This window comes from Chroicocephalus ridibundus, chromosome 5 (genome assembly GCF_963924245.1).
Source record: "Chroicocephalus ridibundus chromosome 5, bChrRid1.1, whole genome shotgun sequence".
Lineage (NCBI taxonomy): Eukaryota > Metazoa > Chordata > Aves > Charadriiformes > Laridae > Chroicocephalus > Chroicocephalus ridibundus.
In genome coordinates this window covers 72,128,357-72,200,445 of record NC_086288.1, presented here as the reverse complement: position 1 = coordinate 72,200,445, position 72,089 = coordinate 72,128,357, and the positions used below count along the sequence as shown (strand labels likewise).

The following is a 72,089-nucleotide window of genomic DNA, read 5'->3' as shown; positions in this document are numbered from 1 at the left end:
TGTTATAAGTAAGTAAATAAATAAAAGTAAATAAACATAGGACACTTTTAAGATAATAATAACAGACACTTTTAAGATACTACTGAACTTTTTTAAGGCTCAGCTGGACAGGGTGCTGGGCCGTCTTGTCTAGACCATGCTTTTGCCAAGAAAGATGGGATTCAATCATCCTTGAGGTCCCTTCCAACCCGGTATTCTATGATTCTATGGAATATAAGTTGTGATCTTGGCTAGGCTGAAACGTATTTGAAAACCTGTTTCGGTAATGATTTGAAAAGTAATGGATTATGCAAAATCCAACCTGCAAAATGGGAACAATCTAAACATATATCTAGGGATAAAGAAGTCCTAAACAAGAAAAAAAAAAGAGAAAAATATGTCTTTTGTGATTTTTTTTTTCCTAAAGAAAAGGGAAAAAATCTAACAGTAGAAAGCAGGGCGAAGCTGCAGCTGCTTTGCTTATCTGCTTCACTTTTTGGGTTTTAATATTCTGCCTAAAGGTATCCAGAAGTCATCACCTTTGAACTGTTTCCACCTGCTTCAATGCCAACAAGACCAAGGCTTGGTGAAGACCTCAGTTTACAGCCTTGTCCAGACCAGCTTTTCTTATTAAAGTGCTTCGGTGGGTTTTCACTGCTGTAATCCAAGGGCGAAGCTCCCTGCAGAAGAGGCGTTCCCACCCTTGCTCTGATGCCGCGCAGCAAGAGCATCAAGGAGAGCACGCTGCCGGTGGGCAAAACCCACCCGGGGAGGGCAGCCACCATCATGCCGAGGGCCAGCACGGCCAGTATGTCACCTGGTGAAGCTGAGCCTCCTGCTACGGGTGTTGCTGCCCCAAGGAGAAGTCCATCTGGAAATCAGATTGCACCACAGGCTGCTGATTTTCTAATGAATTCTGACAACTCCTGCTTGGTTTTGCCAGCTACTTTTTTTTTTGTAAACAACAGGCATTTTTTTTATTTTTATTTTTTTTTGCGTAGATATTTTCTACATTATTTTGTAGTCGTCTTCCGCCTTATTCAAGCGTATTTTCACCATGGCCAGCCCTGAGGTAGGAGGCAATTTAGGGCTCGAAAGAAAGTTGTGACGAGGTGTAGCCAGCAGTGTAAATGGGCTCCCTTCTACCCAACCCCACTTATTAGATCCTCATTCAGGGTGCTGCAATTAGATGAAGTAATGTCTCAGGCTAAAAGAGGGAGAATGACCTTGTTAAGGGTCTTTTTTTTTTTTTTGTAAATAAGACATTGAAATGAATACAAAGCAATGTTGCACTGGAGAGGAAAATGCAAGCAAGAAGTGGCCAATCTGATTAGCGAGGGGCCACTTAAAATCTGTTTCTAAACGGGAACTTGGGGTGGAAAAGGAGAAGGAAACACCCCAAGAGGTATGGTCGGTCATGGCATGCAGACTAAAGATAAGGGCATCAGAAAGAGAATCTCTGGGTGGCAGGTGGAAGAGGTCGGTGCTCAGAAATGACATTTCGGGTGGGAGGTGAGGACGACCTGCTCTCACCCTGGCTCCTGTGGGCACCTCTCCCAGCCTGGCCATACTGCGAAGCCTCCTCCTTCTGCTGCCTGAGAGCATGGAAAAGATTTCAATAAAAATAATAAATCCTTAGAGACTTGCTTAAAAAAAACAGAAAAAAAACCAGAGGCAATCTATGCAGTTATTAGCCACCTGTTTTAAGAGGTGATTTTTGCAGTCATTATCTACCTGATTTCAGATCTTAGTATATAATGAAATATGATTTAAAAAAATCCTTAAATTACCTGCCTTCAGTTGCAACCACAGGTTGCTGTTCCCTGAACAACGGGCAGATGTAGGTTAGGTAACAAAATGGGAGGCAAGATCTATGATACTTCTTGATTTCGGCTGGTTCTTCATACCATGCAGCACAAAATCCCACCTGCTAAAGGACCAGACGCTAGTTTGTGTCGTGTCTAAGCATGAATTGAAACCTTCTTTAAACAAAATGTAATGGGAACTACCTCTGTTTCAATAAAGCCCTTAATGGAATGGCACAGGCATCAGTACTAGGCCTGGTTTTATTTAATATATTTCATTATTCATGATCTAGAATTTTACAAAGGAGCCAATTAATTACAGTTGCAGAAAAAAACACAACTGGAAGGTACATTACTATGCTGCAGCCAGTAGTTAAAGTCAACTATTTCTTTGCCAGGAAGATTTTTTTCCTTCCAGCTGAGATTAGCGGTGCAATTACCTCAAATTACTCTGTCTGCTTGTCCCCGGAGCAACTCCTTCAGGTGGTGGAGCTGGGTGCCACCAGCCCCAAGGGGATTGTATGTCTGATGGCCAGGCTGTCTCAGGAGCTGTGTGACTATGCTTCGAGCTTGCTTGTTCAGACTGTGCAGGCAAAATAGGACAGAATCTGTGCTTTTTGAGCCCTCGGCACGTCTATTCTATCTACTTTTATTCTTTCTATATAGTTCTTCCCACATACTTCTGGGGCAGGCATGGAGGAGAAGGGGAGCAGATGCGCAAGGGCTACAGGTGGGTGCTGGAAAGCACTGGTGGGGAGATAATGAAGAAGATGCTTTGGCAGGAGCCATGCTAGTAACAGCGAGCATCCTCAGAGGCAACCAGTTTAGCAAAGTTTAGCAAGTTGCATCTACGGGCAGTTGGTAAAACAGGTCTCTTGACGGACTTCTCAAAAATAATGACATCTTTTTTTCATGACAAAAGGCATCTGGACAGCAGGGTGAAAAATGCGGCACAAAGGCTAGGTGGAAGAATAATGTGAGTTCTGCGGTAAAGTCTCCGCAGTAAGTCTGTCATGCATAGTCATGTCATAATATGCATAATATGCATAAGTCATAATGCATAGACTTATAGCTGGCTGTCATAGCAGCCCTGTGCAGCCCACTGTCTACACTTGGGGTAAAACGCTAAAATCTATTGCGAAAGAATTACAGTGAGTGTGTCTGCTTGGAGGTGATAGACTTTCTGAAGCTGTACTAGCGTTCTGGAATGGTCTTTTCAAGTTCAGCATATACTTAGCCAGGAGAGAGGATTTGGACACTATTAGACAAAATGAACCATATTCATATGGTGTTTAGAAAATACATTTGGTTGTTATTTCCCACTGCAGCAGATGGTACCCAAAATAAGAAATGACCTGGAACCTCATTACCAACTGCATCAAGCCTGCACAAAACTGCTCAGGGAAGTAGGAAAATATCTGGTTTTTTTTTCTTTTGAAGAAGGCTTTGCTTACTTTCAGTCTCTTAGAAAAGAAATTTCGCGGAAGATATTCACCACAAACATTCACTGGGCAGGATGGAAAGTTAGAAGAAATATCCAGCCTCATGCTGCAGGGTACCAACCGCCGGTCACTGCCTTGGGTTAGGAAGACACATCCACGCCATGAGGCAGCTGTTCCCGAGGTGTGTGTGATGGGTGACTTCTCTCCAACCTCCCCTGAAGCAGCTGATGGGGCTGTTGCCCAAGGCTGCAACCCTAAATGCCGGCATTCATTTTCCAGGGAAACAGCTGGAGTCTCAGATGTTGCTAGATAAGTATCCCAATGTCAGATGATGTGATCATCCCTCCTTCCAAGCCACGGGGATGCAGATAAGGGTAATTATCCAAAGACCCAACACTCAAGAGGGTATCCATCTCTCACACTTCTGTATTTTTGGTATCACACACCATAGGTTGCTGGAGTTAGCAGCCAATTGCACAATCTCCCGTTTCCATTAGTTTCTGCCACTGTCATGAGTTACGGAGGACAAGGAGGAGCACGAAGCACAGGACTGATGGGGTGCCAAGCCCAGAGCGAAGAGCAGGAGGATGCAGCCAGGGGAGGAGCCTGAGCCTTTGCAGCAGCTCTTGAATCTGAAGCTCCTAGCGACCACCTGCAGCTGCATTTACCTGTATGTGTCGAACGCAGCCTTGCCTGGTTTTGCTTCATTTGCTCTTGCTGGTTGACCCTTCGTGGTGACCGCCCTGACTTTCTCTCAGATGCTGGGAAAGCCTTTTCCCTCCCCTCAGAGTTTGTCTCCCCTCCCGTGACGGCTGTAACCTGTCTATATAGATGATAAACTCTGAGGATGGATCTCCCCACCTTCTGGGTCTTTGTTGGGTGTCTCACCCCACAGATGCCAGTCTCAGTTTGGCTCTTACAACTCAACCTTATTGCAGGGCTCCTTCACTCCTGCAAACCGCTGCTGTGTTGGATTCCCCTTCCACCTGAGCTTACAAAAACTCTGCCCTCTCCTCCCCACCGGGTGGGAATGACCTTCAGATGGATTTTACGGGAGGCGCAACCAGTTGCCCCAGTTCTCGCTGGCCGGCCGGCCGCCCCTGGCAGAGGATCCCTGGGGTCAGCCCAGCCCAGCCGGTCGGCTCCGACATTGCAAAGCTTGGCTTTTCTCCCTCCTCTTCTTCCCACTACTTGATGCGTCATGCGATTTCACATTTTGGTACGGATTTGAGCCTAGACAAATGTGTGCCAGTGTGTAATTCAAGTTGAATCTGCCACCAGAAAAAAAATTACTCTTTTTAATTTAAAATAGCCATATATCTGATGGTCGAGCTCTTTAGTAGTTATAACTGGAGAAAGAGCCCTCCCAGAGAATAATAACGCTTTAGTGTAGGAAAGCTGTTTTTAGCCTGTTTTCTAAAACTTCCACGGGGCCCCCGAGGCTGTTTTTTTGCCACGGAGCAGAAACAAAACAGTTTTTGTTCAAGTTCCTTGTGCAAAGGAGCAGAGACGTTTCCTTCTCCAGCTGATAGTTGTAGATCAGCTTTAACCATATTTGCAGGTATCGCTGCGGTTAGGCTTGTACGTAACCACAGATTACAATTCGGGTGCCAAACAATCTAGATAGCTCGTCATATGACTGTAACGATCTCATGGCACAGCACAAGTGGGTTCCACGGTTTTCGGTTTTCTGTGCCATCTTCTTTGTTTTCACCCTGGCCACACGCAAGTATGAAAGTGCAACCTTTTCATATCTGGTCTTCCACTGGAAAGAGAAGCGTTGGGTGGGCAAACAAGGTGCGCTGATACTCCTCCACAGTCCCCATTTGTGCATATCCATGAGCTCAGGTGAAAATTAGGCTCTGCTCCAGAGAAGTTTTTGGTATCAGAAGGAGAAATCTTGACAAGGTGATGAATCTGCAGGCTCTCTCCGGGCTGGTGACACCAGCCGCGTGTTGTACTACAAGACTTGCAGGCATCAGGCCAGAAAATACCCTTGGAGATACTGCGGTGTTATTTCTGAAGATATTTCTCTTGTAGTGTAAGTGGCTTAAGATATTCCTCATGTAATATAAGTGACTCCTCGGACTGTCCAGATACTAGATGGTAAATGAAGGGGGTCGAAATCCTTACTTTCCAACTGGTTAACAGGTATTTTCTTCGCCATTTGTAATTACATTATTAACGCCCCTGAACTATACAGTGCAAAATACTTTGAACCTCCATCAGGGCCTTATTTTTCCCTCCCCGACTCTGAACTAAGGGTAAAGTGTGAGAAAGGAGGTGTGATGTATTTAGACTTAAGTGATTATCTGCCTTGAAAAATGTGACAAAACACAGTTCTCCTTCAGCCTTCCCCCTCCCTTCTCTCCTTCCCTTCAGGAACTGAAGTTTTAAATGCTCTTTGCTTTGAATAAATGGTAAGAGCACTGTCATATGGTGATTCACACAAGCGTTGCTCCGGGCAGAGCCAGCAGCACCGGTCTGATCCCAAGGAGGTAAATCCATCTATTACTTGTGATTAGGAAAGTGCCGGGGTGGTGATCAGCGCACACATGACCATCACACGGCCGGGGGCAGCCTACGTAATTGCGACAATAGTTTACGCAGATGATTAAAGGGAGGTTTGTTCCTAAAGCCGTTTAAAGAGGAGGCCAGAGGGGCTTGTGTGGAACCGTGTCTCAGCAGAGCATTGATTTGCCTGTGGGATGGTGCTTTCTGCAGCTGCCCTGCGCTAACACACACACACACACACAGAGCCCAAGGAGGGAGCCGGGGCCCCCCCGCTGCTGGGGAGAGGCCTCGAGCACTTTGCCTAAAAAACAGGATCTTCCCCCATGTTGTACTGCTAGGCCTTCATAGAAAAATGAAAAATATTAAACACAGCAAGGTCTGAGGCTGGTGAGGCAACTTTATTAAGCAGTAATAAAAAATTAAAAAAAAAAATAAATTTAAAAAACCCAAAGAAGTGTTAAAAATCATAAAATAATTCTTTTTTTTTCCTTCCCAGCTCTTTGGGACAGAGGCTGTAAGGAATATGCTTCCAGCTGGGATTAAAGGGCAGAGTAACACAGGCCACCTGGGAGGCAAACCCCCTGGGTTAACTCCACCACTCCTAGCAAAATTCCCATCCCCTGCTAAGTGCTGGTGGCTTCCCTGCAAGGGGCCGGGGACGTATAGTGCGGACGTCCTCCCTGACCCTGGAAGTGCCATTTGTGGCCCCAAAGAAAAGCCGGCTGCTCAGCCTGGGGCCAGCGCCGCTGAGGATGCTCGTCCCCATGCCGGGGTCCCAGCGCTCCCACTGCCCTGGGTCCTGCCGGTCCGTCCCTGCAGCGGGGGGAGCGCAGCAGGACACGCAGTCGCCTGGGGGGAGAATGGAACTTGCAATAACATTCTTATGATAAAAAAATACTGGTTTGTTTTGGCTTTCCACTTAAGCAGCCAAAATCAGCTTGGCTCTTTTGCTTACAAGGGAAAGCCAAACAACTGCTGCCATTCAAAAGGAGCCTGAGAAATCCTAGGAAGCCTCCAACGAGCTGACAGTCGATGGCCGGAGGGGATGGAGAAAGGCGCCAGTCAGCTGTGTCCTCTGGGCTGATGCTGGAGCTACCTCCCTGTAAACCAGGGTGCGCAGCAGCTCCCCATCGCCACGGCGGGACAATGTCCCCAGGCCTCTGAAATCTCCAGCGGCTTAACCATGAGCTTTTGAAAAACAGTTATAATCCTAGAACTCTATTATTATTTCCTCGAAGGGGTTGTTACTGGTACTGCTCATATCTGTATACTTTCTCCATGCCCCGAAATACCAGAAGCTCTAAAAGAAAAGAATAAAACTTCCAAAATGAGTTACATAATATGTATGAGTTATAACTAATTGTAGTGAAGCGATTTGATTTTACGCTACTTAATTAGTTTCATCAAGATAGTTCAAAAGGTGCTGACAAAGATGCTTTACAAACACATTTCTATTCTTAAAAGTGATGGTATTCTAAAACATACTTAATTTTTTCCTCCCTTTAAGTGTCTCAGTTCTCTCAGATTGAATAGCTAAAACGCATTACGCCAGTAATTTCCCTCCCTTCCCGTAAAATGAAGCCACTTGCAAACACCGGGATAAGTGAGGGCACCTTTGCAGGCCTGAGTTATGAAGGGATAAAGCCAGCGTTTCCTTCTCCGCTGCTGCCAGGCTTGGCCAAGTGCTGGTACCCAGCAGGAGAGGCTCCTCACTCTTCTGCTGCTCTTAGCAATGCAGCGACTCAAGGCTACCCTCGGGCAGGCTGTGCAACTCCTTACTGGTGTTGGTGGAGCAACTGCCATTTCTGATCTGTTGTTTCTAGTCCAAGGAGAAGTCTTTCCTTTGGTGTTCTGGTTCAGAGACATCCTGCCTACCAGAGTGAGTTGAAACCCAAAACAAGTTGCACAACAACGCTGGAAATTTCCAAATAGCACTTATTTCTGGAATACCATGACAAGCTAATGTTTGGTCCCAGCAAAAGAAGAAAAATGCAAACAGGTTTTGAATGAAAAATGACCTAAGGGGAAAATACAAAAATGTTTTCATCTCATAAATGAGTTTGAATTGGTTTGCTATTCTAGCTCAAAAGAGGAAATGCCTAAAGCAGCATTTGAGAGGTTGCTATTGCCCTTCTAAAATTCTCTTTTAATGCACTGAATGGGCCAGAGGCATGAAGAATGTCTTTCACCCCTTTCGTCCCCAGCCCACCAGGCATCTAGGCCCAGGCCAGCTGCCCTGCTCAGCAGCCCTCCTCCCACCCTGAGCTGGCAAGTCAAATGTCACATGTTATTTTATAGAATTGCCTAGGTTGGAAGGGACCTTTCAGATCATCAAGTCCAAACATCAACGCAACACTGACAAAAGCCACCACCAAACCATGTCCCTCAGCACCACGTCTATCCGTCTTTTAAATACCTCCCCAGATGGCAATTCCACCACTTCCCTGGGCAGCCTGTTCCAATTTCAGTCACCAAAAGTGAGCGCTCAGATGTGCCACTAAGCCAACTTTTTTTTGGATGACCATAGCAACTCCCCCCACAACCACACATCAAGAGCAAGGCCCCCTGCCCCATAACCATACTTAGACCACCCAGTATAATTCACCGACGTGCAGCCAGCCGCTGGTGCTGGTACTCCTCAAAATATCCATATCTGGGGGAAGGCAGAGATTATTTTGCACTTTCTGCGGCTAGAGAAAGTATGGGGGTAACTTGCCCTACACACTGATGTGTACTGATCTACAGGGAAAGCTACATGCTGTACCTTCCTGTGTGGTGACCTGATGGTTCGATAGCATTAAACCTGCCATGCAAACCCCTTATCTGATGGTGCTGACATTGCTTCGTGAGGAGTGCAGAGTGAAGGCTCAAAGACCAACAGGTCCTTCAGGGTCAGCTGTTTTCTGCTGCTTGTCACAGCCTAGCTAATATGATTTCCAGGTCATGGACACAGTGTTGTTCAGCCTGGAGAAGAGAAGACTCCAGGGAGACCTTGTAGTGACCTTCCAGTACCTGAAGAGGACCTACAAGAAAGCTGGAGAGGGGCTGTTTGCAAGGGCATGTAGCGATAGGATGAGGGGCAATGGTTTTAAACTAGAGCAGGGCAGGTTTAGATTAGACATTAGGAAGAAGTTCTTTACAATGTGGGTGGTGACACACTGGCACAGGTTGCCCAGAGAGGTGGTGGAGGCCCCATCCCTGGAGACATTCAAGGCCAGGCTTGATGAGGCTCTGAGCAACCTGATCTAGTTGAAGATGTCCCTGCTTACTGCAGGGGGGTTGGACTAGATGGCCTTTAAAGGTCCCTTCCAACCCAACACAGGTCCCTTCCAACCCAACACATTCTATGATTTATGATTCTATGACAGACAAAACAAGTCTCTCGAGCTACCGCTGCTAGTAAATCATCTTGGCTGCCTGGTTGGCAGCTGACAGATAATAGTTCTCACCAAAAAAAGAGTGAATGATAATCAATTTATAAAATATGGACCATCTTTCAGAAAAAATAGCCTCAGAGCAATTTTTGGACACAAACTTACTAGTTACATCATAATCTTTTAAGAAATTAGTGCTCAGGAAACATGGCAATTGAAGATCTTCTGTAACTATTATTCGTAGGTACAGAAGTTTCTGGAAACCACAACAGAACTGCAGAGAAGGCGTTCATATTTTTGATATAGCTTCAGTTCTAAACCAGGGGCTAAAAAGTCTACGCAACTGCTCCTTGTTCTCTGTCGAGACTCAGACCTCCCCACAGGACAAGTAGGAAGTTTTCTAATCCACATACAGGAAGAGGGAAATGTTTCACTCTCGGTTTCAGCCTACAACGCAGTAGAATGAAGGATGCTGTTGTCCAACCTCTCCAGTGATCGCTGTGAATGTTTCAGTCCAGGGTGTGACTGGTTGTTCCCTGGTGACTTGGCCAGGCGCACTATATCCCCATTTACAGACAACCTCCCCAAAGACCTATACCGCATACAGTTGTGAAGGAGAACCAGAAACAAACAAATCTGGTGGTGGTGATGCATATGATACTGGCCATTAACTCTGGGTATACTGTAGTGTGTCCACAGTCTTTCTTCTTCTCTCCCACAGAGCCTACGAGCATTTTCTTCTCTAGATATTAAAGAGAACAGAGGAAGAAGCATTCTGTAGTGTTCAATACGAGGGTGAGAATTTTCTTTTCTACTTCTGGCCCAGTAAACGTTACAGCTGAGATTCTCCAAAGGGCCCTTGCTGATTGCAGAATCACAGATGGGTTGAGGTTGGAAAACACCTGTGGAGGTCATCTGGTCCAATCGCCCTGCTCAAGAAGGGCCACCTAGAGCCAATTGTCCAGGACCATGTCCGAATGGTTTTTGAGTATCTTCAAGGATGGAGACTCCACAACCTCTCCGGACAACCTGTATTCAGTCACCCCCATGGTAAAAAAAAAAGTGTTTCCTGATGTTCAGAGGGAACCTTCTGTGTTTCAGTTTGTGCCCGTTGCCGCTGGTCCTGTCACTGGGCACCACTGGAAATATCCTGGCTCTGCCCTCTTTGCACCCTCCCTTCAGGTATTTGGCCCATGATGGTTCATGGTCCTGACAGTCTATGCTGGTAACACGGTGCTGGTTTCTCTTTATATCTGGGTACAATGATGCTTTGAAGGACAGATAAAATACATATTAAATGCCTTCCTGATGCTGATGTGCTTTTCCATGTAAGCTATTGCTCAGAACCGGCACAAGACAATTATTCAGGGGGAAATGGTCCGTGTGACCATGAACAGGAATGGAGGTGGCAATCATTGCGTGCCTTGCAATAAGAAAATAGGAGAAAGATTTTTTTCAGAAAGCAGAGATGCTGTATTCTATCTAGGTTGCTTCAGGAGGGGAAACATTTCAGGAAAATAAAGTTAATGATGTGCTAATCGAATAAATACATAAAATAGCTCCTTTGGCAATGCTAAATGAGAATTCACGAATTATTTGTACCAAATCAGCTACTGGGATGCCTCAGTATGAAGTCTACTTTGCTTCAATGGGGGAGGGGGGGTGGACAAGACAGGAGAAAAAATGGTTCAAAATCAGCCACAATCTTGGTATCTTTGAAGCATTATTAGAAAACTACAACAATGCTAATTGTGGCAAAGTTTGCACCTCCTGGCTCCTAACAAAATTAGTTTTTAATTTCCTTAATTAGTTTTAACAAACAGAGCCAAGACCTGGGTGGAAGCAAAAAAAAAAAAAAGAAAAACAAACGGAAGCTGTTTTAGAAAGGAAGCTCTGAAGGAGGGGGGCTCTTCAAGGAGATCTGTTGACAGAAGAGAAATGTTTACAGACCAAAACAGTCGAGGTTCGTTTCTCATACGAGGGGGTTTTTGGTAGGATAGTTCTAGAAACTTTTGCTTATATGCTCGGTACCTACTATGAAACCACGCACCAACCATGCTGATGCAAACCCTCACGCAGCAGAGGAACGACTGTGAGCAGGTGAGTCACAGACCTCAAACCTGGAGTAATTAAAGCAGAAGGTCTCCCAGGAAGACGCGGGGTACCTGCTCAGCAAGGGGAGCGTCACGTCTTCTCTTTACGACACCCCCCCCAACCCAAGCAGTGCGAGGGATCGCACGCTGCCTCCCCTGCCAGCGAGCAGGAGGGGACAAGAGCGTGTGTGTCCCCGTGTGTCTGAGCGACGGGGGAATACTCAGCAGCGCTGCAGCCTTTGAGTGGCTCCAGCTGCCTCTGCCACCATACCCTTAGCGCCACTGAGACATCTTTGTTCCGTTTTAAATACTATTCACGCCACACAGGCTGCATCAACAGTCTGCAGCATCAATCTTCTAGTTGCCATTTTCTTTCCAGAATAAAGCTGCATCCAAGTCTCCAAGTATTTGTCCCATACATTCCCAGGTAAAGAACTTTCATCACAACTAGACATGAAGGTTTCCTGGCACACATTTGCAAAGCTGTTTCACAATGCCAGGCTTGACCTCTGTGTGGCCAGACACTGAGATTTTGCTTCAACCCAAGAATTTATTAGGACTTACATGAAAATATTCCTTCTTAACGTAGTACACATCGGTAGCATTTGAATACATATTTACAGATTTATTTGAACTTTTCTGAACTGCAATTCTACAACCGAGCAACATATCCATAAGTGTTTCATAAACTTTCAAACACTTACATATTTATACATATAGTTTTTGCATATATATATATAAAAAAATATTTTTGAGACTCAAGGACTGAGAATAGTCAAAAGGACATTATTGCTACATTTCCATATTTACAAAAACAATGCATAAACCCATTCAAAACACCAAGCCATTGCAAAATAAGTTTCAAAAATCCCCAAATTATAAAAATATAAATTTCAAGAACGAAAAAACCCAAACCTCTTTCAGCTAAGTGTCCGTAAAGTACCGAGACATCTATAATTATAACAACTAGTTTGTCTACAGTTGCTCTGAAAGCCAACACGTTACGAAAGAGCTTTTATAGCATTAAACTGAAAACGCTCAACAACAAGGATGCATAAGAGTGCCTCCAAACAACTGGCTAACTTTGGAAAGGTGCAACAGCCTAAGGAAGTTCAGTGCAAATGGCTAATTTTTGACTTCACTCTGAAAGACAGATTCCTGTAACAATAAACCAAATGCACAGTCATAGAAGGAGCGTGGTATTCAACGTAACCCAAAATATACTACCAGTGTGTGTATTTACAATTACCTTGCATTTGGGCAGTTAGTTACGCGTTTAAATTGCATGTAAACTCAACCAAAATCCTGGTAAAGTATAAGTTACAGAGTGCTTAAGTGCAAATAAATAAGTACTCAGCTAGTACTCTGCCTCTGAAAAATGCTTTTCTCGATGCCTTTACTAATTTCTAGGGGACAGAAACAAAGGAAGAAAAGAATTAGCAGTTTCCAATGGGAAGAAAAGGGGTTAGAAGATACTTGAGCACAACCCTTGGCTCAACAGATACTGACCCCAAAGCTTCACGTCTGGCAAACACGACTGAAGGGATTCTTTCTTTTAGCCCATTTATAAACTCGGTGCTTCCCAGTTAGGCTCTTCTTCATGATGATCTCTGTGCGACGACAGAAAGATGAAACGACTCGGGGCGGGGGAAAATAGCCCTTTCCAGTTAGCACTATCCAAGCCTGCCTGTGGGAAGGATTCACCTGGGTAGGACAAGATAAAGAAAGGGCCCCCAGGAGAGAATTTTTTGCCTCTGCTCTCGCTTAGATAAGATGACTCGCTAAACGGCCTCTCCTCCAGACACACGGTTTACTGGAAGCAGCCCTCCTCCTCTATTTTGACCAACTTGGCAGGGCCCACCTATCTTTGGTGAACATTTTTGGATGTAACTATTAGCCAAACAAGCATCGAAGCCCCAGGGCTCCCAAGGCAGGGGGACGCGGGAGCGGTTCAGGCTCCGTGGTGGGGTGAGACCCAGCGATGGGCAGCTCCGTCCCTGGCAGGGAATGAGCCAGTGGGAAGTAGTGCATATACCCACGGAAACCTCAGGACAGGTCTGCAAGGCTGACAGCGTCGGTGGGAAGATCCATGCTCTCTTCTCCCCTCCTCTGGGTCAAACCCCAGAGCTCCCGGGAGGGTTTGCTGCTATGCAGACCAACTTTGGAAGGGTCTTGGTCCCTTCACCTCTTTTGCCCAGGGACATACCTCACCCTCGCTGGCTTCCAACCTACGATACCTGCCTGGGAAAGCTTCTCAGGCTTGGCTGGATGCAGAAAGGGGTTTGCAAAGCCATTAGCTTCATATTCATTTATTTCTTCAATTCAGCAAAACAAGATTAACTAGAAAATGACTGTACGCTTTCCAGGCACAGACCCAGAGACGGATCACTGCAGATTTGGTTTGATATGTAGTCATCTTGTTCCGCACCCTGGCTCAGGATTTCTTTTGTTGGTTGCTTTTTTTTTTTTTTTTTCCTTCAGATCTGGCTCTCTACTGCAAATACACACAATATAGCAAAATATATACAGCTTCAGTTAACATTGCAATGATGCCTGTAACCGTGCTCAGCAGATTAAGTTTATGTGTAACAGTGTGTGGTAAAGGACAGCATTACAACAACGTTTCAGCTACACAGTGGTAGTAGTGAGTAAAAGTAAGAGAAATTATTGAAGTCATCCCTCTCTCGCCCCCTGCACAATACAAACAGCTAACATATCTGGGCTCCTCCTCTTCCAGATGCCACTCAAACATCTTCGCGTACCAGGAGAGGCTGAGTAGATGAAGCGCTGCTACCCACGGAGTTAATCCTCACCGAGTGATCTGGAGCGTTTCCTTGACTGGAAGGTGGAGTTGAAAAGTTCGCATAAACCTGCAGAAGCCAAAGAGCAGGGTCAATGCTGGGGTCCCTTCACGCGTAGTCGGAGAGCTCTCCTTTCCTCACCTTTTCCCACTGTGTACTACACACCAGCAGGGAAGGGATCCAACTCGGGTGTTTCTTTGTAAATCTAAAGACACTTTCAAAGGGTCTTGGGCTTAACTCCTCTTTTAAAGAGTCAAAGATCTCAATCTCAGTTATTTAAAACACCGCGGCCTCCAACTGCACACCAAATTTCAACTGAGCTTGAAAAAACACGGCTCAGGTTATTACTAAAACTCCCCCAGCAGCCTCACTAATATTTCCTTCGCATTCTTGCTTTTGTTTTAGTAATGCCTGCACCTGCCAAAAATACGCTACAGGATGCAATCGAACACCAGCAGCTTTCAGTTTCCTCTTCTCTCAAATTGTCAGGAAGCCATGTACTCGGTGCCCAAACAAGGCATCCAGAAGGTAAAAGGAAGCTTTATTTTTAAACCGGGTTTTAAACTTACTTTTTTAAAACCCAGTAACAACACAAAGTTATTGCCAGAGAAAATGCAAGTTTCTGATGTGCCTCCACTTTTTCTTTGGACTGTTTTGTCCTGTTACCCGCTCATAAAAAGCTTTTACTAGGGAATGGTCGAAAGAGCTGTGACTGCAGTGTGCCACGACATACCTCTGAGGTTCTATAAATAGAGCTACAGGAAGCAAGTGAGAAGAGGCAGAAGACCACCAAAAGCTCAACCCCTTCACCCAGAAAGCTTTTTTAATAGAAGCTAAGTATCCTTCACTTCTGAGCGCTTTCCCATTGGAATAGAATTGTTCAGTTTAAGATAAGATGAATTTATGCAGTACCATTGCATTTTATAACACCAAAATTGTTGTGCCAGGTCTATTTTGAGTGAGAATTGTCAACCATGCAAAGAGCCTTCTCCAGCTGGTACCTGTTTCAGGCATGGGCTTAGGCACCTCCCGGGTGACGGCACAACAGAGCAGAAGCGAGTAGCCAAGGCATCATTCCTACCACCCAAACTTACAGAGCAAAGCTCCATAAATAATACTGGAAAATTAATGAGTCGCCCAGAATCTTTTTGCTCCTCATGGCTCTAGTCTAATATCTTGCTTGAAAATGCTTCGACTCCAAAAAACTGATGATCCATAACTTACCCGGGGGGCGTTATCCGAAAGCTGCTGCTCTATCAGCTGTACGATTTGTTTAAATGTGGGCCTCTGTAAGGGATCGGCATCCCAGCAACTCTTCATTATGTCATACCTGCAAAAACACTGAAATTAAGTACTGCTGATGAGGAAATCCTGAGTTCTTATCTTGCCTCCCTTACAATTTGACAGAAAAGCGTGACCCGGTCTCACAGATTACCTTCTTCAAATGACTTTTAAGAATAGAAATAGCGCTGCTAACACCTGTGCTTGTGACAACAAAGGACTCGATACTAATGAGAGTCTCCGGAATTAGTTTGACAGCTTGCTAAGTGCCCATCCATTTACAAAACAGTGAAGTAGGGATGGCTCATAAAGAAGATCAGTAGCCAGTCCTCCTGCTGCCAGGAAGTACAGCACAAATGCAGATGCCGTGCAGTCTGGTGATCCAGCTCACTGACTGCTTTATCTGAATTAAAAACGTTTAATTATGTTCCGTGATCTGTCAATAATTTATTGACACGGAGCAGATGCCATGACAAAGTGATCAGATGGTACAAGGCACGAGTGTAGTTCATTGCTTGAAACAACACAGGCATGTGTTCTGGTAGTTAGATTACATTAATTATTTAATGCGTGAAAAGAACTTAAAAAAAAAAAAAAAGACAATGGAGCAGTGCAACGATGCCTAATGCAAGTCTGGAAGCTTCCCTCCCTTTGCAACATTGCTGATGCATGATGATCAGAGGTGGTGGTCGCTCACTTACATTTCAGGAGGTGCACACTCAGGGCTGAACATCCTGTATCCCTCCTTGATCATTTTATAGAACTTGGAGTCCACGGGCATCCCAGGATACGGGCTGCTTCCTGTTGAGAGAGCACGTGAGCGACGTGATTCCCGCATCTGCAGTAAAACCAAGATGAAACTGAAATCCCCTGAAGTACAGAACTTGAAGTAGCTTACCTAAAGAAAAGAGCTCCCAAAGCAATATCCCGTAAGACCAGACATCACTCTCAAAGGTGTAGACGCAATTGAAAATACTTTCAGGTGCCATCCACTTCACAGGAAGACGAGCCTTTCCAGGGAAAAGGGAATAAATTAAGACAATGGACATAAGGCACACAAAATTTACAAGATAAAAGTAACCTTTTCTACTTCTTATGTGTTTTAAATACTCATTAAATCAAGAAATAGAAGTATCCAACCAAAAATGAGAATGTCAGTATTTTAGTCTCCGAGTGCTGCGTGGTTACAGATCCATCTTTCTGTGGGTCTACCAAACTCGTGCAGTTCTTTGCACTTTGATTTTCTGTATACTGTGTGATTCCTTCTGTCTTGTTTATAAGGGACGGCAGGAAGTCAGAGCAAAATAATATATATGACCATGGCATGGTTCCTTAGGCAAACGTGCACGTCTAATTCCGTGGACTGGCTACATAGGCACACGGATGAGATTCACATAGTCAAGATGCTTCAAGGCTTTAATCAACAGTTAAAACATCTGCTTTAGCTCCTTAGCATATCAGAAACAACAAAAAAAAAAGAAAATTCACATGAAAGAAATATATATTGACATTTTTCGTAAGTTTGTGTGGAGGCAGACATCCCTCAGGAATGCTAATTGGAGCAGAGGAAAGGGCACAGAAAGCCTTTGGATTTGCTTCCACCTTCCTCTCCCTGCTTTGCCCTTTCCTTCTCTGATTGTAGGAGCCGGTCAGGCTTCTGTCCTCTAAGCATCTGTCCTGCTGTGGGAGAAACCAGACCTCTTCCTTTTAAGTGGTCTTGCAACGATGTGTCCAAAGATGGACTGGATGATCTCCAGAGGTCCCTTCCAACCCCTATCATTCTGTGATCCTGTGATATATTTCAAACGTGCTACAGAGAAGATGTCTTGTAAGGAAAGGAGACCCAACAGAGAAGCAGGTAAACGGAAAGGAAAAGAAACAAGGTGGAGAAAAGGCAGAATTTGCTGAGGGCCAGCTCACCAGAGGGGCAACCGGAGCTGTTTATTTCCTGAACGAGACAGACAGCAAACACTCTTCCTGGCCAAGCCCCGAGCTGCTGTCAGCAGCGCTGCCTGCCGGCAGTGTCCATGGCGAGGGATGTCCCAGCATCTCCTGATCCGCTTTATGATCAGGCCAGATGCAACCAGCTGCCTCCTGCAGCCACTGCTTCCACTGTCCCCAGGCAGCTGCAGCCTATCCTCCTCTGACCTTCTCAGGATACGTAAAATCCTATTGTCAGGCAACTCAGAAAACTTAAAGGGTAGCCTAAACATTTGAAAGTTCATGACTTACTGCCCACTTCCCTCCTAAGCTGTCAGCCTGCACTTCCTGCTCCCAGGAGCCTTGACTGATCAAGCAGCTCCTGAGCCTGAAAGCAGATTTATTACACAAACGCCACTCAGTATTTTGCCAGGACAGCCATTCCTCAATTATTTCTGCTCCTGTTTTTCCCTAACCTCAACTTCTAGGCACCCAGTGGCTGGTACCACCATTGTTTTTGAAGACAATCAATAAACCCATCTCTCCCGTAGCCTAAAACAGGGATGCTGTAGGTACACGGGTGACAGCAAAGCAGCAGAGATATCTCAGATACCTAAGGTGCCATGGACCGATCGGGGTTCACCAAGCATGGCAAACCACTTCAGTGAGAGATGCTCAGGTGTGGCCCAGCTTGCCCAAAGCCTGGATGGGCAACCTTTGGTTTGTGTACTGTCAAGTCCCTAACGAAGGACCAGCCCCTGACCATGGAGCTCTCAGTGGGGCTGAGGAAGAGGGCTGCCTTGCTGAACATGGATCTTCTTTGAAAAACGGTGCAAGTGAAAACAAGCGTACTCTGAAGGCAGCGGACGGCTGCACGTATCTGGTGCAGACTTCCAACATTAATCCAGGCAGCGCAAATCAGTTTAAGAACCCCATGCCTGTATTTCGTAGCACACTTCTCCGGCTCAACCACCGACAGACTCGATTTTCTTTTGTAGTAGGGCTCCTTTTACTGCACTAGCACTTTAAAGGGGACTTCGAGTACTGCCAAGGTAATCTGCATCACTTCAAAGTGCCTTTGTACCCCTGCAGAGGTCTAGTACGTACCAGCGTAATCGGTACTCTTCTACATAGGAGGTTTTAAACTTTCCTCATCAAAATATAGTGTCTTGTTCCAACCCTCTTACAGGCTTTGAACTTCAGCTGCAAGTCAAAGCTGGTTTTGTAACCCATATGAGCTTAAAATCTGTATATGGAATCAGACAAAACCTCCCACTCTGCCCTAATCAATGAATTCACAATTCAGAACCCGGTTTCTGTTGTCTGAGTGACGCCGTATAGCAAAGAACAGGATGCAAACCCCTGATTATTTAGATATTTTTAAAATAAACTACTTCAGTAATGGACAAATACAGCAACGCCCAGGGAAAAAGTTTCAAACCAATTATATTTAGGATCGGACCACCACAATATTCCAATGGCAAAACTTGCAATTACTCACGGAGCTGTAACCTTTAGTACGTTCAGATATAAGAGAAAGACTGGGCGTCGTATTGGTGCAGCAAAAACATCTCATCCGCTACAACATACATTCAGATACCAGCACGTCTTTTCCAGTATAACAACATGTATATACCAAGGGTTTGGTATCTAGATGTACACATCTACATCAGGAATTGCCCCTCCTCATGTTCCTGACCAGCACGGATACATACCAGGATTGGGAAATCTAGATTTCCATCTAAGAAAGACTGTTCTTTGCATGTCAAAACAACAGGAACTCCCCTAACTTAAAACAGGTGGATAAAGTATCATATATACTTACGTTTCCTTTGACCACATAATTTGAGTCATTCCTTATATCTCTTGCCAGGCCAAAGTCACAGATTTTTGTTATTCGACCATGAGTTAGAAGAATATTTCTTGCGGCCAGATCCCTATGAATGCACTAAATAACAAACAGACAAACAAACAAAGCTATTCATAATATCCTTAACAGACTGTTGCTTGCTTACGTGTTTACTTAGCTATATAACTTACTGCATTATGCATTTTATGGCAAGCTGAAAGTCATAATGAAGCCATGTGCTAATAAGCTTACTCAGATGATTAAACATTCTGGTGGAGTATCTTTACTCTCATGACATTGATACACATGGTTAAGGTTTTCTATACATTTATTTTAGAAAAGAGCACTTGCAGTCACTTTGAATTTTCTACTGTTTCATGTTTGCAGCTAAAGTTTAACGTACTTTTTCGCTGATTTTTTTATCAAAAACATCGCTGGCTTGTTTCCTAACACAGAACAAATAAGGGGAAAATGTGGTTCGTTTCTAAAGTAATTCCAGTCTTCTATTAAATGACTATTGTAGTTGAAGGAAAAGCGCTGAAAAGCTGAAAATAGGGAAAATTATGGTAACAACTTCAAAGCACACAAATCCGGAAATGGAATCCCATTTCAGAAATACTCCTCTGGAGGACCTGAATTATTAGAGTACCTAGGAGAGCTTTAGAAGCATTTGAAAATACTGGGAAGTTTCACATGCCAGTGTCTTTCAATGACGAGTCATGCATTCAGTGACCCAGCTAGCTTGTATTCCAGTTTTCGCTTGCGAAGTGTGTGCAGGTGTTTGTCAGTGCAGCTCCAGAAGGGTGCCCGAGTTTCCCAGCAGCTGTCTTTCTTTCTGTGCAACTGCGGAGAGCGGAGGGTAGTTCTCTAATAAAATGATCTCTTTTTCCATCTGGAAAGGAGAGTCTTAAGCTCCTGCGTTACTGATGGTATAGAGTACGCAGGGCGCAGCTGTCTAAAAAATAGCTGAAGATGGTTCAGGTTTTCTTTTTTCCTTGAAATACAAAACTTTAGGAATTCCCTACCAAAAAATGAGTTAAAATATCAAGAGTTATGCAAATCAAACTCAGAACATAACTGCAGGTTGCATAAGCAACTTAATCTCTGTCCCTTCCGCATGCTTACAGGAGGAACTATTTCTAATGACAGTTACCGTCTCAGGGGACTCTCATTCACCTCCTGGTCCAACATATTCTGCACTTTCCACGCGTGAAGTGCGAGAGCACAATTGCACCGAATCAGTGAAGTGAAGGAATGGCCAAGCATCTGGCATGTCTCTGCCTTGTCCCTCCAGGATCAGTGCAGTTTGCATTGAATAGACTTTGTCCATTGGAGGAAGCCCTGTCTTGTGATTAAGGCACCGTGTGCTTAACAAGGGAATTATCCCCCCAGGACAGGCTCCCATCAGGACTCCCGCACAGAGGCACTTTTATATCTCTGAGCCTTGATACACAAGCAAGTTGCAGAAGAGCTGCTGATCAGCGCCCACCCTCCTTCCCTGAGGATGTGAGGCAATCTGAAGCATCTTATCCATCAGCCCACATTCCCCTGCATTTACTACCTGGAGCTACCAGCATCTATGTACACAACGACCGGAGAGGACCAAGCACAGTAATGTGTTAGCGCAGTGCAGCTTAATTCTGGGATAAAGCCGTTAATTCTGCACTGCCAAGGCGATACTGCACGCTACTTCCCACCCTCATGGCGAGGTTATTGCCTTTGCTACTCAATGCCACGGTGTCTGATCGTATTAATGGAAAGCCTGCAAAGAAAACGGTCACTGGGAATGATGCATAGTGAATCCCAGGGCTATTCTATAGGAAAATAAAAAGAAATAAAGAATACGTGCGCTAAGCACGGGGCATACTGAATAGCGAAGGATGCAGGAGCCTGGTGAAAACTATTAAAATCTGTAATATAATGTGTTTGCCTGTCAAGACTGGTTTGAAGCTGTTGATGGATGAAAAAATAAACTACAGGGTTTGGAAGGAGGAGCAGTGAGGGGAGAAGACAAGTGTAAGAGCAAATATTAACGTGGACTTCTGGAGCAGAATTAGAGCCACATTTCCCACTGTTACCACAGGATCCCAAGATTACCTTATTTTCCTTAAATTGCCTAAGTTTTTGTGCTTTATCCAAGGTGCATCTGTACAAGCCTATCTCTACATTAGTTACAATGTTACATGTTACATGGCATTTTTCTAATAAAATGTGAGAACAACCATAGGAAGATCATAATTATGCTGCGCTGAAGACTTCTATTCATTATAAATCCCTTTCTGTTATGCAATACCTCTCCTATGAAACCCCGAGAAATGTCTATTATGCTCAGGGTACCAACGAAGATCATTTGTGGGTCTCCAGGCTGGTTTTGTCTTTCCAGAAAATTAAAAAACAGGACGCATCCTGTGCGTTAAGCCATACTGCTAAAAGAAAAAGAAGTATGTGATGTGATACAGCTCCCCTGTTTAAGGCAGTATTCTGCATGAGAGAAGTAGCAAGTGCAGCGTTGTTTAAAACTCATGCGAATAGATGGCTTTGCAGCTATCTTCATACTGTTACTTAGTTTGAAAACTCTCCAGCAGTGGCACAGAAAATAAATCTTAAACTCTCGAGTTTTAACTGCTTTTTGAAGGTGTCCACATGTTGAGGTTCTGGCTCTTTCCTGAATTCCATTTAATTCACAGACACCAAAGAGGACTGAAGAAATAACTCCTCGGGGTTCCTATGGGTTTCACCACCTCCAAAGCCATCGGGAGTTCTCATGGAATGATCTGGATGCTCCAGGAAACAAAGGAAGGGCTGAAGATCAAACCCGAAAAGAGGCACCACCCAAGCTAGGCAGGGTTCAGCTGTGCCTGCCGCCTCCCAGCACACGACATTATTCATCAGAGCAGCCCCGGGGTGCAGCAAACAGACTTCGCTGCACTTCCTCGCCTCCGTCTCTTCTCTTGACATTTCTATGACTAGTTTCTGTCCATGAACAAGGCCACTGACTCTACTACTAGCCTGAACTGTGGATACACAGTACCACTGCTTCACGTTGACTACCGTGCACCCTATATTCTGTTTTATGGGCTATAAACCAACACTTTTGGCCAATGAGGACAGTACAGAACTCCAACGTTAGCCAGAGCTTCAGGTACAAGGGGCATACCAGTTTGCAGTGCTTGTTGAAAAGAACATGGAAGTATTTCAGCATTTAAACATGCAGATCACGTTAAAACACTGAAAGTGATGCCAAAGGAAATCAGAAATCTACTGATGCTGTCCAGCTCCCACCAATTCTTAACTTACGTTTTTGGAGGCAAGGAAGCTCATGCCCTTTGCCACCTGGTACGAAAAGCTTAGTAGATCTTCGACGTCTAGAGCAAGCTCATCATCTTCCAACATAGAAAGGGTAACATCCTGATCGGTGTAGGATCCTGTGCAATATAAACAAGAACAGCTTTTGAGTGGACCAGGTATAATCATTTAGAAACACATTTGCCTTACGTTAAACAAAATAGTGACCTTACCAAGTACCAGACTAGAGCCACATAAATAACCCACCGCCAAAAAGGAAAAAATAATCCTGATACTCCATTTAAGTGCGAGGAAAAAACAAGACATATCAGTCTTTCTTAAGCCTTCTCATATCACTTCATGGGCTCTAATTCTCCCCATCCATGAGAGAAAAGTACGATAAAACTGAAAAAACCCCATGAAGCCCTCCTTCATTCCCGCCAGCAAACAGAATTCCTTGTCACTCACCAGACTTCACTGGTCGTTTTTTATCAGCTTTTGGTGGGACTGCGTATGACACTCCTGGTTTCATGTCCATGTACTCATTGGCAACATCGCTGTAGAGGCAGCAGATGAAATAAAACATCATTTAGCGAAAAAGGTCTCGGAAACCATCCAAACAAAAAGCCAAGGTTACGGCAACCCTCTGAATATAACGCTTTACAAACCATCAATGGAAACTCATGGGTGCGCAAAAAAGATGAGGAAAGGCCTGTTCGTAAAGAGAGGTTTGTCAGTACAGCCAACCAAAGGTCTCAAAATCCGGAGTTTGGCTCAGGTGAGCAAACAAAACCTTTCATACTTATATTGTTTATACAGACTTCATTCTCTATAAATTAACATCCAGATGTTTCACAGGACCTGCTAGTGCTTCCTTCTTCTGCTTAGGCCAACTTCTACCAGAATATTTCAGCAACTCAAGTGGTAATTGAAATGCAGAAGACAAATGGTAAAAGATGTTAAATTCAGAGATTCCCAAGTTCCAAAGGGGATTCGTATATGTTTTGAAGAATCAGCCGAGGCTTGGGACAGCCATCTGCTACATTTTTTAAGTTTAAGTTTTCTTATTGCTATATATAATTCAAATGTACAGACTTTCATACTATACGGTTTATAAATATACAGTTAGGCACCTTCCGAAATGATGGATGTACTTTGGCATTTTTCACTTCTTTGCCATTAGAACTCATATACACAGCCCTTCCGTAGCCTGAAATATCTGTTTAGTTTATGAACAAGAAATGCAGCCACGGACCTAACATGGAAAGGAGTAATGAGAGCACCAATAGCTTCAGTCACCACTACAAACACATCTGACACATTTAGCGGCTGCAGCTTCACAGTAAATACTAATATGGGTTGTGGTGCCCAGCGACAGGATGAGGGGCAACGGGCACAAGCTGGAACGCAGGAAACTCCATCTCAACATGAGGAGGAACTTTACCCTGAGGGTGGCAGAGCCCTGGCACAGGCTGCCCAGAGAGGTGGTGGAGTCTCCGTCTCTGGAGACATTCCAAACCCGCCTGGACGCGTTCCTGTGCAACCTGCTCTGGGTGACCCTGCTCTGGCAGGGGGTTGGACTAGATGATCTCCAGAGGTCCCTTCCAACCCTATGGTTCTGTGATTCTGTGAGAATTTGGTAAATACTCCGCCATTAATACCTCATTTTACAATACGTGCTCAAGCAGTGAGATTCCTGCACTGAAAAGAGGGCACACCTCCAATGGCAAATCACAGCTTTGTGTTCATCATCTCAGTGGTCCCAACATCTCTGCAGCATCACCAGCCATCCACATATTACCACTGCACAAACAGCTTCACCAGCGTTACGTTTTGCTGGGACAAAGGACTTTACCACTTCCTAAGGGTCTGCCTGGTTCTTTTGTGTCTGCCAACACCAAGTAATGGGCCCACTGGGGCAATAAACAGAGTAAAAATAAAAATGGGCAGGTACTGTAACAGCCACTCTGCTTTGGCAAGTTGTGTCTTTGCGAAGGGAAGGAGCGAGCAGGAAATCTGCTTGGAAACGTACCTGGAAAAAGCTCTGGGCTGGTATCTAAAACAGAGCGGTTAAAAATATACAGATGAAGGAACTGAAAAAAACCAAAGTACACGAGCAATCCCAGAATCGTGACACAGGTCGTGTCATCACAAAATTTAGCGAGCTATCGGCGGCAGCCTGCCACTGACACAGTAAGGGGCTGGTTTGGTTTTCTAAGAACTAATTTCTGAAGGCAGGAACTTGGGAGGGCTCAGACTATTAACACCCCAACACTGGGGGAATTGTCATTCAGGCTGCTGAAGGAGCACTGCCAACGTTCAACGGGAACGATAAACACAAATACGTATGAAAATCGGAGCCAAGGAGTTGCACGAAATAACTACAGGAAATTTGATAAAGAAGGAAAACAGAGAGTGTACGTATGCAATCAATCGCGCTCTGTTAGAATAAACCACCCTACTGTCCAAATCGCCTCTTTAATTAAATTGTTTCCTCGCACAGCAAAGAATCTTCAAAGCCTACTGCATGAAAGGTTTCTCCACGTCTCTTATCCCTAATAAACTCTGGTATCTGCTCCTTCCCACTCTTCTAAAAACTCATTTCAGCAGGTCATACTTACGCCGCGGGCTCTGCCTGATGCAAAAGGTTCTCGTAAACGGCTGTTTCTGCATGTTCTTCATGTTTCGGACAAATAAATGAATCCCGTTTCCGTCTCAGAAAATTTAAAAGATCACCATAGCAGCAATATTCTGTAATGACCAGAGTGGGACCTGTAGATGTACGTGAGGTTTAGAAAGCAGGTGAGTATTGTTTTTCAAGCAGAAAACCACACATAAAGATAGCATTCAGCCGAGGACACAGGCTGGGCTATTAAAAATCACACTGCCTGGTGCTGTCTAGACTTGAAAAGTTATAGACAAGTAACCCAGCATCTTCCCTTTCACAGATCAGCAGCTACGGTCCAGCGAAAGCTGTGTCGCTCCCAATTAATTTCCCCCCCGTCAATAGCATTGCATTGTACAAAAATTAAACAAATAAGTCTTTTTCTCTTTCTTCATGTGATAACGTTTTCTGGCCAGACACATCTGTGTGATTTTGCTCACTTCCTGAAGGAAGTTATTTGTTCCAAACGTTAGAGTAATTCAAGCTTCAAACATTAATCCTTTTGATTCACTTCTGTTTACAGTAGAGCTTCACACTCCTTCAGTAATGTTTTGGAAATGATGTAGAGTGTTATATTCTGCAGTATAATAGGAAAAATCATTCAAACAGAACAGCCTGCTGCGACAGAAAACTACATTGCACAAGGTCTTAGAATATTAAAATGAAATCGGAAAGGAGAATCAAGTCATCTCCAGCACGGATGTTTATAGATCAAATATATGTTTTCTGAGTGAATGACTCCAGCTATGGCCCTTGAATATGTAATTGCACCGCGTGTTATTTCATCTGTAAGGTTATTCTCCACCACCGCTTCCTAACCTCGCTCGCTTATTTCCATTTTTCTGCAGTTAAAAATTATAGCTTTCCTAATAGCAAAAGCAGTGTTTGTGGCGGGATGTTCTTACAGATGCCACATTTTTTCAGCGGAGACAGACGTGCACTGAGGAGAGTGAGCGTACTTTGTTGGCTGCTTAAACAAAATTGTTTCAACCTATTTTTAAATCATTAAATGTGAAAGTGAGAAATGTTTTGCCTCCGTCTGAAACTATGAATTTTTACAAGCTCCTTTTCCTTGAAAAATGAAGCAAAAACTTAAAGAGCAAATATTTGTGTAAGAAGCAACACCATCTTTCATACTAAAAATGCACATAAATTAAAAATACAGGACTGTATCACTCTGTATTGACACTTTGGCTGTTTTGTAGCTTTTACTATGTATGAAAGCAAACTTTTAAAGTTAATATTAAATGTGAAACATTCAGGTTGTGCAATAATTTATTTGAAAAATTCTTTTCCTCCACTTTCTGCTGCTTAGAACTTGTAACTTCAGTGGTGCCTTAACAGATACATTTACCGTTTAAACAGAAGGCTGGAAGACTACACAAGACAGGCCTGTTGACTTCACCTTGGATACCAACAAGGAACCAGTTCACGTATCTTTTCTCACTGGTGAGGAACAGCGTGGTTGAGGAAAAAACTCGCACCCTACGTTTTGTCATCTCGCAAGAAGAAAGTGCACGACCGGTCACATAAAAGAGAATAACCACAACCTTCCTTTGGAGCTGCAGCTACAGCACTCTCATTACTGCTTTCAGGATGAGCCTAAAAATCTAGATTCAGGAATTCGCAGGTGATAGTCATGACGATCTGCAACCTGCCTGAGCGAGAAATGTATTTAAGATTCCTACACCTAGCGGCACTGGATTCTTCTTGACAAGGCTCCTCCTTCGGGCAATTAAAAAAGGAACAGAACTAATCAATAATCTGTTGATAACCCCACCTCCAATAGTGCACGCTCCGAGCAGGTTCACGATATTAATGTGGTTTCCAAGGTAACTCAGCACTTTAAGCTCTGACATCAAGGCTTCTCTTTCTGTCAAATGGGCACTTGCTGCAAGGCAAAGCACAACGTTCAGCACGTAACGCACCGCCCCGAAGGAAGTGAGAAAAAATTGTACGGTACCTTACAGCAACTCACGTTTTAACATCTTTACTGCTACTGTCATAGCAGCATCAGATTTAAACAGACCATAAGCGGTGGCTTCAACAACTTTTCCAAAAGCTCCAGCACCAAGGGTTTTACCTAATGAAGCAAAACAAAATACTCTGTAATGACTCGGAGCACTTCTTTCTGGAGGGTTCAACATTTTATTTTATGATATCAAGTAAGCTATTGCAGATATGCCTGCTTGCTTTTTGTCCCAAGGTAAGTATGAGCAATTAGCGCTATTTGCATTATCGCACAACATCTTTTTTGACAAAACCCTGCTGAGTTGACCAAAGTCTCATATGAGATCTGAAGGTTTCACCTTGCAGATGAAGTTAAATAAATCCAAACTAACCAAAACTCAACCGGTTTCTAGGAAATTCCCATTTGTGATCATAAGGAAGCTGCGTTGGGTCTATGTAAACATAGTTGTTTCCATTTATTTCTTCAACAACTTTCCACTGAACTTCGTATTTGGGCTTCTGGAAAAGAAAGAGGACGGCTGTCACCACCGAAGCCTCCACAGGCAGCTCACATGCTTTCCTACTTCGAGCAGAGGGGATTCTGATTTTTACCTGCAAATATATATACACCAGGATCATGACTATGATGCACATCAGTCCTGCAGCGACTCCAAACGCAATGAGCAAAGGGGTGAAAAGGGTATGGGTACGGATTTGTTCTGGAAAGAAACAGAGAAAAATTCTGCTTAAATACCGAACAAGAAAAACTATTAAAAAGTTGCAGGTGAAAATCCTTGCTTTTTCCTCGTGAAACATGATTTGGGGGTTTTGACTTTCACAGACGTGCTCCAGGTCCACCAGAGTGGCTTTTCTGAATGAGCTGGGGGGGACAGAGCTGGCACAGAAACCATCCAGTTTGTTGCCTCGGGAGTCTCGGCTTCATCAGTTCAGGAAGGGGTGACACTCAGTCAAATTGGGTTAAAGAAAGAAGCTTTTTTCCTAAAGTCCTAATTTCTTCTCTTTTTTTCCTCTCCGAGTACGATCTCTACAGCACAGTCTTTACAAGTAGAGGCTGTGCCGAGTAGCGAAGGAATACCATCCCAGTAAAACCCATCTGCCCCAAATCTGGCTTATTTGTTTATATGTTATATCTGGGTGTAACAGAGAAAAAAAGAAGCAGCAGAACATTTGAACAAGCTGCAAAGAAGAGCACAGATTTACAAACACATTTCGAGTCATCTATGTTCTAGTGCTTTTTTTTTTCCCCCCACGAACCCACAAACACTGCCACAAAACTCATAAGCCCTTTTGCAGTATGTTGTTGTTACTTCATTTACGACAGCAGGGCCCTTAGGCTCCACTCAAGTTCGGGACCATATTTTCCTGAGACATTGCAAAAACATTTTAAAAAAATGCAGGGTTGCCTTGAAAAAAAAATAAACGATGGCCTAAATAGTTAAAACAAAGGCAGGAAAAGAAAAAGGGAGACAGAGAAGGAAAGCCAGTGTAATGCTGTAGGTGGTTTACCCCCGTGCTGCACAGACAGAAGGCAACCAGCTACCTGCTGCGCTGCAGATCTGGCGCCGTAAAAAGATGATACCACAATATTCACTGAAAAATTAAAGCAATGCTTTGATGGGCAGAACATGTAGCATAATATGTTATCGTACCCTCAGCCACAGGACCGTAAACTTTCTTACGGCAAAGGTAAACCACTTAAAATCCTCTTACAGAAAGAGCTGAAGGGCCCCCACGTTTTATGGCCTCATTCACTGCAGCCGTTACCTTTAATAGCAAAGTTGAAGAACGCAGAGCTCCGGTCCCCGTTGCTGGAGGCCTCACAGCACACGGTGCCGGTGCTCCTGAACATGCTGGCGTTAATGGTGCTTTCCACCAGGATTCGTTCAAACGACGGCACCGATGAATTTGTGTAACTGGTTTTGACGTCCATGGGGGATATTGTCGGTGAATCAAAACACCTGGGAGAAACAAGTCTGACAGTTACCTTCCATGGATTGCTACCTGGAATGGATGACAGGTCCTGCTGTTGAGGCAGACAGTCACTGCCAGACCACCAGATAACTAAACAACACTGCTCAATGAAGGGGTTCAGCTGAAGATCTTATCCTTGAAACCTAGCCTCCTCATAATGTCTCGGTGGGATCAAGTGCACCCTCAGCAAGTTTGCCGATGACACTAAGCTGAGTGATGTGGTCGACGTGCCAGAGAGATGGGATGTCATCCAGAGGGACCTAGACGAGCTAGAGAGGTGGGCCTGAGCAAACCTCATGAAGTTCAACAAGGCCAAGTGCAAGGTCCTACACTTGGGTCGGGACAATCCTCATTATCAATACAGGCTGGGGGATGATGTGATAGAGAGCAGCCCTGCAGAAAAGGACTTGGGGGTACTGGTGGATGAAAAGCTGGACACGAGCCAACAATGTGTGCTTGCAGCCCAGAAGGCCAGTCGCATCCTGGGCTGCATCAGAAGAACCGTGACCAGCAGATCCAGAGAGGTGATTCTCCCCCTCTACTCTGCTCTCGTGAGACCCCACCTGGAGTACTGTGTCCAGCTCTGGAACCCTCAGCACAAGGACATGGACCTGCTGAAGCGAGTCCAGAGGAGGCCATGAAGATGATTCACAGGCTGGAGCACCTCTGCTGTGAAGAGAGGCTGAGGGAGTTGTGGTTGTTCAGCCTGGAGAAGAGAAGGCTCCAGGGAGACCTTAGAGCCCCTTCCAGTACCTGAAAGGGGCCTACAGGAAAGCTGGGGAGGGGCTGTTTGCAAGGGCATGTAGCGATAGGACGAGGGGCAATGGTTTTGAACTAGAGCAGGGCAGGTTTAGATTAGACATTGGGAAGAAGTTCTTTACAATGAGGGTGGTGAGACACTGGCACAGGCTGCCCAGAGAGGTGGTGGAGGCCCCATCCCTGGAGACGTTCAAGGCCAGGCTTGATGAGGCTCTGAGCAACCTGATCTAGTTGAAGATGTCCCTGCTTACTGCAGGGGGGTTGGACTAGATGACCTTTAAAGGTCCCATCCAACCCAACACATACTATGATTCTATACACCAAGCCTGACCCAACAGGACACCACGAGGTCTTTGCATGTGCTTTTGGCTAGAGATACCTACAGGTCCGTAAGCGCTATGGGTTTTGTACCGTTCAACCTGCATCTCCAACTTCAGCTTCAAGCACTTGTGGTCTATTACCTAGTCTTGAAAACTGTCCCCAAGCATCGTTTTATTACGGCATTAAAAAAATCCATGATGTACATACACCACCATCAAGCTTGTATGCAGCCACAAAATAGCCAGTTCCATTCTTGCGAGATTCTGCCTGTCCTTCATATGTCACATATTTACTACATGAGCACACAGTTAAGATTAAAAAAAAAAGGTGCTATTTAAAAAAATTAGGGAAATAATTATTTTGGGCATAAAACAAATTATGCAGGTGGGAAACCCGTGACTTCCTAGTACAAGATCCACAAGCACAATGGAAGTCAACCAAAACCTTAAAACATGCTCTACAAATGCTGGCTTCACAGCGAAACCCTACAGTCTTTTTAGAAACATGGTAACTAGACATCAGGTTTGATTCGTAACTTGTTTACTTGTCATACGCTTCATGTGAATAGAAATCTAATTACTTTATGTCTGGAAAAATTATATCATTACACAATAAAACAAAAGATAACAGCCATATTCACAAGTGAGCCTGTGACTGTCACTCTGTGAAATTGCGTATAGAACGTGTTGTCATTTGGGGCCAAACTGATACAAACCTTATCTAGCTTGCAGCAGGGAGAAACTCTGGCTTTTGCTTTTCTGCAGCAGAAAATATCGGTTATTTCCCCTTTCAAAGACGGAATGCAAAGGGGAATAATGAAACGTACCCCCGCCTTCGCCTCAAACCACTGCAAATAATGCAATGCCGAAAATGGTGAAAACAGTGATGCAACGTTTGAACGTAACTGTTACCGAGTCATTTTATGTCCTTAATTTTTAAGTATAAATCGGGTGTGTTGCCTTTAGAATAACTTCTGTAGACTCTGGTTTACTTAACTCACCTCTGCTCGGTTCCTGGGCAGAAATACCAGTATATGGTCGGGGCTGGGAATCCAGCTGCCACGCACTGGAGAATACCATTGCTAAGGATATCCAGAGTGAGAATCTCCGGTTTTGCTGCAATAAACAAAAACGAGAGTCACGCATTAGGGGAACACAGAATTTGCACTGTCGTTTGCTCTTCAGCCCAGCAATTTGTGTGCGTCATCGGCCATGGAATTACTCAGCTGAACGGAGCTTTGCATGTTCAAGGATGTCCAGGTCTGAATTGGTGTTCTGCAAGCACTGACCATCTGCGAAAATATCGGTTCTTATACTGAATGCTTGGGCTGGATTTCGGAAGAACACCTTACTGAGTATTTGTTTTGATGAAAGATCCTGAACCAGCAAAGCCCAGAGCTTAAACAACCCAGAGAAGCATGTGCTTGGAACAACAGCGCAGTTCCCGTTCCTGCACGGCGTGACTTCACCCACCTGCAAAAAGGACAGTTTCTTCACAGTTATAAGTGTACTAAATCTGTCAAACCACATCTCTCTTACATCTGCCCTCTGTACTAAATATTACCACTGCAGCCAGAAAAGGAACTACAGTGCAAGGCAACCAGTGCAGACAAGAGTCCCCGCAGAGGACACACGTCCCTCTAAGACACCGCTACCGAAAGGCCCCACTGCCTAACTCCCCGAAACGCTGCACACAGAGGAAGCTACATATTACGCTGAACATATTAGCTTTCCGAACAATAATTCACGATTGTTTTGGTAATTTAGAAAGCAATCTGGCCAAGCGATGCCTCCCGCCGCGTCCTGCACCGGAGCTGGTCCCGCGCTCGGTTCGGGAACTGCTGGTTTTAGTATGTCAGGAAACCAGAGCGATCAGATGGACTTCACACGCTTCAGCCAAGGGCACCGTCAACGCAGTTCTGGCAAATATTAGCAAGATGTTTTTCTTGGAGAAACTTGAATTAGAGGCCTTATTTCTCATAACTACCTTAGCTTCCTTGCAAAACCACCCCCAAAAAAAGTTAATGGGAAAAACCCGGACTATTTTGCACTGATGCTGCTCACCTGACAGGTACAAGTTAAGACTCTATTATCAGTTAACACAACTTTACAGGAATGTAAGATGAACTTCTAATACTCTAGAAAGCTGTGAAGCGGTATAGACTACGCTGGGAAAATGCCAATTTATTTCAGATAAAATCCACGTACAAAGCCTGCACGGCGTCAGTTTTTTAATGAATATTCCACTTGCTGATTAAATTAGAGGCAATAAAGCACACGTATATTCTCCATCACATAGCATCTCCTCATGACTCATGTTACAGGAACCGAATGTTCTTTCATTGCTAAATCCGCATGTTGTGTTTTATGCAAACCACCAAGGACCAAACATTGTTGCAAAACGCTGAGACGGGTTTTCAGCATTACTTGTTTGGTGAGGGACTTTTTGGGAGCGTGCAGCATCTCACTCACTCATCTATCTCAGCGCTTCACGGAATACACATAATCCACATTTCCCGAACTCCTGTAATAGTTGGATTTTGAAACTGTAATTAACAAATCTACTACCCATGCGCAAGCAATTTGTTTAGGTATATGCTATCACAGAACGGTGGGGGTTGGAAGGGACCTCTGGAGATCACCTCGTCCAGCCCCCCTGCCAGAGCAGGGTCACCCACAGCAGGTTGCACAGGAACGCGTCCAGGCGGGTTTGGAATGTCTCCAGAGACGGAGACTCCACCACCTCTCTGGGCAGCCCGTGCCAGGGCTCTGCCACCCTCACAGTAAAGAAGTTCCTCCTCATGTTGAGATGGAATTTTCTATGTTCTGTTTTGTTTCCATTGACCCTTGTCCTGTCGCTGGGCACCACTGAGAAGAGTCTGGCCCCATCCTCTTGACACCCACCCTTTAGATCTTTATAAGCATCAATGAGATCCCCTCTCAGTCTTCTCTTCTCCAGGCTAAACAGCCCCAGGTCTCTCAGCCTTTCCTCACCAGAGAGGTGCTCCACTCCCTTGATCATCTTCGTAGCCCTCCGCTGGACTCTCTCCAGCAGTTCCTTGTCTTTCTTGGACTGGGGGGCCCAGAACTGGACATACGTTGTGTTGTAGGCAACATTACAACGCAACGTAATTGAAGAAATGAGAGAAATGAAAAGTCAAGTGTAAGAGGAAAATGAACATTAAGCCCCGGAAAAAATATTGTGCCACACTGGGGCCGCACCTAGTGCTCTGAGTGAGGGAAATGAAAATGCCCACATCACTCAGGCTTTTTCTATTGTAAAAACCTAAGTAAAAGCATGTCCACGTGGACTCACCCTGCAGCAGCGGAGGGCGAGGAGAGGCTGTGCAGGGCAAATGCCTCCAGCAGCCCGGGACAGGGTGGTCCAGCCCTGGTGCCACGGGGAGCCGAGCTGCAGCAGCCTGGTGAGAAGCCCTGCCCCGAGAGCAGCCCTCCCCCTGACATCCCCGGGGCAGCGCTTTGATGTGGCGATGGGCACGATCAGCCCGAGCTTCTTCCTCACCCACCACTAAAGATGCTCCAGGGGATGCTGGAGCAAAGACGGACTGGCTTTGGCAAACAGATGCCAAGCTGTCACCGAGCATCTTCTTCCTAAAACAGATTTTATTGTGCTAGATTTTATGACTCTCACTGCCTAATTACCCCTGGTATCAGACAGGCTCCTAATGACTAGACTTTGCTTACTGTTTCAGCTTTAACCCTTTAAATATTTAATGTTTCATTACATTACTTGGCATATATACATATCCATAATCAGTCATTAGATGTCTTAAACTTCTAATTTCACTAAGTTTATTAACTGCTTTTCTGCTTTTATTAATGTTGATTCTGAATGTAGCAAAGGGGATTTCTAAAAGGTCACTCCGATTTTAACTCAATGCTCTTGTGCATTTAATTGCCTTCTATTGCCGATTTCCTTTTCTTCATCATTAACAAAGCAAATGTCTAAAAAGTAACGTTTAATAGGTATTGTCTGTCATCCCAGTCAAAAAGAGCGAGCTTTCCTCCTGGAGCCACATTTTCTGGATTGGAACAAATCTTTTTCTAATATCACGGTGACTCCTCATTTGTTCACTGCATATTCCAATGACCGAAAAATCACTGAGCTTGGCTTCACGGGATCTACGACACTGTGACCAGTTTTGTCTTTGCAGCATGAGCCCCGACTGCACAGGTAATATTTTGTTGACTATAATTAAGCCCAGCTATTATTTTGCACTAAACTCAGATACTAGTTGGAAGATTCCTCCACTAATTGCTAGACACATTGTACCTTGCCACTCTGGAGATTTCTACAATTTCTTAATTGTAACTCAGTTCGGCATGCTGCTTGTCAAATTGCAATTTTCTCTTTGGCTCCTAATTTCAGAGCTCCTTCCTTACTTTATGTCACATTTACTATGACTGACTACATTATTTTTTTTTTTAAGCAATTTAGTATTGTTTCAGATTAGCATATGCAATTGCTAAATGTGTTTAAATCCAAGGCAAGCATTTCTGCACAGGGTTTTTCATGTCTTTCACCAAATGCTTCAGCATCGATTCTTGTTTATGTGAAGACATTCTCCTGATTATGAATCCTGTTTTACCTGTTTGATTACTTTCTGCTGATTACTCGCCCGAGCCAGAAGTGTAAACATCACGAGCTACATCCCAGGAATTTATGGAAAATCCCCACTGACAACAATGCCAGGTAGGACACACCATTAGATCAGGATCTGACCCACCCACACATGACTCACAATGTCAAATAATATGGTATGTTGTTGTCCAGTTTGTGTTTCACACCTAAATGATGGAGCATCTTACAAGCTACTGAAATTATGAGGTTATTTTTCTTAAAAACAAACCCGTAGAAGGATCAATCCATTTCACCTCTTCCTTTCAAAGTGAAAAAAATACTTGCAGGAGCTTAGTCAAAATGCCAAAAGAAACTCTTTTTGAGTCAAGCGCGTCAAATCCATCTGTTTCAGCAATGTCTGCAGTCCATGCAGGGCCACAGTGCTTGGTAACCTGGGCTCTGCTGAGATGGCTTAAATGCCCTCATCATCCCAAGGCTGATCTTACAAGAGCAGCAGCTGAAACAAGAGGGAAGACATGAATGCTGCTGGTGGCACGGACAAAGCATTCAGAAGAACTAAAGCATCCATGCTCCCTTCTGCGTTGGCCATACTGAGGAGGGCCACAAAGATGATCAAAGGGCTGGAGCACCTCTCCTATGAGGACAGGCTGAGAGAGCTGGGGTTGTTCAGCCTGGAGACAAGAGGGCTCCAGGGACACCTTATAGCCCCTTCCAGTACCTGAAGGGGGCCTACAGGAATGCTGGGGAGGGACTCTTGATCAAGAAGGGTAGTGACAGGATGAGGAGTAACGGTTTTAAACTGGAAGAGGGGGGATTTAGATTAGATATTAGGAAGAAATTCTTTACTGTGAGGGTGGTGAGGCACTGGAAGAGGTTGCCCAGAGAAGCTGTGGCTGCCCCATCCCTGGAGGTGTTCAAGGCCAGGCTGGATGGGGCTTTGAGCAGCCTGGTCTAGTGGGAGGTGTCCCTGCCCAGGGCAGGGGGTTGGAACTAGGTGAGCTTTAAGGTCCCTTCCAACCCGAACCATTCTGTGATTCTATGATTCTATGATTCCCATTCTGGTTTTCTAACGCCAACTCCAGTGGTTTTCAGCTTTTATCAAGTAGCAGATTCCTTAAAAGCGGCAACATGGAGCTCTGCACTGAGAACTGACACCTTATGATGACAAAACTGTTGTGGTTTTTTTTAAGTTATTGTGCCCAGACTGCTCCCAAGCATCCAGCAGAGCCTGGGAGAGCTGGGAGGCCCACGAACAGCCCCTTGCTCCAAACACACGTGTGGTGCTACGTGTCAGAAAACACCATCCAGCCTCATCTGAACTGACAGCTCCAAGGGCAAGCTGCAGTTTCTCCCATTCCTTCCCAGTAATTAAACTTCTGGCTCAACAATTTGCTCCACTAATCTGTAAAATAGTAGAATTATCCCTCATGACTGTAAGCCACACTCATCCACGGTGGCAAAGGACATCTGCGGTCGCCAGTGCCCTCATCTCAGAAACCACAGCTAGGAAATGGAAAAGGCACAAAGAATACAAATTACAATATTCACAGATGAAGGAAGAAATGCCGTGTTCTGAAAGGAGCCCAAGTGACACTTCTAGACCCAAACTATGGCACTGCTTATAGTGATGCTACAAACGTTGACCTTCAGTGAGAAATGAGAAGAATTCAGAAATTAATATCAAGGATTTTGTGCGTTTGTGGATGTCTCCATAGTCCTCTCCATTAGCCTATGCCCAGAGAAGGACACGTCGCTGCTGAGGCACAGCAGCAGCCCAGAACGGCACTTGCAGCACATTCACTCACTTCCCATACAGTTCCTCCCGCTGGGCTTGAAGGCATCATTGTCTACCTCGTCTTAGTTTCTCCAGCCTGCCTGCAGTCCCCTCCTGGTTTAATTTTCCTTAAGCTTGGCCTTTAGCATCTGCCAATATTTGTCTGCTGAGAGCATTAAATTCTCTAACGGGATGGCTCTGCTAAGAAGGGCAGGGTTTCCTGAAGGTTTCACTGAGTTAATTTGGAAGTTTAGCTTTTGCCTTTGAAGAACATTATTTGGAACTGAGACCGATGCTTTTTTTTACCATGTCCCAAAGATGACAGCACACGTGTCTGTAAAGCTATGCAGATTTCTCTAAAACAGCGGCGATCTATATTATTACACAGAAGTATTTCGATGCCAAAGGGCACAAGCGAATAATTCTCCTGACAAGCTTTCAAACTCTGCATCCAACTCAAATAAATGAGCGATAATTAATAGCTTAACTTGGCTGCCAAAAATGCAAATTATAATCCCTGTATATCCTGCTGCACCTTAAATTATCAAAGCTTTATGGTACATGCTTATTTTTGAGATTGCGTTTCCAGGTGCTACAGGGTTTTTACTGCATAACCTATCTAGCTGCTCTCTGGTAGCCTCTGGAATACATTTGCTAGAACATAAGGTCACGCTGGAGAGTCGGTGGATTTGTGCAAGTACTCTGCACTTTGATATCTTGACATTTAAATAGTTTTCCAGCATGTGCTTCAGTTCAGAAAGCCTCTCGTATGCTGAACCACACTGTGACATCTTGTGCATACATTATGTTGTATAAAATACAATGACTGTGATAATGAAATATTTCAGACTGTTCACTTTACTTACTTTTCACATAGACATTAAATGTTACAGAGGAGCTGGCATCAGAATTGGACACAAAAAATGTGTAAATGCCTCCTTCTGTTCCTTTTAATCGGGTAAGGTGAAGTTCACTTGTATAACTGCAAAGAAAAAAAAATTTAGCGTTACTGATGCTCACAACTTGCGGTGAACGGAAGCTGCGGAGTGAATTATTAGCGCGCCGTCTCCTTCTGCGGACAGTGTCCATGCCGACACTCTTAACCTTGCCTTATGACGGCCCTTCGCGCTACAGCATCCAGAAGTTTTGCCACGTCTGACACCCAGGTGCGTGCCCACATCACAGCCCAGCACCAGGCTGGGACCCCCGGCACGCACCACCGCCTGCTCCTTTTCTCCAAGAGGAGGGAACCCCAGGCACGCAACCCAGGCCACACGTGCTAAGGCGCTACGGTGGATTTCTGGAGGACCGGGGCTCAGGAGAGAACAGCCCATGGCAGAAGTACAAGCGTTAAGCTTTTGCCCGGAGCACTGGGCTCTGCTGTGGTGGCGCAGGGAGGCTCTGCACACAAACGGCTTCACATTTTTAATTTTGCTTATTGGGCAGGACTGGCGCCTTGGAGGTGAGGGGGGGAGTTTGTGGCCCCCTGGTCCTCAGATGGTGCGGTTAGCTCAGCGCTATTCCAAATCTAGGTCGGCAGACTTTGCACCAGTTGTTGTGGTAAGCCACGTGGACTACGAGATCTTTTATAATCACAATTTTCTCACCATCTCCATTTTCATCCTTGCAGAGCAGACTCTAGTTTTCTGTTCCAAAGTGAAATCGATAGCACTTACAATCATTCGTATTACCTGTTATTGCCCACAGTCTTGAACTTGACATAATGGTCTGATGAATTCTGCAATGTTTCGTTCATGTACATCCAGACTTCTTCCTTCGGTTTTGGATATGCTTCATATTCAACTGTTAAATTTCCATTTTGTCCTGCATTTATATCTATTGTGGTATTCATTGTTGCAAACAAACGGACAAATCCTTTAGCTGATGCCCAGAAGAGGAGAAGAAAAACAATTTCAGGGCCATTTAGAAGACTGTCAGTACTCTCACCACACTTAAGACTACTTCAGGATCCAGTGATCAAACATCCCACTGTGAAACAGGAAACCTTATCTCCAAAGCAGAACTTGAACCCTCACCTGCCAAACCCAGGGCCACCGGCTATGTCTAGCGATGAGGCACGGGACTTAAAGCAGCCTTGAGTGCCTTAACAGAAATAATTCCATCTTCTGGTGATAAATAGCCTCTACTAGCTTTTGGAAAAATGCAAGCATGTGCTTGCTTCTGCTCAAGTATTTACATTTTTCCAAAAAAATCAAGAGTCACTAAATGTGTAGTACAAAAGAAACACTAAGAAAAAAGCAAGATAAATTGATCATTGATGACAATATACTAGAGTATTTAAGGTTTCTTTGTCAAGTGTAATTAAGAACAACATTACAAATGAAGCTATTAAAAACTGTAATTGGAGAAAAATGTGCAAAGTCCACAGGCCTGGATACCAATTGTCTTAAACTAAGGCATTTCTGTTCATCTACTGCTGGGTCTTAATCTTTTCTTTGGCAGATACCATTTATCATTGTGCAGTTCCGTTCCAAAACATCATGTGGAGCAGCACCCTTACTGCAATGGTTTTAATTTCATTAATAAACTCATCAGCTTCAGGATTATTCACTTTGAAAAGACAAATTTTTTCAGTCCCATTACAAAAACTCATGTGGGAATTATCAGTTTGACAGGCAGATTGCAATTACAATGAAACACATTTACTGAGAGCGCTTGAATTTAGACCAAAAGTCAATCTCGGATCCCTGCTTCTTCCCACTTTCTAGTAATCAAACTGCTGTGGCCAGCTGGGCACCTGAGCTCGGGAAAACCGGAGCCAGCGGGGCTTGGTGAAAGCATATGGAGCTGCCAGAGCATTTGACAGCTGCTTCGGAGAAGAAAAGATGAAGCAAACTCACAGCAGGCAGGTATGCTCTAAAAACGCTCTCCACCATTAGAAAAGAGGAAAAGGTTTTAAGTCTGGAAACTGAAGATTTTTTAGCTCCTCCGCAGAGCTTTTTTTCTCTTTTTCTGTATAAACACAGGCTCCCCTACGCACCCTAGATTCAAAATTGGACCCGAGAGCCTGCAAATGAAATTTTAAGATTGTGCTATCAGTCCCTGAAACAGTTCTATAAACTGTTTATGATTAGGTAAATCAACTATTAAAAAAATAATCAGGAAATTTACCAAAAATACCCCTTATTTCTTGTAAATCTTTTGGCTAATGTTAAAGAAACTGATATAATCCCAGGATCTCTCCAGTACACGCCATTTACCACTTCCCAGCACCCTGGGAGCTGGCACAGTTCAGATAAATATAGTCAGTTTGAAAATGAATGGTGAAAGGCATCCAGGAGACAGAGGTTTTTATATTTTAAGTCAAATTTGAGAGGGTGGGGAAAGTATCTTGAAAAGGAAAGACTCCAGCTTTTCTCTGGTATTTTTTATTAAATACGAACTCGGCATTTTACTAAATACAAACTTGTTACTCTATTTTCTACTTTTTATAATGCCACGCTTTATTTTAGTCCCCAGACCTTCCAAAGTCAATCCTTTTTAAAGCCGCATTTGCATACTCAGTAGTCCTCAGAATTTCTTTAGTTAAGAACTTCCCTCCTCTTACAATAAAAGCTTTCATATTGCTCCCCTTGGGTAAAAGATTTTCTTTCATACTTCACACTGTTTCACTCTTTTACATATGAATTTAGTCTCTCATGTAACAAAACGCGGAGAACGTCCCTGTTGTTACGAGCCCTACCCCCTCGAACGGCGGAGGAAGGTCAAGGGCACTCAGACCTCTGCCACTGCTGAAGACCTGACCCATATCGGTCAAATACTTCTGTTTTCTTTAGGGAAAAGGGAAAGTAAAAGAAGCAATGCAGCAGGAGTATCTGTGCAACAGAAAATCAGGTTTAAAAAAGGAAAAAGGACCCAAGGCTACACTTCCCGCAGTTACTACGCCCTGGAATGGTGAGGAACTGGAATGGTTGTAGCCAACGACGTAGACGTCTTCAGAATGATCTTATTAACTACAGCAACGTGTCCTTAATTTATCAAATTAGCAGGCTTCGGCAGCTTTAAAATTCAAAAGGCACCGTGTGTCACCTAAGTTAATATACAGCAGATTCTAAACGACTCTGTTATTAAACAAGGGGAGGGAGGGAGTTCGCTCACTGTTAGGGGACATGATCCAAAGCCCGTGGAAGTGTTGGGTAGTGGATTTATCACGGGGGTGAACTCCGGAACAATTTCACGCTGCCTATGCACGCTGCAATGTTCCTTATGGCGTTATTTTAAATAGGGGTACATATATAGCTTCTGCGTAAAAAACACTGACACACCGATGTCAGCGAAATATCCCGTGCTTGGAAGGCAGGTATTGAAGACACGCTTTGTGCCCATGCTGCCAAATTACTTAAGCGTAGGGATAGGACCAGGCAAAGGTAAATTACTTGCTTCATTAAGACCGGATTAAATTTAAAATTAAACCAGGAAGGATGAGACAAACCAGAGAGATGGAAACACCGTTGGATGGTTGTTCTAACATCACATTCCAATAACACGCAAAGGCTTATAGAAATCAAAGTAGTCGCACACACCGCAACACTTCCGCAGCCATCCCATATGGTACCAGTCAGCAATAACCTTTTAATAAACCAACTTTACTCACTGAGGTTTGGGGGAAAGGAGAGAGAGATGGAAGGGAAGGCTCCCCAGCGTTCTCCCTTTCCACCTCCCGCTCCTGGAAATGTTAAGATTTCTACAAGAACTATTTACCTAGTGCTTTCAAGGTTACTGTGGCATTGGTTTTTCCGAAAGGGTTTTCTGCTTGGCATGTGAATTCTCCAGAATCATTAACTCCCACTGAACGGATGTTCAATGTTAATTTCCTTTCGTATCCATAATCACCCAAATTTCTGCTTTTGCTTGTAACAATCTGTCGGTAAAAAACAATTAACATCTAAAACACTGTGTATGCAGCATCTTTCCTAGATAAATTAAAAATAGAAGTAATTATAACTTTGCCATATTAATATTCATAACTTTAAACCGGAATAATAAGCCAGCACGGCAAACCTGTCACTAGAATCTCTCCATGCAAAACAAGTGTGTGATCAGCTGTCTTTGGGAGATAATGTCCTCTCTAAAGTCCTGTCCCCTCCCCTTATTCTTTATTTTTTTCCTCCTCGATCCACTGTAAGGCAAGAATACCTCTCTGTGTGTGTGTGTGTCTGTATTCACCTGCCCCGAGAGCGCCAAATGGGAGAGACCAGCACAAACCACAAAGCTGAAACTCTTAATTTCTTCGAATATTTCAATCATATGGAAAAAAGGGTGTTGTGCCCATCAGACCCAGCTCGCCCTGGCTAAATTTCTAATGCTGATGGATGAAGGCGAGGAACCAACAGAAGGTTTTATTTGCACGAACAACGCTTCTAGCTGTAGGGCTCGATGCAAAATGAACACTGGGTCTTGACTGTCCTAATGCTCGGAAGCTGCAGCTATTGTAAAAACCATTCCAACTCTGACGTGCGGTTCACAACTGAAGCGCTGCCTAAAAATCACCGACCCCTCTAATGGTTGCGATGTTCCCAGTGAATGACGGCAGAGAATTTAAGGTGCTGGAGCTTCGTTTTAAACTGGGTGGCTCTATGCCCTGAGGCCGCGGCATCTCTTCGTTGCAGACGTACTGCAGAGAGACACGGTCACGGCACGCGTCACACGGCATCCTCGCGCTGGAACCCCCTCTGCTTCTCGATCCATGGCAATCCAGACTCATTGGTCTTACAGGCAACTGGAAACCTCATTTTCTTTCCAAAGCATTGAGTATAACATGACTCTACGCCTATGTATGCATGCTGGAACTAAATAAAATGTAATGCTTTGAGGTGTTGACTTTAGTTTCTGTGAGAATGCTCGGTGGGGTTAGAAAGACTGACACATTTACATTGATTAATCCAAATGCAGGCCTGGACTTGTTGTGATTTTCTAGTAGAACGATTTCAATTCTTGGGGACGCCAAGAGATTCCAGACACATTTTGATTCCTCCTGAACTATAATAATCACAAATGGCAGTTTGGTTTGTACGGATGTGCTTGCTTATAACAAGCCTCCTAATATTCAAAAGTGGTGATAACTTCAGTCATACAAGGGAAGTGTTTTGTGGTTTGTTCTTTTTCCTTCGACCTATTCAGGACAAAATGTAACTCTGCATCTACATAAACATGAATTTTATGTATTCTGTTTCAATCCAGAATTTAATTTGACAGTCAATATTTAAAAGATAGGATCCCATGTTATTTACCAGAAAGGACAGAAAGGTCAAACTTCCTTGGTCAAAAATAATTTCCTAGTGGCTTTCACTCATAAAATGAAAAGCGACAAAGCACAAAAACTTAAGGGAAGACCCTGATTTCATCACAATGAAAGAAAGAAGAAGGGGGGGAACAACAGAAGAAAGGATGTCCTCAGATGAAGGACTTGCAGTTGACCTTGGCACAGGACCAAAAGTCCCATCTGCATGTCCCGTGCCGCCTTCATGTCATTTATACCTCCTCAACCCTTGGAGCTGCGAGGTGGGATTTCTGGAGCACTTAGTGGGAGCAGCTCTGCCAGAGCTGGCAGATTAGCTAAGCACGGCATAGCCAGCCCCAGGGAACGGGCCTCCCGTTCGCTATTCTGCCTGAGGAGATGTGATTTATCCAAACATCACTCCATCACAGAAGCCTTTTTTCCACAGGCACGTGAACTGCGAATTACGTATTCTGGTCACTACTCTTAGCAGTAAAAGACCAGCCAATTAGCATGGGAGCATATACAGCAGGAGTTGCTAACAGGTCTTCACAAGGGCTTTTAATTAATTTAAATTTCAGGGTATACTCAGAAAATCAAGAAGCGTCCTTAAGAACAACCCGGCGCCTGCTGCTCATTTCAAAGGCAGAGCTGGCCGCACGCCGGCTGACCAAGGGAGGGCACCTCTCTGCCCCTCGTCTGCAGAATAGCTGTGCTGCCGGTAACGAACTCTCCTGGAACACTTACCCAGTAATTTAATTTGGTGATGCCAGGCAGCAACTTCATCTGTCACTACAGACAGAAGCCAGTTCACCGGTTCATTTTTCAGAACTTTCCCAGTTAGTGAGGCACACCATGTAATTTAAATGAATTAATCATTCCTGTGAATGCTTACTACTATTCCTGTCACATACAATCCCCATGCTAATTAGCAGGTATTTTACTGTTAATGATAACGACTAGAATATGTAATTTGCAGTCCATGTGTTGATATTTGCAGCTCCCATTGATTGCAATGTGATGTGTAGGCACTCCGTGCTTCCTTATTTAGGCAGCCCAACGGAGGTCACCTGAACTTCACATTGCAAAGCCTAATTTTCATTTCTGTTTGGGAAGAGAAGCCCATAAGGATGCTTTTCCTCCCAGCCATCCGCATGGTACCATCCCTGGAGGTATTTAAAAGACAGTAGACGTAGTGCTTAGAGATAGGGTTTAGTGATGGTTTTTGTCAGAGTTGGGTTGATGGTTGGACTCGATGATCTGAAAGGTCCCTTCCAACCTAGGCGATTCTATGATTCTATGGGCACGGGACAGCTGTTGCTAGCCCCCCACCAGTCTGTGGGATGCGGAACCTTTGGAAACACAGCAAACCCAAACCGATCCAGTGTCAAGTATCCAAGACAAGCATGTGAATATCTACAGAGAGTTTGTGTTCTATGCAGATATGATACAATTAAAGGAACTCACCCCACTTTTGTGATAAATCCAACGAGCCTGTACGCTGCTATCCACATCCGTGATTACGCACGTAACTTCAAACTCTTCCCCTTCTTTGAGAAGCTCATAGCTTTTGGACAAGGTGATGACGGGAAGAGTTTTATGAACTGGAAAACAATTTAAAAGTGCATTACTTTTCATTAGCTTCAGAGCTTCCAAGGGGGGATAAAAATCAACAGTCATTAACTTTCCAATAAAATTTCAGGCCTCTGAGAGGTGTTCAAATTTCTTTAACATATTACACAGTTGTTCCTTTACAACAAGCACATTTCTGATTCAATCTCCCTTCAAATTATGCTTAAAGTTAGATAATACTTGTTAGACCATAACAACTTGCATGACAAAACTTGAATGGTGTTGAACTGTCAATGAAACAATTCATTCCATGACGGCGACTAAAAAGTTGCACTCTGGAACCAAAAACACGGTGAGGATCAGCCACTGAAGAACCGCAGCTGAGCACTAATTCCAACTTTTAATTACAAATCACTACAGCTGATGCAACCAACAGGTCCCTGAGAAGCCCCTGATGGACGGCCCAGGAATGACAGGTACAGCTCAAGGACTTCAGCACATCCACCCTTGAAACCACCACAACTCATGGTGAGGATTCCCAGAGGTGGCTGGAGCCAAGACCACGGACAAGTTCGTCACCCAAGAGGTAGGTGGTTACAAGTAGCCATGGGCTAGCTGTATCCCCGCTCTGCTTCGGGGTGTCTTTTGTCAACAGGATTGTGTGTCTGTGATCTCCACTAAACTCTTCAGCTCTTCCTCTGTTCCCTCTACAGTTTGTTTTTCTGTTTTCTTCATCCTTTCTTCAAATTCTCCTCATTTATGAGGCTCCACTGAACTTCCCACTAGGGCTTTTATGCAGGAAGACTCACTTTCAAGCCGTGAATGCAACACACATCAGATAAGGCTTTCCAGACTCTCTTCCTGCCTGACATAGGCTTTGTAGTTGTCTTAGGCAAATTATACGAAACTTAGGCAAACTCCACGCTTTTCAGCCATTCATACTTTAACAATAATGTTTTCCTCATGTTCTACAGAAGAGAACAAAGAAGCATGTTTGCTCTCCTCAGATATAAAGGCTCACATAAAAATCCCTCCCCCGGCATTCAGCAGGACCCAAGAGACAGGAGGAAGCCGGGGCAGAAGGCGTGCTGTGTTCTCACCCGCCAGCAACATCTACGGACAACCGAAAAAAAAGCCATGAGGCCACAAAGCCCCTTATTGTTTGGAGAAGGGCTGGACATAAACACTCCCAGTGCTATCGTAGCAGAGCTGGTGCATGTTTGAGTACACAGCTCCCTCCTTCATGGATGCCTCTTCTCCCTGTCTGCACCAGAAGATCAAACGTGGGGGTCCGAGCCACCACGGTTATGATTACACAAACAATGCCCGCCAAAGGGTCTCCAACACACTTAAGTCTTCAACCAAGGAGAAAAGGGGAGTTTCACCTGGTAAACTCAATGAGGATTGAGCACTACAGCACGGCAATTACAACACGGAGGACGACAATGCTGCTTTGCTGCTGGCGGCCTCCAGCAGATGCTTCCACTTACTGCACACTTCCCTCCAGATGGAGATGTGGGCAGAGCGCCCAGGTCCCGCCGGCCACCTACAGCTGCCCACCATCAGAGGGCTGCTGTCGATGGATGCCAGGTCAGCACCCTCCCATTGGAAGTCACCGCTCTGTTGAGCAAGTACAGACTTTTACCCCGTAAAAAAATGAAACGGTCCAATACTACAACTTGCATTTTCCTGTGTCAGAGATATATTAGTTATGTCAATCAACTGCTTGCTTTCTTTGGCCATCAATGAAAAAACAATTGAAAAAAACCCTTGTTACAGAACTAACACCAGAGACAGCAAGAATGGACTTGATCTTTGTCATCATGGGAGAATGCCAGAGATGCCTGCACTGGTAAAACTTTCGTTCTCTTCTCATTAATTGAAATTTATTATTCATTAAAATGCACTATATGAGAGTTTCCAAACCACCAGGAAAGAGACTTCTTCAATTTGTCACAGCAAACCGCACACTGGAGATGTCCCCTGCTGCCCACCCCCCGCCCCACCACCGAGGAGCAGGCACCAGGCAGGTCACACAACAAAGACTGCCGGTGCGCAACCTGGGCACGCGCAGGGACACGTCTGGAGATGCTCCCTCCATCCCCAGACCATTCTGCAGCCTCTGCATGGCACACATGCCTTGGCAGAGACACAAGGAGTCACTTCATTCAAAGAGCCCCAGAGCTACGTGGAGAGCAAACTCATTTACTCGCCCCTGAGGAAACGCCGAGCCAGCCTGGCTTGCTGAACCGCTCCCTCCACCTCTCTCCTGGGTATTTATACAGCGGATTAACGACACACGGGGTAACTGCAGGCTCCAAAATGCCCAAACAAAACCAGCCTGTAACATGCCGTGCAGCCAGGCATCAGGCTCCTTCCCAAACCCATTTAACCACCCAACCCTAGGGCACAAGGGCATAGGAAGGTCAAAGGTAGGGCGTCATCAACAGGTTTGCAGAGCTAAGTGATGCATGAAGCTGCACAGCCACAATGCACACCTCATCATGATCTGGGCGCCTGGTTGCTGTTGTGACCATCCTGGAGACCATCATGGACATGGAGATGGAGACAAACAAGGGCCCTCTGCTGCCCCAAGCTCTGCCTCTCCACTGAATCTCTTTTCTTCAGTGCCATCAATCAGTTCCCCTGCTGTCATTTCTGTGAGTCAGGCACCCAAATCTCCACCTTGCCTGCACAAACCTGTCCAAAACTCAGGGCACTGGTTTGTCCTCAAAGTTTAACAGCACAACCCACGGTTCTTAGAATGGTGAAAAAAACCTCCTGGAAATCACCAGGAACAGAAAATAAAAGCAATCATGACCAAACCTGCTCAGCACAGCCACAAGCCAAATGTCACAAGATCAACTTGTGCCCCTACACCACTTTCCCAGAACAAGCTTTCCAAGGCCACCCCCTTCCTCTGGACTGCCTGCAGCAGTCACTGGCACCACAGAGCAATCCCCTGGTATGCAAGCACATCTGGCTTTCAGTAGGAGAAGACTCCAAAAAGCCTCCAGAGGAGAACACCACCTCCAGCCTCCCCATGAAAAGGTGAGGACACCAGGTGAGGCTTCACAGCGCTTCCCATCAGTTCCTGGGAGATAAAGGGGAAAAATCAGGTGTTCTACAAGAAGGTGAAAATCCTGTGTTACCTGGCCTCACATTTAGGAAAATATTTTCCGATATTTTCTCAACGCCGTTGTGCTTGGCCAAGCACTGGTAGCAGCCCTTGAACGACCTCTGTACGTTCTTTATAATGATGCCTTTCTGCGGATTGGGAATGAACGTCATATTTTTGGGGAGAGGTTTGCCATCGCATTTTCTCAGTGTGAAGTTTGAAACATCTGGATCTGTTAGCGGGCACACTAGCAGGATGTCACTGTCTTCTTTTCCGTAGATCAGAGAATCAACAAGGAAGAGCACGTTTGGATCTGTGAAGAAATGCAAAGACCTGTCAGAGAAGCTGGCGTTGCACAGGGAACTTCTGATGACCTTAATTCTGCAACTGGGCACTTACATCAAAGGAAGTTTTACATCCAGCCAGTAAAGCCGAGTGTTACCCAATTCGTGTTTACCAAGAGATGTTAAATTTTGTCTTAAAAGAGCAGCACAACAGGAGATGTGCAGTAGCATTCAATACCAGACAGACTAAAGAATCACGTGCACTAAAAATAATCTTACTGCTTTTTTTATTTGGAGATAGAGTTTTTTTCTTTGCCTTGTTTAGCTCCAAAACCTCCACCCTCAACAACAGTAAACAGATTTTCACAGACCATTAAAAGTAATTTGCTTTTAGCTCATGGCAGGGCTGTAAGGTTTCATGCCCACAGGAGGATTTTGAAGAAATTTATGAGCAAATGGAAGTTGAAAAGCACCTAAATTATGGTTTTCACTTCTGTAAAATACATAATCTAAATGAACACACATGGCTACCAGAGGAAGCACCAAACAACTTCTCTCTCTCTCTCCCCTCCCTGAAAGCAAGGGTTATTTTTAGCCTCCTTAGAAAAAAAATGGGCATACAAACAGCATATCTGATTGAAAAAATTGTCGTGTAACTTTTCACAAGGTAACTTTTCTAAAAGCATTTACTCTCGGCCAACCACAGCACACAAACATACAGTACTTTAAACATTTTTACAACCAAGCCCATGATAGCAGATGACCTTGAAACACTAAGAACCTCACCATTACCAGCGAACCCAAAAATAAAGGACGGTGTGGTGACAAACTTTGTAAAAGCTTATTTCCGTTCCCATCTGCCCTCCCTACAGAGTACCTTGAATTAGAAATGTAGAAACAGAGGGATAAGTTTTCTTTCTCTTTTTTTGAAAACGGGCTTCGTACAACTTGAATTATTAGAGATCAACAAACCATGACTTAACAAGGAAGACTGAGAAAATTTGGGTAAGATGGCGTGCAACGTGCATTTGGTTTAAGGCAAGAAGTACCAGGCTGAAAAAGAAGCATTGGGCATTTACGTAAATAACTAGGAAATGCTAAGTTGAGGGTCGCTCATCCCTGAACAGAGAAGTTACTGGCTGGTTTCTAGCTTAGACCGAGGGTGTAGTTTTAACCTCACTCGACACCTCTGCCCACAAACTCAAAGCTTTGAAGCATCAGTCTAGAACTAGAGGATGGAGACTACTAACGAATGAAAAAAGTAAAGCATGCCTGAAGAGAACCGAAGTGTGATGTTTTGCACATGAGATACTTAGAGAAATGCTATGAATAACTGTCACTCCTGAGCTGGAAGTGCATGGACTAGAAGAGCTCACCTAAATGTCCCTGCTGACTGAGACTTAACTGATTGGTCTCCTCTCAGTCCACTTTTTCTCCACTATGGACAGAGACAAGGTATCTTCGCTATACAGAAATTATGGCTTCCCAGGAAAAAAAAAAGACACTCTTGAAAGTAGAAGAAAGAAACAAAGACCTGTTTCACCAACTGCTGAAATTGCAGAGAAGGCCTTGCTGGGGTAAGCAGAATTGCTCAGATGCTCCCCTTCCCATTTTCAGTCCCTCTCTGGAAGGGAGACGTCGTGGAGAGACGACGTGAGAGGATTTGCCATAGGAAATCAAGGCACAAAAAAGGTCAGGTTCTTCTCTTCACAGCTTTCCACCTCATGTACAACTCAGGCAGCACTTGCTTTCTGGGTTTCCAACACAAGATTATAGAATCATAGAATGGTTTGGGTTGGAAGGGACCTTAAAGATCATCTAGTTCCAACCCCCTTGCCCTGGGCAGGGAATGTGGAAGATCCGGTGATGCTTATCATTGCTTGTGTCTGAAAAGACCTGAGATCAAAATCAAGAGATTTTTCTCTTATGTAGGTGTCTGAACTAGCTTGATCTTCACCAAACTTACTTGTATAGGGACACAAATGGCTTCTATAGACAAAACACGGGCACTTTCTGCCAAAGCAGAAAGGTGAAAGAGGGAAGCGCCTACAGTCTGGTCAACACTTGAGTCATCCTCAGTCACAGAAGCATCGAAAATTCATTGTTAGCAGATCCAGATGGACATAAGAGATAAACAGCTGCTACCACTTCATGTGCCACTTTTGACTGTGCAGGATCCAGGTTCTCCTTCCACTGAGTTGCTCTTGGTCCTATTCTCTCCCCATTGCCAGCTTTACAAGCAGAAGGCATATAGGGTGCTTGTGACAACCCCACAAGCAGCTGAGCTCAGGGTAGCATCTTCAAGGTGTTGTAAGATGTCACTGAGCCACAGCTGTAAAGGTTACCCTACTGCAAAATGATGGCCAGCCTCACAAACATACTTATTTCACTGCCAAGAACTTGTCCAAGTGAAGCTTGCATGTTTTTCACACAAATAATACAAAGAAATTAACAACATGTTGCATGAGGGTCGCACAACTTCTCTGATGCTCTGGTAACCATGTTGCAGTGGGAGGGTTGTCTGCCATCCCGAGGTGAAGGAGTCACCCACTTAATGGAAGGCACAAACATCTCTATGATCACAACTGTCTGGGATAATTACCACGACCTTCAGGAAAGCAGTCATGGTAGATAAAGTCAACAATGTTTTTCACATATAGGTAAAATACATGACGATTTCCTTTAGTCATAGTCTCAGAGAAACACAGAAGGTCAAGAAAACTCATCCGTGGTAGCTGCATGGCTATATGGACAACTTGGGAGCAGTTAAAGGAGCACTCTTTAAATTGAGAGGCCGCTATGAGAAAACAGTCTTTGCTGTGCTGTGCTGGTATCTCCCTGTCTTGGAAAACAACCTCGCAGTAATTCTCAAAGGACTGGCAGGGTTCAGAGGAGGCTCTCTGAGGCAACCCCTGTTGGACAAGGAATGCTGTTTCCAAGAAAGTGGATGCCGTAGGACTTTTTTCCATCAACAGGGAAAAAAGACCACCAGAGCTATGTGAAGGAGAAGCAAAAGAACTGTCTTCCTTGGAAAGGAAAAGGGAATGCCAGGCATGATAAACTGTCAGCTTGAGGGCAGCTGATGAAGCCACAGATCAGGAGCCAACAGAAGAAGAGAAGAAATCTGGAGAAAATACAGGACAAAGAAGAAGGGTAATAAAGGATTAGGAAAATGTGTCAGAGCAGAGGCATTTCTTTCCCATCTAAGACACTTCTGATCAGTCACAAGGTAGATCGGGAGCTGGGGGCAGAGGAATCATTGCTGCCTGATGGCTTAAGCCTGAGAGCGCAGCCTCGAAAAGCCAAATCCTTTAGCTGACCTCCTCAATAAATGAAGAGCTTGGGCCAAACCTTATATGACTCCATACTGATGGATGGCAGGGAATTAAAAAGGCATTTCTACAGACTGCTTGCTTCCTCACAGTACAACTGACTCACGCAACTGATTCAGGTCGCTTGGCTAGCTTCTAGAAAGAGGGCTCAGAGACGTAAAGAGAAACTCGTCCAGAACTTTGCTCTGGTGACAAAGGCCATTGCAAGCAAAGCTGGGAGTGAGTTTTCTTTCTACTGGACAGGGAAGAATATTTCTTCTATCAGACTGCATTCTCCCTCTGTACCTCAAGTTCATTCCCGCCTGTAGCACTGACTGTCCTATTATTCTGGGAGAGGGAAGGGGAGGGGAAAGAAAAAAATAATGCCTTCATTGATATTTACCTTTTACAAAAACGTAAAAAGAGGTGACAACACTCCCTTTGCTTTTGCATATGTATCTGCCTATGTCTCTGACTGTCGCATTTTTGGTGTACCATTCTTTCTCACTGGACGTCCTTTCTTTTGCTGATGGATCCGAGTTCTGGAAATTCCAAGTCACAGGTCCATCCTCGTTGCACCTCAGCCTTAATTCCTCCCCTTTATTCACAACCAGTGAAGATTCTTCATGGGGCAGTGAACCACCTGGAAAAAAAAAAAAAAGCACGAAATACAATGCCTGTCAATACAACACACTCTTTTTTTCTGCAGCAAAATTGTTATTTATAGTTGTATATGTGCAGTTAATATTTTGGGAGTTACTTCTTAAAAATACTAAGCTGCAATGTCTCTGTGCAATTCTACAGACACTTTTTGTCTCGTCAGACCTTCAGCACACAGAGCAAATAACCACTGCAGATGAAAACTGGCCTTTAAAAAACCATCTGAAACTAGTTTCAGATGCACCAGTTTCTGCAATGGTTTGGCTTTTGAATGGGAACAGACCCAAGCTATTTAAAAATTAAATTCAAGAACATATGAGCCTGATTCTACATGGCAGCACTTTTAATCATTCTTTGTCATTTACTCAATATGTTGCCAAGAACTAAAGTTTCCTTGCTCAACAGTTATCTTTTTTTAACTGCTCTCTCATGTATTCGGAAGCTCCACTCTTGGATTAGAAATGTCCAGTTTAATGAAGGCATGCTTTCCATATCTGCTTATTTCTTTAGTTGAAGAGCAAATCTGTCATTTTTTTACTTCCAAAAAAATATCATGCAAAATATTCTTCAAGCTTCCACCCCAACCCTACCAAATTATTTCACCAACCTCCTAGTCGCCAAAGCTGCTCTAAATGACCACTTAGATTCTCTTTCACCAAACACGCCATGAGGCAACTTTTAAAACGTTGTCAGAAAATGAAGCTGTGTAATGTGAAAGTCTTAGTGAACCTACAAAAGGGCGTTCATAGCCAAAAACGCAGATAAACCCTTACTACTGTGGACCTGCTTGAACATCAGAAGAACATAAGCAAATATTGAGGTGGTCTTTACACCCTTCCGAGTAGCTCTTTAGTCCTACAAGCAATCCTTAGCTCACAATAACCCTGCTGCGAGCTGCCGTCCCTCTCATGTGAAGCACAGTTGGGTGGGACTGTACAACATCCATATGTAGTAGCAGAGTCGTGCCACTGAAAATACTATTTGCATTCAAAAACACGCTCCCGCGGCTCCTTTCAGAGGCTGAATTTCCCTACCCACGCAGATAACGACAGACATTCAAGCAAAACAATCGGATAATTAGTTGGGATGAGATTATATACGCTCCAGACTTAATTCACTCATCTCAACAGCTTTAGTTGCTCTTAAGGTATATACTGGACTAAGAGCAGGTCGGGTAACGGCTCCTCTTCCCGACAAATCCACCACCGGGCAGGAAGGAAGGGACGCTCAGCCCACCTGCAGTCTGATTATTTTGTTTGTGGCCTGGGTTTTGGAGACAGCCCTCGTCCTCTCCCCCTCTCCCTCGGATTCAAATTTATTCATCGGTGCGACACCCAACAGGCAGTCATTTTTCCAGCACCGCCACAAATTTTCCACATGAGGTCCACTAACCCTGCACATATGCCTCCCTGATTGAATGCATAAACAACCGTCCCGGAAATAATAATTACCAGAAAAAGGCAGAAAAAACCCCCCACTTTTAATTTCAAATCTGCTCCCTCAAAGTGCAGGTGTGAGCCTGAGCTGTGACACAGCAGCTCGACCGAGGAGAAAGTCCAAGGTCTCAGGAGCACAGGTCCCAGCCAGCAGTGGCTCTGCCGGTGGGAGAGCTGTAATATCCCTTTTCCCGGGACATAGGGTGCCTGACAGCAGGGTGAGGAGAGGCAAGGAGACCCCTGATTTGAAAACCCCTCAGATCAGAGCAAGCAACTCTCAGCACCTGAGAAGGCAGAGGGCAAAGACCAGTGCGAAGGTCTCAGGAAAGCCCATGCAGGTCCTTCATGGGATGTCTTTGGAAGAATTCTCTTGCTGCTTCCCACAGGCCATGGGATGCTTCAAGCGACAAATGACACGAGCTGCACAAAACAGCAGACGTGCAATGCTGTATAGCCACTGCGGTCCTCAGGCGAGTCAGGGAAGGCTGGGAAAGGAAAAGATGGGGACATCCTTCCCTGGCATCACTCCCTGCCTGCAGCCAGCATGGTCTCAGCCTGGGCTCTGGTATATGGCCAGGCTGGGATGGTCCCTGCTACCCATCCCCTGCCCCACCACCGAGGAGCAGGCACCAGGCAGGCCACGCAACAGAGACTGCCGGTGCGCAACCGAGGTGTGCGCAGGGACGCATCTGGAGATGCTCCCTCCATGCCCAGACCGTACTGGGGGATGGAGGGAGCAGCCTCTGCGTGGCACACACACCATGGCAGAGACATGAGGGATCACTTCATTCAGAGAGCTCCGGAGCTACGTGGAGAGCAAACTCATTTACTTGCCCCTGCAGAAACGCCGAGCCAGCCTGGCTTGCTGAACCACACGGGAAGGTCAAAGGTAGGGTGTCATCAACAGGTTTGCAGAGGACAGGGACAGATCGGAGGTAGAAGAGCAGAGATTAATGTCACAACTGACCCACGAAACGCATGTGGATCTGTCACACCATGCACATGGCTGCCACGTGTGTGAATGCTGATGGGTGCTGCAGCAACAGAGCCTTCCCCTTCTGGAGACCGGGTGCTCCTTAGTCCTACAAATAACCATCGCTCCACGGCACAGCATCGCGGAGTTGGGCGGGATGTGCAGGAGCCATGCCTCAGTCGGCGGGGGAACGTTTCTCACAAAACCAACACCACTTCCACGCAAAAACACGCTCCCGCGGCTCCTTTCAGAGGCTGAATTTCCCTACCCACGCAGATAACGACAGACGCTCAAGCAAAACAATCGGATAATTAGTTGGGATGAGATTATACGCTCCAGACTTAATTCACTCATCTCACAGCTTTAGTTGCTCTTAAGGTATATACTGGACTAAGAGCAGGTCAGGTAACTGCTCCTCTTCCCGACAAATCCACCACCGGGCAGGAAGGAAGGGACGCTCAGCCCACCTGCAGTCTGGTTACTTGGTCTGTGGCCTGGGTTTTGGAGACAGCCCTCGTCCTCTCCCTGTCTCCCTGGGATTCAAATTTATTTATCAGTGCTACGCCCAACAGGCCGTCCACCAGCGCCTGTTTTTCCAGCACCGCCACAAATTTTCCACATGAGGTCCGCTAATCCTCTGCACAAACCCACATGACTGAACATATAAACAAGCATCCTAGAAATAATAATTGCCAGAAGGATTAAGGAAAACATAATTTCATATTTTTATGCAACGTTTGTGACTTTTACCCGCTCTTTCCCCTAGCACTCATCATAGCCATTCAGGTTAGGAGTTCAAAATTTTGTAACGCTTATTATCAGGACTATCTAGCAAGTTGGTGGAAAGTTTTTCGAGCTGGTAAACAACAGACAGAGCAGAGCATGACTCCATCCAGAGGCACTAGAAATACGTTACGTACCGGAGCTGGGGAAAGAAACGCGCAGAGGGAACAAGCCCGCTGTGGCACTCCACAACAAAAGCCACAATATTCCAGTTGAAACCATCACTCATATTTCAAGACAATCTGGTTACGGTTCCTTTACGCAGCCTACGAAGTCTCAGCAAAATAGTTTGCAAATTGAGTTAATGCCCCGTGCAAAGGATTCCCACAATCTAAAGGTTGTTTTTTTTTCTGTTGTCTTCTGAAAACGACATGCCTTCAATAAAAGCATGGCAGTGTAAGAACAGGTTGGAAATGCAAGAACTATCAGAGGTGCTTAGTATTAAGCATCTAAATATCGCCTGTCTTTAAAAGATAAGAATTAAAATCGTGCTTAGAAAGATGGGACTGTCTTTGTACCTCCTTTTTGGAGGAATAATGCAGTAACAGCAATCTGAGAGTTTAACCAACAACTTGTAATCCACTGTACTAATCCCCACAGCATGCGACCATCTGCTATCTCTTGATCTTTTCTCAGACTGCTAACGCCTCACGTCCGAGACTGCTCCATTCTCCAATGCACTCCAAACTTGCACACTCCAGTAACACAAATCAGGGAGGCGATTCTGCCCCTCTGCTCTGCTCTCGTGACACCCCACCTGCAGTACTGCGTGCAGCTCTGGGGCCCTCAGCACAAGAAGGACACGGACCTGTTGGAACAGGTCCAGAGGAGGGCCACGAAGATGATCAGAGGGCTGGAGCAACTCTCCTATGAGGACAGGCTGAGGGAGTTGGGGTTTTTCAGCCTGGAGAAGAGAAGGCTCCAGGAAGACCTTATAGCCCCTTCCAGTACCTAAAGGGGGCCTACAGGAGAGATGGGGAGGGACTCTTGATCAAGGAGCGGAGCAACAGGACAAGGGGTAACGCTTTTAAACTGAAGCAGGGTAGATTTAGATTGGATATTAGGAAGAAATTCTTTACTGTGAGGGTGGTGAGACACTGGAACAGGTTGCCCAGGGAGGTTGTGGCTGCCCCATCCCTGGAGGTGTTCAAGGCCAGGCTGGATGGGGCTTTGAGCAGCCTGGTCTAGTGGGAGGTGTCCCTGCCCAGGGCAGGGGGTTGGAACTAGATGAGCTTTTTGTTCCTTTCCAACCCAAACCATTCTATGATTCTATGAAATCACGAGCATTACCACGATGGTAACACTAATAATCTGGGAACCAGTTGTGTTGGCGGGATGTACACCAGAGATGGTGAGCAACCTCCAAGCGCCAAACCCCATGGGATGCAGAGTCTGCTCTCTCCTCCCAGGGCTCCATGTCCACCCCAGGCACAACCATGACTTTACCAGTCACCAGTGGGATTGTAAACTCTCTGAGCAACAACCCATGGCTATGTCTCCACTGAAGATTTCCAGATGTAGGCGTGTGTCTTTAGTCTGTTATCTGACCCACACCTGGGCATGTCTCCACCCTCTAACTCCCTACACCTTGGAAAAGGAGGTGGACCGCTACCTCATTACTCAGCTAAGTGTCACCACCTCTGTGAAACCCACCTGTCCACAGGGACCCCACAGGACAAGGGGAAGAAAGGAAACCCATCCTCTGCCCCCATGGCTCCTGTGGGCTAGTGGGGAACAGATGGTGCTACTGTTGGTCAAGGGCTGTGGATCCCACTGCAAAAACATCCAACACTCCCCATACACTGCAGAGCCGGAGTACCACACTGGGCTTCTGGATGACTCTCTAGAGTTGTTATTAAGGGCAACTAGCAGGGAATTATTTATGCTAACAAATTATGCTGATAATGGCAAATATTTCATAATTAACAATACATTATATATATATATACACACACACACACAAAATAAATTGCAAAGCTCAGAGTTGGACAGCCCAAGACCAATTTTGGATGTTCTAAATTTGTGTCCCACAGCTGAAAAGAGTCACTTCCACTATCCCAGCTTCTCCTTTTAATATAAGAAATCTAAGTTAAAAACTACAATGCTGGAATCACTTGTGAACAAGGCTGTGTAACTGAAGAAAGAAGCGGAATATATGAATATATTACAAGCAGCTTCCTAAGCCCTAGAAATGAAGGGAGACAGAGGAAAGAGGGGGAGTACAGCAGTTGTGACTTCTGCATGCAGAAGGAACATCTGGAAAACCAGGCTGGAGGAATTAGAAAATGAAACAGCTCCAGATAATACCGATAGGAAATGCAGGTCAAATTGCAGGGATATGATTAAGGACAGCAGAATGTTCCTGTAACAATTAAGGGATGTGCAAACAAAAAAAAAAGTTTTGGCTAAGGAGTGCACCATCCTGGAAAAAAAAATAATAATAATATGTTTTATGTGGGAGCTTTTCAGCCCCAGCCACAACACGGAAAAGCACGTCAGGTGCAAGTCCACACCACGCTCACAAAGCAACTGGAGACCATCCCCAGCTGCCAAGCAAACAAAGGACGTGGGGCTGCCATGGAATAAGATGAAGAGTCAAGCGGTGTGGATTTTATTCCCAGCTCTGCCACAGATTTCCTGCGCAGCCTTAGGCCAACAGGTTAGTCCCTCTGTGGCCGTTTCCTCTTTCATCTCTTATCTAAACATTAAAAGGAACAAGACGTTTGTGGCGGCTCTATAGCACAACAGATTGCTTACAGAGAAAAAAACAAAACAAAACAAAACAAAGCAAAACAAAAAAATCCCCTGTGTCTTGTCCCACCCCCTTCCATGTTAAAGTTATCTCAAACGTCTGCCAAGCCAGGGGCACAGTACAGCCACAACCTGCTCACATCCAGCACCAGCCCAAGGGACCTGCCAGTGGGTTCACTGCCACCCGGCAGGAGCAAATCCCTCTCCCAGGGCTGGGACATGCTGCAAGGGCACAGTGGGCTCTTCTGAGCTTCTGCCTCCTCCCTTTGTGGTTGTCCATAACCTTCAGAGCCACCAGCGGTCCCCAAGTACAAACACCGCACAACGAAAACGATGACCTGACCGTGACCTGATCCTGACCACGACTTCCAAACCAGTTAACGTTCTCCTATGACGAATGCACCGAGGAGCTGAACTTCAAGGGGCAAAATGTCCGCGACTTTGGTGTGAGATTGTGGTGATTGGATACAATTAGAGACTGCTTTCTCTTCAGTGCCTGTTCACTCTGGGCGCTGGCCTCATTTCAAGGGCTATCACACAGACCTTACTCACCGCATTTTTCAGTTTCCCATCTACAACAACATAAGAGAGCAGAAACAAGAGATATGCCTTATCAGTTTAAGGAATGGCACTGTTGCAGATGCAGTGGTCTGGGGATATCAGCGAGACATGGCTTGCAGGGAGGTAATATCCTCTTTCAGCATACCCAGCACTGCTGGAAAAATGAACATGTTTTGAGACGCACAAGTCTCCCGCAGATCTGAAAGAAAAGCAGAAGCAAAACCATCTATTTTACACAAGTGCAGAAGTCCTAGCCAGGTCTTCTTTACCGTATTAGTTGGTGTAATGGAAGAGTATTGCCTTTCCAACTGTCTCAACTATGACACTTGACGTACGCTATGAGGGAGATGAATTTAAGACCCTTTACAATTGTATTTTCTTTGTCCTGGCATCTCATGCCCTAAGGAAACATAAAGTGTCAAACTCGCATGTTAATCACACTGAAACTACTTTAATTTACTCTGATACGTAAAATCTCCCAGATTTTTCAAAGGAGGGGTGCTATCATATGCTTACTTGTTTTGTTCCACTTCACTAAACAGACACTCTCCCTTATGCTAGCTGAAAAGTTTAGCAATGGCAAATGTCAATTTTAAGTTATTTGATCTGAAAGCTGCATCAGACCCCGTTTCAGCTAGGCTGCGGGGGAAAAGGCGGCCAGCAATGTAGCCTCTTGCTTCGCAAAAGAAACCATCCACGCCAACACCCATGCCAGTGTGTTCCTCAACGACACGACATAGACCAAAAAAGACCAAAGATGTGATTGTCCCCTGCAAGCACATGGTGGATGCCACGAATCCTGGCTGATAGAAACGCTAACTGACTCCTCTGCCCCAGCTTCATCTTGGAGACTGAAAAATAACTTAACTGTCACCGGGTAGGTATTACAGGGTCTAGACTGATTAGGGCTCCCCTGCAGAACCAAGTGGCTTGTTTCTAACCCATCCAACAGAGCCAGTGCCACCTGCTGACCAACAGACTCTTCAACGCCGCGTGTTTCCCCAGCAGAAACGCAGAGCTCCTGCGCTTGCTCTGAAGTTTTGGATCCTCAGAAGCTGTGGGTTACTAAGCAGAAAACCAGGGGAGAGGATTACTGAGGGGGGTCTGACATTTTTCCAGCTGCATGAGGGCAACCACTGTCTTCTCACCCCCCTCCCCGTAGACCCTTCACCCTGAACGGGAGGGGGGCAGAGGAAGGGCACGGTGGAGGGCAGAAGGCAGGAGCTCGCCGGCCCGACACTCAAAGGCGCAGCCAAAGCGACCCCATCTGCAAGCAGCGGAAAGGAGAAACGGGCATCCCCCAACACAAGGAGCGAGTGTGGAGCCAGCCAGCCCATTCCCACCCATGGCAAACCCAAGAGAGGAAGTGCAGGGAGGCTGAAACAAAGGTTTGTCTTTATCATCTGGGGAGGCATGAGTGTGGGGAACCACAGAGCTGCTGCTGTGAGACACCCCCCCCTTTGCAGTGACACCCCACACGAAGCTTTCGGCTCCGCAGTTTGGGGTTGCTCCTACGTGGACCTGCCTCACTAAACCCCTCTGGCCCTGGGAGGGCACTCCACAGGACAAGAAAAAGGCGCTTGGTGCTTCCCCCTCGCAGAGAAAACATCTCAGGCAACCAAGGAGACACCCAGCTACACCTGAAGAGAGGGTGTGCACCCCTCCGAACGAGCTGTGCAGGTGGCAAGAAGACAAATCCAGCCAGCTCCCTAGCCCCCGCACATCCCACTATTCCAAGACAGACGTTCACAGGATCTCCAGGCAGGACAAGCGTGAGGAGCCGGGCTGATCCCCTGCTCGTGGGTGGAAGCCAGCAGGTCCTCCTGCAGAGGCCACAGCAATTAGCAAGGCAGCTAATCGTACTTTGCTCCCTCATTTCAGAAGCAGGCTTAGCAGAGCAGGTTCTGCACGGGACCTCCAAAACGAACGAGAGAGAGCTGCCCTGTACATCCAAGTGCCGCACTCCCTCACGGCCATGGGGCCAGGGGAAGGAACCCCACCTTCCAGAGGCAGACACCCACCTTCATCGGCCCCCCCGCCGCTGTGTTTTCCCTTGCCAGCGTGAGGAAAGTCCAGCCACGCAAACCGGCCACTCGTCCTGCCTACCGAGCAGCTTGCCCCTTCTGACTGGCATGTCCAACTCCGCTAATGCAGCTAACAAAGGCGGACAGGTAGCTGAACATAATTCCAGTTTAGCACACATACCGACCAGCCCCAGCAGGATCAAGCGCCAGGCTTCTTCCCATGGCTGCGTATGAAACCTTCCTGAATCCTCTTTTTCTGTGAAGTTACGACTTTGGGGCTTTTTCTGTTGTTTTGGGGTTGGTTTTTTGAAGGAGCACCATACGCACTACAGCAGTCCCGTCACTCCTCTTGAAGCACTATGAGCAACAACCTAGTCTGGGTGATTAATTCATTTTATTACAGCATGTTGATGCACTACGGTCTCTTATACCTAAACTTCCCACCACAGAAGGGATCTACAGGCAATGTGCTAATGAACAAAACCAAACCCAAAGCATGACTGACCCATCAGTTGGGGTTTTTTTTCAACTAGAATGGTCTGAGCTTAAAATAACTACTACTTCTTATTCAAAGAAAAACACAGAGGACAGATAAATATATATGTACGTACACACACACAAGTAGGATTTGCAAAAAACGGGCAACCGTTTGCCACAACACTTGTCAGTGTTGAGGTTTATACAATATTTAGACTGATCCTCACTCCCACTGAATTACTGCCTTCTTCCCTCTAATTTCCAAAATTACTTATTAACCAGCTGCTAGTTTTATCAGCTGGTAGACATATAAATAAACAAATTATAAAGTAAGTATGGAGAACGATTAAAAGGAATGAAAAAGCGCACTTATGCATGGTGTATTCAAATTCAGCTGTCATTCACCCAGTCTATTCCTTTAATGGCTTTTTCTTCTCACTTCTCTTTGCTGACATTTACATTAAAAGGTGCAGTATCTCTCAACTTCCATTTTGAACGAATGTTCCTTGTAATGAGCAACACGGGCTTGAAAGTGTGTTTTCTGAAATGCAGCGAAAAGGTAGTTTTAACGAAGAGAAATGAGAAAACTGGGGAGAAGTGAATCGTTTTGCAATCTGAATTAATGCCTATTTGGAAAAGGCTCAACTGAGGAAGGAGATGTAAGACTTTTGGCACCGCGAATTCTAATTATTTCAAGTCTTGGCAGTAATTTTATCAAATAGTAGCAATTTCATTAAAAGGTGCACTGGTAATCATCTACATAAGGCCTCCAGAGGGGAAAATATACCAATAATTGCATAATTATGTTATCGCTGCTCTTATGATGGACCACATTAAATACCACAAAGAGGAGCACAGCTTTTTACTTTCTCCAGATATTTAGTTCAGTACTTTTTCCTAGAAGATTACAGCAATAAACAAGACTTTCAGATTAATAAACATGTTCACCAAATTTTGCAGAAAAGACACAGCTATCTTTTATGCCCATGTTACTTTGTATTCTCTTTTCCTGCACTGAAAGCCCTGACAGATTCATGAGAAAAAATGCTGGGTTTTAGCAATAAGATAGCTAAAGTATTTATATAGCTCTGCCACTGAAATCCAAGTCACTGCATCACGTCATGCATCCACATGGCACAGAGATCCATTTAAGAGGCAGGTTTGGGGAGTATCTCCGTCTTTGTCCATATAAATTAACTTTACCTATTCCGTGATTTTTTAATAAGCCTGCAGTAAGTTAGATTTCCTTTGTCTAACTAGTGCACAAACTTTGCTGCTAATTAGGATGTTGTTAAAAACTTCTTGTAAAGGCATTGTCTTGTAGACAATACCAAATCTAATAAAGGCATTTTTAATGTGTTAGTCTTAGAGAAGCATCTTTGCACATGCCTTCTGAAACTGTGGCTAGGACAACTTGGGGAGGATTCATCGGCAGGTTCCTCAGAACCTCCGAGGGGTGAACGAATCTCGCCCCAGGCGATCACGCTAACACCCAGCAAGATCTGTCACTGATGTTGTCTTGGAAATACCTTGAATACAGAGACTTAGATGTTTTTCTGACAATCCAGTTTCGTTTCCCCAGTCGTCTTCTGGCAAGGAGATGCAGAGCTCGGCCATTTAACTTAATCTCCACCGTCAGCAGGAGTCCCACGTAAATATTTTGCTTGCAAATAGTTCACTGATAAGCCCTATCACAAATTGCATATACATGGCAAATATATAGGTGGCCGCTGGCTGAAAAAGTGGTCCTCCTTCCTACCCCAAGGGCACCGCGCCGTGAGCACCGTGTGAGGACCTGCCGGAGCAGGGAATCCCGCTGCAGCATCGCTCCTGATGGTACCCAGTTTATGGGAGGAGGCCAGAAATACAGGGTTTACTTCTCCTCCTTCCACTTGACCTCTTTTATTGTGGCTGCATTCCTCAAATCCTAGGTATGATGATGTTAGCATTACTGCAAAGTCAGCAATTTTACGTATAATACCTGGAAGTCAGACGTGCTATGGCATAGGAAACTTCAACAGCTTGTGTTACAATGAACACTACTGGGAGGAAGCTTTTATTTTGTCGAAGATGATAACATAATTTCTTTTCAAAGTTAAAAAGTTATGCTCATCCAGGCATAGAACGCGCTTCCATGCCGTATAAAACAGCAAACAAAGTTAGGCAGCAGAAGCAAAGAACTGGGCAGTCACCGAGCAGCAGAAAACGAACGCCTCAGTGCCAGCTCCTAGTGCAGAAGAGCAGCTAAGGCAGACGAACAGAACCACTTCAGGTAAAAATACCCTATTAAACCGCATATTTAATATAATGCTACATTAAAAGTAAAAATGTAGCATTTTCACCATGCACTTTTTCCTTTTAGAAAGTAAAAACATTCAACAGTCATTTTGAAAACACAACAACATGAATTTAAACTTACAGCTCCTCTAATCATTAAAAAAAAAAAACAAACCCAAACTTAAGGCAAAAAATTTATTCAAGCCGTACATTTGCTGCCAACATTTTAAAGCTAATCGAACTACTGTAGTTGTGGAAATCAGTCGCTGAGCACCTCCAGGCAGGTTGTGCCTCAGCGACAAACCAGCCTTTGGCATCTGGAGGCTCCCAGCAGGTGCAGAGAAAATATTTTCTTTATTTCAGTTCATTCAGTACAACTCAATTAAGCAACCAGTCCATTCAAAGAGGAGCTACTAATCAGGAGCTGAAAAAAACCCCATGAATGTTTCCTTCCATTGCCATTCTAAGAATAAAAGGAGGATGAGATGGACTAGTTCTAAAATTTTTACAGCGTAGTGATTAGAAACCACCAGTTTTGACTACAGATAGGCCTTTCAGACATTAATTCTTTATTTCAAAACATTTCTCAATGAGTTTTTTCTTCCCAATTGGCTGGCTTCTATGTGGTGCTATTTATCTAACGGAAGAACATTTCAGAATTCTCGTTTCCTTCTTTGTAATCGATGCAAATCATCAGTAAAAAATCAATTATCTAATACAAGAAATGTCAACACTTTCTATTTTCATACTAAAACATACACATGAAGAATCAGGATAAGTGTATATATAACAAGCTACATAATTGCTTAAATACAGGCACAGTGATTAATCAAAGTAAGTATAACATTAAGCGTAAAGGCTATATTTAATTAAAACTCCATCTCAATGGTAATAAAGGAGGTTAAACCTTTCTTTACAAAATGATTAAGTACAAATGCAAAACAGTTAAAATGAGGCTTACTGTTAGCTGATTTAAGTCATGATTAAAATCAGATTTACAATGCTTTGAATCAAATTGAAGCAGAGAGTTAACACCGGGAGGTAACTATTTCATTAAACCTGGGAATACACCGTTTCTTATCTGGAGTCAGACCTCAATTTTACACATCGGATCTGGAGGAAATCCGAACAAGTTGGAGAGGGCTGAGAAGAACAAGAGGAGGAGGAGTTACGGAAGACGCACCAAAAGAAAAGGCTGAAAAAGGTTTATCAGAGAAGTCAAAGATGTTCTATTCACTGTCAATTCGTAAAATGTTATTAGAAAGAGGATGGTGACCAGCAGCTCACTATATCCATGTGAGCACAGGGGAAAAAAAAGGGTGGAATTAAGCGACCAGCAAAGGGAGATGGGGTCAGGAATCAGGCGAAGCTTTCGACCTTTCACAACTAGTTATGTGCTAGAGAAAAACGGGTGGTAGACTCTGCCCCACAAGTCTCCCTTAGAGCGGGCGAGACAAAAGTCCACCTGGGAAGATCAGCTCCGTCTGACCCGGGGGGGACAGCAGGGGACGGAGGGGTGACCTCTGCCGGTCTCCTCCAGCCTCACTCTCCCAGTTGTGCGGGGGCTCCCTGCGCCTTGCCGTGCCTCTCACACGCCCAGCGGTGGGAGGCGGGCGAACGCCTGAGAAAGTCAAGATTTCATGCAGCAAAGAATGAAGTTTCCAGTCCCGAGGGCTGCAGACGAAACCTTCAACACGTGACGTCGGTGCAGCCATTAACTCCTGAACAAAAAACAGATTAAGAGAGCCAAGTGCTCGTTTCTAATCTCATGATACCCTTCGGCAGGAACCTAGTTAGCCCTGAATGGCCTAGGCATGCGAATACCCAAAACGCTTCCGTCACAGCTCACCGGGACCTTTCTCCTCCTCCGAAACGGGCAGGCTCTGAATGACAGGTTATAACCAACAACTTTGGTTTCTTTTTCCAGCGTGGCTTTTGCACGAACCTTTTCTTTAAAAGAAGCCCACTCCGTGTCATGGGGAGCAGGTTCACCCAGCACGAGCGGAGGAGCACTGCTTAGCGTAAGACAATTACTGACGGGAAATGAAAGGAGGTGTAGGACTAACCTGGCATTTGCCAGGCTTCCAAAGAGCCTGGAAAAGATGCACCTCTCTGACTTTCAAATTTCCCTGCCACGGTTTTCATCTCTTCTTAACTTAAATCAGCCCGTGCATCCGCTTTATCACTTAGATTTACAACCGTCAGCGCCTAGTTGCTCTGCAAATTCTTGTCCATATCAGATATTTAATGATTATGTTACGTGATTACAGACTCAGCTGTCAGATGACATTTAAAATCATGGACATTCAAAGCTGACAGCCCCCCCAGTGGCAAAACCCCCTGTAGATGCTAATTTTACTAAACGATGCCTCTTTTTAGTTACAATTTTGAGGACTGATCTGTCTGGAGCAGTGCAGGAGTTGCATAGCACGGTAGCAACACCAGAAACTTTTCTGTTATTTACATGCCTGTAAGAGACAGTATAAAGATCATATAACCAAGAGCCCTACGTGCTGCACAAAAAAAAATGATGTTGCAACCCCAAAAAAGATCACTAAAAATCCACTTAAAGGTATATCTGAAAAACCTATGTTTTCAGAATAAATGAGTATAATCCCGAGGAGTAAATCCGCTGAGAGATTAACATTTACTGTGCTTTCTAACGGGTATACCCTCGAAAATAGGAGTCGCGTTCTCCCTTCAGACACAGATGTTTACGGTCCCCTTATGCTTTTATCACTAACGGCAGCAATCTTGGCCGGTGGACAAACAATACACTTCGGTTGCCATTAGGTTTGGCAGCCGGCCAGGGAGACTACTCACACGCGCGTAAAATTACGTTCGCTTATGACTGTTGGCGGGGTTAAAGAGGGTCCTTTCGGAAAAAGCCCTTCTCGTTTCCTAAAAGTCACTGAAAAAGCCAAGCACAATACTTCTGCAGTAAAATGATACAGAAGAGTAATAACAATTTTAAAATCTCTTTTATGGCAAGCCCTAGTAATCTGGGTGTGCATTCTCTTTAGAGTTTTTTATAAGAAACGTCCAAAAGATGTAACACACTGGAACCTGGGTCACCACTTCCATTACATGCCTTTAGCATCTGTTCTCCCCTTTCGCCAAAGGTTACAACAAACACCTTGAGCTCTGTCAAGACAGAAGAAACTCAGGGGGAGCTGAGTTTCTGATGGACAGAAACAACGGCCAGTTGTTTCTTGTTCAGGGGAAGACTCAGAAATCACAGAAAGGCAAAGTTTTACACTTAAAGTGAGAGGGTACTTACAGTAAATGCAATGCATTAGGATATTAGACCTCATTTCCTCCAGCCATTCTCTGAACAGCTGAAAGAGACTTAAGGAAATGAGTCAAAATCCTGGAAGATGTTTGTACGAGATGAAAAAGAAAACAACATCTGTAAAATCATGTGTCACACACACACAGCAAGACAATCAGGCAACGCTGGATCTCTGCAACGGCCTTCATTTCCATGGACAGAGAGAAAAAGCTGAGAAGTGGCTCAACCTTGAGCAATTACTGCCTCTCTTCTACAAGACTGATATGAGATTAGATCGGTTGTCATGTACTGTAGATAAACATATATGTTGTTGAAACTCTTTGATGCTGTGCGGTTCTTGTTTCATCCAGAATTTGTTATTCCTTACCTTCAGATGACACCGGAGTGTTTACTGAAAGTTCAGGCTAGAAAAGCAGCTTCCTTTCAAACTACAAATGCGTAATATTTGGTATTTAGTTTGACAGCTCCAGATATGCCCTAAAAATATTTCGAATAGCTCGCACTAACAACGAATGATGGTTCAGACAGAAATCCAAAGAATACGGAGGTATCACTTAGAGTCTCTCACAACAGACCAGAGAGAGAACAGGACAAGTTTCACTACGAGAAACTCCTACCAGACTGGAACATGACTCAGATGTTCCCCCTAAGATCTGTCTTAGCTCGTGTTCACATGTGCTAAAGACATATCCTCTCTGATTCCACCTGTGTCCTGGTGCAACGTGTCCCTTCTGGAGGTGACTCAGGATCCTTCGATCAATCCAAGCACCTGCAAAGCAGCCCTGCTGTTCGGACAATCGCCGATGGGTTTCTGGGAGGGCTGAAGGGAGGCGGAAAGGCCACGGAGAGCCAGCAGAACCCAACGCTACCACAGCTGCAGTCATCTGCCGACGAGAGGCTTTCCCTTGCAAAATGAGCGCATGGAAATGCCTCCAGCCTCTCTGAACGGCACTTCAACGGGATGCAAATGGGAGTCTCGCTTCTTGCCAAATTTATCACGTTCTTTATTATAAAGCCTGAAGAAAAATCACTTAGGCGCTCGCTGGGAGAGGGATCCCAGTCGTAACGGAAGGAAAAAGAGTGGAGCATCGAGCAATCTTTGACATTTCCACCCTGCTCCAGGCAGTGGCCGTGGGCCACGTTTCGGCGCAGGAGAAGCTGCACGGCCGCAGGGGAGGGAGGAAAAGGAGAAGGAGAGAGCAGAGATGGAAAGGGGGGAGGAGGGAGGGCTGGACACTCGGATGGTTTGAGGGGGTCAAGGCAGCGACTGAGTGACAGCAATCAGAACCCTCATCAAGTTCAATTTTCCTGCTTCCAGCCTCCGGCTGACAGGTAGCAGGAAACATCATGAGAAGAGACATTCTTCCCTCTGGGCACAGGGAGAGCCTCCTACTACTCTGCAGCTGACTGGGGGAAAAAAAAAAAAAAAAACCAAAAACGGCTATATTGACGGATGCTGAAAGGAACCATGTCCAGTCTTCCATGACTGCAGGATGGAAGCGCCAGAGAGACTCTGGCAGAGTACTGGGGGGGAGGTGGGGGGGACAGGACAGGGCAAGCCTTGGGGGGGGACAGGAGAGTCACAGAGAAAAGATGGTTCCAGAATATTGTATAAAAGGAGGACCAGGCAATCCCCAAACGGAGGGAAAAGTGGAAGCATACGTTAGGACGTAAGAAAAACAAAAAATAGGAAGGAGCTGTGGACAGAGATGAAGAATGGTTCACCCTCCGAGAGCTCTGTTTTCTACATCCTCCTTCCCTGTTTGCAACCAAAGGAAGAAGCTCTTGACTGAAGGCCAAAGAAAGATACTTAATATAAATTTGTATACTGATAAACAACCGGATAGGTCTGATAGGTGGGAGATCATCCAGTCCGGGCGTCTACACTGAGGCAAACCCCAAAGTAACACAGCGTCACGCTAGCTCCGCAGCAATCCAGCACAGCTGATCAGCTCTGTCCTGCCTGTCACTTCTGATGGCCCTTGCCAGGACACCAGCCATCTCCAGCCCCAAACTATCCCTGAATATTCCTCCACCCATGTGGTACACAGATGATGCGCATACGTACCCAAAGACAGCTGTCTTTTGCGACAGCAAGTCATTTCTGCCTATTACACTGTGGGGTTTTGCCCACACAAGTTTGTCTCCTGTGCGCCCAAGGTGAAGTATGTCCAACAAGTCAACATTTGAACCCAGAACCAGAGGAAGGATCACAAGAAAGGTTCCCTCCTTGATCTCCAGGACTCTGGAGCCTGCATCTCATGACTTCCAGAAGATGCTGCCAGCCTGACCCATTTCTCAAGCTCTCCTTAAGGACAGTCTAACTGTACCAGGAAGGATAACCTTCAGGTGCAGGCAAGAAATACTTGAAGTAAAGAAAGTTGGTGGGTATTAATCACTTCAACTTTTATTTTTAAATTTATTTTGAGGAATAACGCCTTGGTAGGAGTTTCCCATCCTTGTGGCCGCAGCACGAGCACTCTGCAGACACCTCTGGGTATTCTGAATAGGAAAATCGAAATTGTCAGCTATCACACTCTAGTTCCGATTATTGATGAACAAAGGGAGCAAACCAAACACGTTACCCAAAGAAAAAAATATTAACAAAAATGTTCATAAATCAACTACAGCCTCTCTCACATTCCAAACGCGTACAATGAAGAATCCGACATTGTCACTACTGTCAGTTCCTGGAATATTAGTTTTATTTGCTGCCAGCAGCGCGGGCAGAGGCTGGTGGAGCCCTCCCCGTCTGCTGTCACGCAGAGTGCTCTGCAAGGCTCCTCTCCCTTGGTGGCAGCAGCTGTTAAACACCTCGCACCGCGCATCGCTTCCCTGGATCCTCAGCTTGCTCTTAGCTAAGTAGACGACCTTTCACGTTATCCGCTTTCAGACTTCCGTGCACAGGGCCAAATTCCTCCCTGAGTGCAACGCCTCGGACACTAGCCGCGACCTCCTTACGGCACCTTCCTCCACGGACCTCCAAATGCCGCTTAAAGCCTACAAACTGTGCAGCGAGCGACTGCGAAAGCCATGTGTAAAGTTGCCCGGTATTTCAAATCACTAGCCCTGTGAGGTTAGGCAAGGAAATCCCCTTTTATCAAGGAAGTGGAAAGGAAACTTTGAATATATACCCGGCACACCAAAGTTTTTGGGCAAGCGGCTCCGCTCGGGCCTTCGGGAGACCTTCAGTCTCCCGAAGGCCCGAGCGGAGCCGCTTGCCCTCCTCTTCAACCCGGAGGATTGGAGCAAACCGGCTCCGATGCCTTGTCCTGGGGTGAGATGCCTGCCCTGTCCCCTCGGGACTGCGGGGCACCCACCTGCTGGGGTGCAATGGGGCACTGACACTGGGGGGGCAGCGATATCGGGGCACCGACACCAGGTCATGGACCCACAGGGGTGCACGGGGGCACTGACACTGGGACACCGACACCGGGGCACTGACACTGGGGCGCACCGGGGCACCGACACCAGGCAGGGACCCACCGGGGCACCAACATTGGAGCGCTGACGCTGGGACACCAACACCGGGCACAGACCCGCTGGGGCACCGACATCAGGGCACTGACACCGGGATACTGACACCGGGCACGGACCCACCGGGGCACCGACACTGGGGCACCGACACCGGGACACCGACACCGGGACACCGACAGCGGGCACGGACCCGCCAGGGTACTAACACTGGGACACTGACACCGGGACACCGACACCAGGGCACTGATACCAGGGCACACCGGGACACTGACACCGGGACATCAACACCAGGCACGGACCCATCGGGGCGCTCCGGGGCACCGACACCAGGACACCGACACCGGGCACGGACCCGTCGAGGCACGGACATCGGAGCACCGACACCGGGACACTGACACCCGGGCACCGACACCGGGCACGGAGCCGCCGGAGCGCACCGGGGCACCAACAGCGGGGGCACGGACCCGCCGGCGGGACGGAGCGGGGCACGGAGCCCATCAGCCCCCCCCACTCCTCCCGCCCCGGGGAGGCTTCACCTCTGGACACCTGACGGCAGCGGCTGGTTCCCTGCCTATTGTTCAAGGCGCACTTAACCGCGGGGACATTTTGTACTGATTGCCAGATAGTTTATTGTCAAAACAGCCCGGCCCGGGGGAGATGGGGGGGGGGGGAGATGTCCCCTCTCCCAGCCCCGGTTCACCGCTCACCGCAAACAAAGGACTTTATTTCTCCCCCCCCGCCCCGGCGGGGCGTCCCGCAAAGGGGCAAACACCGGGCTGCCGACCCCCCGTCCCCACCGCCACCGCCACCACCACGCCGCTGCCCCCCCGAAGTTTTTCCCCGCAGCCTGCCCGCCGCTCCCCGCGGAGGCTCCGCGCCCTCCCGCGCCCGCGGATCCCACCTGCCGGGAAGAGGCTCAGCAGCAGCAGCGCGGCGTGGGCCAGCTCCCGGGCGAGGTACGCGCCTTCCGTTGCCGTTGCCGTTGCCATTGCCGCCGCCGCCAACCCCCCCCCCCCGCCGCCAACCACGAAGCCCGGCGCGGCTGCCGCTCGCACCGCCCGCCGCCCGGAGGATGCCCGAGCCCCCCGCGGGAAGGGCTAACGGAGTACAAGCCGGCCCCGCCGCGCCGCCGACGGCTCCGCCTCCGCCGCCCGCCCCGCGCCGCGCCGCGCTGCGCTGCGCGGCCCCTCCGCGCCCCCGCCCCCGCCCCGCCGCCACGGGGATGGGCGCAGGTGAGAGCCTCCCCCGCCTCCGTCCCCGTCCCCCTGCCGGGGTGGCGGGGGGAGCGTCCTTGTGTGCCTCGGTGGGGTTTGCCGTCAAGACCCCAAATACCTCCCAAAATAAAATAGTTTAAAAAGGCGGGGGCGGGGAACAACCAAAAAACCATGACACAGTGGTGCTGGGGGGGGGAGAGATCGCCCCCCCTCAGTGGGCAGGGCACCGTAGAGGAGAGGATTTTGGGGTGTTGGTGGATGAGAAGCTCAACACGAGCCAGCAATGTGTGCTCGGCGCCCAGAAAGCCAACAGCATCCTGGGCTGCATCCCCAGCAGCGTGGCCAGCAGGGCGAGGGGGGGGATTCTGCCCCTCCGCTCTGCTCCGGTGTGACCCCACCTGCAGTACTGTGTCCAGCTCTGGAGCCCCCAGTGAAAGAAGGACATGGACGTGTTGGAGCAGGTCCAGAGGAGGCCACAAAGATGATCAGAGGGCTGGAGCACCTCTGCTATGAGGACAGGCTGAGACAGTTGGGGTTGTTCAGCCTGGAGACGAGAAGGCTCCAGGGAGACCTTACTGTGGCCTTCCAGTACCTAACGGGGGCCTATAAGAACACTGGAGAAGGACATTTTAAAAGGGCGTGTAGTGATAGGGTGAGAGGTAATGGCTTGAAACTGAAGGAGGGGAGATTTAGATTGGATATTAGGAAGAAATTCTTTACTGTGAGGGTGGTGAGACACAGGAACGGGTTGCCCAGAGGAGCTGTGGCTGCCCCATCCCTGGAGGGGTTCAAGGCCAGGCTGGATGGGGCTTTGAGCAACCTGGTCTAGTGAGAGGTGTCCCTGCCCATGGCAGGGGGTTGGAACTAGATGATCTTTGAAGCTCCCTTCCAACCCAAACCATTCTATGGTTCTGTGATAAGGAGGGATAGGGGATGTGGGGCTGGGTAAGCTCAGGGGTAGTGTGGTCTGGAGGGCACAGCCAGGCTGGGCAAGGGGCCTGGAAACAGAGGGAGCATCTCTCAAAGGGCAGGTGCAAAGCCATTTGTTTAGCTCTGAAATCCTCACTTACAGCTCCTGGAGGTGTCACAGCAGGTCGCGTGTGCACCAAAGGTAACGCTCTGCCCTGGCTCGACCGCTGAGATCTCAATCTGTGCCCACTCTGGGCTGTCAGCTGTTAAGGGCCAGTCACAGCAACAGAAGTGAGACTTAAAAGTATGGCCTGTGACACAAAAGG

The 72,089-nt window shown here is 45.8% G+C and overlaps 1 protein-coding gene across 1 annotated transcript; it reads right to left on the bottom strand.

Annotated features, from left to right (window-relative positions):
- Positions 1–12,813: 12,813 nt before the first annotated feature.
- KIT (KIT proto-oncogene, receptor tyrosine kinase) lies at positions 12,814–70,650 on the bottom strand. Its single transcript, XM_063336644.1, has 21 exons — positions 70,542–70,650; positions 51,333–51,572; positions 47,369–47,647; positions 44,112–44,248; positions 41,129–41,288; positions 38,098–38,287; positions 37,273–37,388; positions 31,031–31,145; positions 28,744–28,937; positions 27,571–27,677; positions 27,351–27,477; positions 26,987–27,091; positions 26,789–26,899; positions 24,965–25,115; positions 22,812–22,900; positions 22,356–22,483; positions 19,035–19,157; positions 16,188–16,299; positions 15,991–16,090; positions 15,233–15,338; positions 12,814–14,077 (listed from the first exon to the last, which is right to left on the bottom strand). The coding sequence occupies exons 1-21, from the start codon at positions 70,627–70,629 to the stop codon at positions 13,952–13,954; spliced, it is 2,904 nt and encodes a 967-aa protein (XP_063192714.1). The 5' UTR covers positions 70,630–70,650; the 3' UTR covers positions 12,814–13,951.
- Between the last annotated feature and the right edge of the window lie 1,439 nt (positions 70,651–72,089).

Bases quoted from the DNA above. Each gene is read 5' to 3' on its own strand.
- KIT (XM_063336644.1), bottom strand. From the start codon at position 70,629: ATGGCAACGGCAACGGCAACGGAAGGCGCGTACCTCGCCCGGGAGCTG. The intron at 25,116-26,788 runs GTGGGGTTATCA...GTACATCTACAG, and splicing joins CGGAGCGTGCACTATTGGAG to GTCCCACTCTGGTCATTACA. The intron at 22,901-24,964 runs GTAAGTATGACC...CTGCCTCTACAG, and splicing joins CATCAGGCAGAGCCCGCGGC to CGATGTTGCCAATGAGTACA.